Source organism: Mytilus trossulus, chromosome 9 (genome assembly GCF_036588685.1).
Source record: "Mytilus trossulus isolate FHL-02 chromosome 9, PNRI_Mtr1.1.1.hap1, whole genome shotgun sequence".
NCBI lineage: Eukaryota > Metazoa > Mollusca > Bivalvia > Mytilida > Mytilidae > Mytilus > Mytilus trossulus.
The window spans coordinates 38,521,393-38,593,481 of record NC_086381.1 but is presented as its reverse complement, the minus strand read 5'-3'; the positions used below and the strand labels follow the sequence as shown (position 1 = coordinate 38,593,481).

Below are 72,089 nucleotides of genomic sequence, written 5' to 3'. Positions count from 1 at the left end.
ACACAATCATTTGACTTTCACCTGTCACGCTTGCAAAAAATCGGCAATCCGGCGTGACGCTTATACCCAAATGCAACCCACTATTTTACTCTATTTTGACTCATATTAAGCCCATTATAAATATTTTAAAAAAGTAGCGTAGATTTTTTTCCCGTCTCGTTTCGTTTTTGAGCCATATATAGATGTCGTATGTGACAATGAGACAACTCTCCATCCGAATTACAATTTATAAAAGTAGACCATTATACGTCAAAATACGGTCTTCAACATGGAGTCTTGGCTCACACCGAACAGTAAGTTATAAAGGGCTCCAGTGTAAAACCTTTTAAACGGGAAAACAAAGGTGCAATCTATATCAAGATGTACGTAATTAGTGGTGAAGTGTCATGGAAATGGATAAAAAAAACTAGTATCTCAATTGTTTGTAAAACAATTGAAAGGTCTTTCCTGTAAAAGTGATGTTTTCGTTATGTACTTTGTACGACCTTTCGTTTGATATACGACAAGCATACCTTTTCAAACTTTTCGCTTTTAACACTTAATGACCTCATCCGCCTACAGTTTTGAGATCGGAAGTATGATATATGTAATACAGAGTAGATGAGCTTTCATTTGATATGCGACAACGCCATTTTCTAGAAAGTTTGATTTTTGCACTTAATAACCCTATCCAACTAATTTTTTGAGGTCGGGAATTTGATATTTTAAATGTACACATCATGACCTTTCATTTGATATACAACAACCCTATCTTTAAAGAAAATTTATATTTTGCACTCAATGACCCCATCCAACCCATTTTTGGGAGACGTCAATTTGAAATTTGAAATGTACGCTTTATGTTCTTTCATTTGATATGCGACAACCTTACCATCTGAGAAATTTGAATGTTTGCACTAAATGAACCCACCCTGCCCACTGGGATGAAAAGGGGGTTCAAAATTTTCATTTTTAGGTAGAGTTTATTTAGACCTTCAATTTGATATATCAGATGACCCCATTTGACAAAGTACAAATAATGATGCAATATCAACTATATAAATAGAAGTTATGAAACTTACAAAGTCAATGCAAAACTTGAAAATTTCAAAATGATTTTTTGGTGTATTTTTCCATGGAATGTTTTTGGTATTTGGTCAAACATATAACTATGTCAACCTCTTCAATTTCTTAAACATTTTAAGTGGTAAGCTCTTGTTGATTCAGAAATACATGCCTCCGCTCGCAAAACTTTAAACTGCAGTATCTCTATAACGACAATATATATCTCAAATCTGTTAAATGATAAATGATCTACAGTTGAAGGACAACATTATAGAAAAAGAATTGGGACAATTTCAAAGTTCACCAAGGTCACAATTAATCATCAAATATATGATGCAATACCAAACTTGAGAACCGGAAGTCATAGAGACATGGGACTATCACCATTCAACTCAGGACCACTTGACCTTTCAGAGATCACAATGTCAAGGTCATAGTATAATGTGAAGGTCAAGGTGAAATTGCATCATGACGTAACATTGACCTCAAATTGAAGGTCTTGAATTACTGATCATCTTTGCAGTATATAGTAGGTTGATATCTGTTACCTTAAAAAAGATATACACAAAATACTAGATTTTTAAGAATCATCCCGTTGTAACTTTTGAACAGACGGTCGGACATTTTTCGGTTAATAATATAAAATGTAGAGCTCGTCGAGAGGAACATTTTATACGCTGTATGTATGCAGCAAAGTCTTATCGTTTTCCTAATATGTAAGCTTGAAATTGCAGCGTAATTTTTTTTTGCACTCAGTGACCTTTGACCTTGGGTGCATATTCAAGGTCACATGAATTACAGATTATTGGTGCAGGTCCCAAGTCTCTACGACTTCCGGTTCTGAAAATAAAAAAATTCTAAAACTGTTCACAATTTTTCAAGGGGAATAACTCCTTATACGGGTTGATAACAAAATGATTGTTCATGTTAATTAACATTGCCATCTGTTCTCGTACATGTTGCCGTTTTCAAATCGATTCTATCTCTTATACTTTTTGAGAAAAGTGGAAAGGAAAGAAATTGTTTCAAGGGGATATAACTCTCATAGGGGACCATGGAATCCTATTCAGCCTCACATGGTAATACATCTGGATGAGATCTACATTATGCCTAATTTAGGTCATGATATCTTTAAAACCAACAAGGGAGGGCCATGTTGAAAAAAATCAATAAAAGGGAGATAACTCCTAAAGGGGATGATGAAATCCTTAACAAGGTCATTTGGTAATACATCTTGGTTAGGTCTAGCTATGGTCCATATTTGGTCTTTATAACTTCAACAGAAACAAGAGGCAGGCATGTCAAAAAAATGTTGGAAGAAAAAAAAGAAAAAAAAGAAAAAGAAAAAAAAACATTAGAAAAACAATAAGGTCTTTCCTCACGTAGGGGAAAGACCTTAATAAGGATAAAGATCCCTATACGCTTTAAAAGGAACTAAATGGAATACATTTGAAATAAATGTTATTTCTATTGAATTTATTAGAGTGTTTTAAAACCAAACTTTCCTCCGTAAGTTAAATTTTATCAAATCTTTCTCTTACTTTATCTATTGTTTGAGCAAGTCGGCTAAATTAAGGCTTTACAGCTAATTTCCTAATGCATGTAAAGCAAAACTTTGGTTGGCTTGCTTGCTTTGTTTGTATAATTGTTTATACAAACTTTGTAAATAAGATTGACATTTTTAAACAATATGAATAGGCATAGTTTAACCTGTATTTTTAATATTTGAATTAAATTGGGTGTTATCATAACGATTATCCAATAAAAAAAAACCCAAGCAAATCAACTAAAGTATTGCTCTACATGCTTAAAGAAATGAGCTGTAATAGATAAAAAAAAATTAATTATACAGTGAAAATGCACCGCATATACAATACTAATGATTCGCTCCACAGTGAAAATGAAAGAACAGTATCATTATTCGACAGTAAACATGACTAGCATTACGAAATCATCATAGTGGAATTTAGTTAAATATGAAGAAACTGAATGACAAAACATATTCTACGTTATACAACTTTAATAATTGTATTAAAATGAATATTTTTTACTGCATCAAAATTTCAACTGTTAGTTATAAAGCACCTGCACGATCTGTTCGTGAAATGTCCTAAATATTCACATATTTTGGTATATATTTCACAGCTGGATGGCTTTAGGCGCGATAAAACCCCGCTCGCATCTCTAACTTTGTTTTATTAGTATTATGTATTTCTGAACATATACATTTTAACTAATTTTCTTCATTTTCTTCAAAAATAAAAAAAAGGTCGTCTGTTTATTTATCATTCTACATTAGACATTTATGGCATATACAGTAAAAATGATATTTTAGGATCCGCACTTTACATACACTGAAGCTGTTGTCTTTGGCTACAGTCAAAAACATTAAGCTGTTCTGTTTACCCCCATTTGGACGTTTTGCTTACACATGGTGTAGTTTAGTTTAAATGATATATTTATTTAGAGTGGATTGGGAAACAAGTTTTGCAACTTATATTAACCCTTTCCACATTGTGGGTGCGAGTGCTGCCTTGTAGCGGCATAAGTCGCTCTGTTTATCTATTTAACTTCCAGCCATTTGTTTGATAGATTGTTTGCATAAGTCTAACATCGCTTTAATACATTTGGTGGTCATTCGTATTCGTAAATGAAGCCGGAGTACACGGAGAGAAACAACTACACAGACATCCTGCTACTAAATAATTCTACTTGGTCTCGGGTGTACCATCTTCGCTAGCCACGGGTTACGATCCACTCCCGCTCTCTTCACATGAAGTGAGCGGGCGTGGATCGTAACCCTTGGCTCGCGAAGAAGCGGGTGTACTAGAAGAATTACATTTCAATTACACGTAACAAGCGTCGAAGTTGCAATTTGTATTTTTTATTCAACATACTTTTGGTTAAATATATTGTGTTTTTCATCACAATATAAAGTTGTTTGTAAAATTGACTCAGTATAATAAATCATAACTTAAATCAAATGAGAGACACTTTACAAATGCAAATATTCAATTTCCTCAAGGGTATTGAAGATAGGAAACATTTCATTGAAAAGGTATTGATGGATTTTCAACATATGCTACCATCAGTTAATTGTGGCCTTTTAAATATTAAATAGATCTATATTACATAGCTTTAAAGCAATAATGCACACATTTCTATCAATTACAGTATTGTTATATATTATTACATAAAATATCACAATTAAACAATTTTATTGCTTCTTTATGAATATCAAATATTGTCATTTAACGTTTGAAATTTCAAACTGCGTACCATTTTGTATTTTTAATAATTTATGACTACGTCATTTTAAAATTGCATGTATGTGCATTAAGATTAAGGCTTCGATATGCTAGCAGATATCGAGGATAATATATAAATATTTGAACATTAGGGATGCTAAACTCGAATTGTCAAATATTTCAGCTGATGCAATACTTAATTACCGATTACAGTAAAACCTGACTAAGTTAAATCGAATCCTGTATAAACCGAAAACCTGTATAAACCAAACATGCTTGTAAGCACCATCATATCAAATAATGTGCGTTGTGAACCTGATAAAACCGAACAACGTCTTAAGTCCCGAAGAGGTTCGGTTGAAACAGGTTTTACTGCACTATGAAATAAGAAAAATCATTAAAAATATTTGTCATTTATTATCTTATTCTGTTCTGTCTTGAATGCCTTGAAGTCCGATTCAAAAAGTCGTGTAATTAAATACTGGTATTTTAGTTAAACTATGACTTATTGATTTTGTTTTAATTTTAGATTCAACCTTTACGCTTAGTTTTAGACATACCTATAACTATACGAATAATTTGTTTTACAGAAACTTAGAAAAATGCATGTGCAGTACTCATATATGTTTTCCTTTTTTCCTTCGTATTGGGAGAGAACCAATTTATCTGTACTTTAAAGAAGTCTTAGAACAACTTTTAAGTGCGTCTATAGATACATGTTGAATACCATCAAAATGCATACCTTTATCATTCAAACCCTATTTTATAGTCTAAACCCGTCATCCATCCCCATCGTTTTATTTTTCAGAATCTTTTCATTGGTTATGTTGAATTTTTTTCCGTTGTAAATTTACAAAAAACATCGTTTAACCAATCGAATAGTCATTAAATATAGTTCGTCTGATAAAATTGACCGCTTATAACATTCAAAATCAAAGAGTATACAGCAAGTGTGTTAAGTAATGATATTTATAATGATATTTATTCAAATTAAGTTCATCAAAGTAATTGAACAAACAAATTTGCTAGCAAAATATTGTTTTTGAAGCCCTTTCTATTTTTAAAGAGGGTTTTAACTTACAGCTAAAGGTTATTAGATGACTTATGCAATAATATATATCTATTTACTCTTAATAAAAATTCCATAACAATTCTTTGCCTTAACGAACAATTTAAATACACGGATACAATTCAGTAATATCTGCCGACAAAGAGATACCCAAATCATAATACTGTTTTATTGGAGAATTAGGGTAACTTCCATGGGAAAGTGGAACATTGTTTAGAAAATTGACCAAATTTATAAGATTTAAGATATATTATTGGAAGAACAGGGACAATATTAGTTTTACAATTATATTATGTGTATTCAAAGTTGTTCTATATCTATTATGAAACAGTAATAAAGACGAAAGGAAAACAATAAGTTTGTCTTTAATTTAGAATGTGTGAAAATCATACATATCGAGCGTAAAATATACGCAACTTACTACATACGAGCATTTAAACATGAATCGCAATTTCCAAGTCAAAAACCAATATGTGTACTTACAAAACGTAAAATTAGGATATTTTCTACGTATATAAAGAAAATGCCTCTTCCAAAGTCAGGAATTTGACATTGTTATCCATTCGTTTGCTTTGTTTGAGCCTTTGATTTTTGTCATTGGATTATGGACTTTCCTTTTTGAATTTGCCTCGGAGTTCAGTATTTTTGTGATTTTACCTTTTTATTATTCAAGTATTACTCAACTGTGCAAATCAGGCAAAGGGTTGAGAGCTCACAATGTTCATGTGCCTACCCAAAAACAAAGAGCTCACAATTCAATGGCTATCGTTGGTTGCTGTGTGACATGCAAATGAAAATTACACTTGAAAATTTCGGGCGTCCAAAGCGCTTTTATACTTTCATCAGAAATGCTCAAACCCAAACCAAAACAGACTGTCGGCATTCCAATGGGAATCAATTGTGCCCCTCTTCTTGCCGACTTGTTTCTTTATTATCATAAGGCTGACTTCATACAGGTACTTCTTAGGAAGAAAGATAATAACTTAGCAATATCCTTTAACTCTACTTTCCGTTAAATAGATGATGTTCTTTCACTAAATTCAACGCATCTATCTCATCGAATTAGAGATAAAGAATACTACAGATACGGTTTAGTCGGACTCATATCTTGACTTACATTTAGAAATTATCAATGAGGGTCGTTTGGAAACAAAACTTTACGACAAAAAAGGCGATTTCAACTTTCCAATTGTGAACTTTCCATTCCTAAGTAGCAACATTCCAGCAGAACCTGCATACGGGGTATATATCTCCCAATTGGTACGATATTCACGTGCTTGCATTTCTTGTAATGATTTTCTTGATAGAGGGTTGCTGCTCACTAGGAAGCTATTAAACCAAGAGTTCCAAATGGTTAAATTGAAATCATCCCTTCGTAAATTTTACGGACGCCATCACGAGTTGGTTGACCGTTATGGAATAACCGTTTCCCACATGATATCAGATATGTTCCTTACTTCGTAACTACAATGCCATTCCCTTTCATGAATGTGACCTACCGAATTAGACTATTTACCGGATTTGTTATCACATAAGCAACACGACGGCTGCCTAATGTGGAGCAGGATCTGCTTACCCTTCCGGAGCACCTGAGATCAACCTTAGTTTTTGGTTGGGTTCGTGTTGCTTATTCTTTAGTTTTCTATGTTGTGTCATGTGGACTATATATTTTTTTTTTTTTTTTTTTTTTTTTTTCATTTTTAGCCATGGCGTTGTCAGTTTCTTTTCGATATATGAGTTTGACTGTCCCTCTGGTATCTTTCGTCCCTCTTTTTTTTTTTAAAACCCAGGGATATATAAATACGTAGATATGTTCGGAGCTATACAATCAAAATTGTGTTGTTGCCACATACTATAATCGAAATTATGTTTAGTTAAGTGTGACCATCCATGCCAACATCAACTATTTCTTGCCTGTTTTCGACGACAATATGTTCACAATAATATGTTTATTGTATGATTTAAAATGTTGCTAGTTTAAACATATTTATTCATAGTGGATTGGGAAACAAATTTGCAACTTATATTAATCCCTTTCCACTTTGCGGGTGCGAGTGCAGCTCTTTTTCGAAATCTACAAGAGTGTCCCTAACGTGCAAGATATGTGGCTCTCTTTTAACACGGGTCAGCCATGTATCGTCACCTTCCGATGGACTATCATCGTTTCCTCAAAACCATGGTATTCCCGGTTCAGTAGTCAACAACGCTTAGCAATCATTACCTACTATTTATTCGTCTACTTTATATAACTTAACTGTTCAAATATTTTATATCATACCAAACAGTAAGGTTTTTCTACCGAAGGGTTAGGGGTTCCTGCTCGACTAGTGGTATCCTTTGTGATGCTGATGGTAAGTAAATGATGTTCCTGCTCGACTAGTGGTATCCTTTGTGATACTGATGGTAAGTAAATGATTTTAAAGTGATAAGTTACATTCGGTGATGTCATAATCGTTGATGAGGACAGGGTTGACCTCAAGATCGTAGCGGCTACATAGGGCTACGTAGATTTATTACTATTGAACGAGTAGCTAGTCTAGCTGCTATCAATTTCTATGTAGCCGCTCTGATCTTGAACTCAACCCTGCTGGATAGTCATGGCAAGCGGAACATATATGTTGTCATCCGTGACGGAGACATTCCAAAACCGGTCAACAAAACCACGATGGTTAAACATATATATAAGTTTCGAATAGGATGACTTCCAATTATCATTAAGCACCTTTTGGTATGCAGCTTCGTTATAAGCAGATCCAAACGGCAACCCTTGTGCTTTTAGCGAAGAAATCATGATAGAAAATAGATGAAGATATACATTACAAATGTAGACGTTACTGAAATGTTGAACTTGGAGTGTTTTAACGAGATTAGTAGACTTTTTTTCTCTCTATATAAGTTGCAGAAGATAGGGTGGTTGGGAAGAGTGAGTTTGTGTCATCATTTCGATGAACATTTTTAAAGATATGATTACATAATAAAAATGAAAATAACGGGAAATCGAAAATTAACACGAGAAATTAACATAAGGTTAAGAATATCAAATACATTTCTGATTAACATATTTTAAAAAGGTAGACTAATCGATTTATTTTTAAATCGGTCTGCATTTAAGATCCACGTGTGCGAATGATAAAAAAAACCATCGGTACATTTAAGTCAAATTTCAAACGGATTTAATTAATTATCAGAATTATTATGCCAACCAACAGAACCATTTCAAAGAGATAAGTCTATCAAGATGTTGCATCCAAATATTGCAGTCCAGTTCATTAAATAACAAATGCATGCGTTACCATGAAAATGTATGCATTTGCAACCAAGAGTCAGCAAGCATTTGAATAATAAAAGAGATAAATAAATACAAATCCAAATAAAAAACGTTAATTATTAGTAAATGAAACAGACATGGTCGCGGTCCAGTACAGTGGAATGAATTTAAATGGAGGAATTGTTAAGTTCGTAATCAGCTGTTACGTTTTACGTTACTGGAAACATTCATACTGCAGTCACAGATGGCCCAAGTTTTACAGTTAATTGAAATGTAATTATCAAGTTGAATAATATAATACTACCATAAATTTTCTGTTCTAAAGATTATTAGATGTACAATTGTAGTTTAAATTGACACTGAATTGAGACTATTTGTAAAAGGATTAACAAACGGTGAAAATCCGATAAATATATTATTTGACGACATTTTCATTATAACAGTATATGTCGTTTAGTCATTCTATTGATTTTTATTCACAGAAATATTTAAGTAGAAACCGCACATTTTTTGTTGACATCACAACAAAAACCTTTGCTCATTTTCCGTGTTTGTCATAATACACATGATTGTAATACAAGTAGTTAAGCTAGCCACTTTCACAGTTGTCATTTAATATGAATGTAATTATTTTGGGTATGCTCAACAGTCAATATTTCAAATCTACCCAAATACGTAAAATACGTAAAAACAGCAAAACTCTTGAAAAAGTAGCTAAGTCGGTCGGTCGGGGTGTTTATCGACATACAAAGGAAATGAATGCCCTTATTCCGACGGCCAAAAAAAATTCTTTTGTAAAGACTGCTCATTCTAAAAAAATGATGCTTTTTAAAAGTTGCATCTACGAGTAGAGATGTGGTTTCGTCATTTCTAAAAATTATTTAAAATAATGAACATCAGTAGTATATACTTTTGATATATTAGGTTTTTAATATATTTGTTTGCACTGAGAATATTAAAACGCATGTGTTATATTTTTTCTCGATTAAGATAACAATAATCTTTTATTAAAAAAGCAAGGGGCGAACTGAAAATTTGATTTGGAAACATAAGATATATATACGAAGCCCATTAAGTATATTTTGTGTTGCCGGAGAGCGGAAGACTTTTAAAACTTGTGTGCATTACTTTTAAACTGATGTGCTTGACTTTCAGAAATGGTCACAGCATAATCATATATTAATTAAGGGGTTTAGATGACTGACTACAATGGTGCTTAAATTAGTTAAGCCTGCAGGAAAATCTTTTGAAATTATGAAAAGTAATAACGAGATGATTGGATTGCACTTAAAATTGAACAATTAGTTAAAAACACATTTGATGCCTTTGCTTTTGTTGTTATTTAGACACTTGTGTGGATAACATTTTTAAGAATTAAAAACTATCAATAGTCAAAAAATTTTACAAGTAAATAATATATCGCAGAATATATGAGCCTATATTACTATTTAGCTTCTTTAGTATTATATGATTCATATAGATGAACGTTTGCCATAATATATTACTTTTTTTTTTATTACATGTTACTTTGTATAAACTTGTTAGACCTGAGAGCATATATCTTTTTTATGTATAGAGAGTATACGAGACTTAATTGCTTGATGCTGTTTTTTATTATACATTGTACCATGTGTTGTCATTATATTCATAATGAATAAAGTTTATTATTTTTTTCTACTTTAAAGTGAAAAGCACAACTTGCTAAATCCATCAGTCCAGTAATTAGATTTTCGTGCTTTAAATATGCAAAACAGCATGTTACGTGCATTTATTACTTGCATTTATTACTAATAATAATTAAGCATTGTAAAAAAAATAATCTTGCTTTAACCGCATGAAGAAGGGTCGTGTAAAGTGCACTTGGAATCCATGAAGGAAGACAGAGTGAATCTACAACACCTTGAAAAAATACAAACAGCAGTCCACAATACACTGCACAGATAGATAAAAATCAAGAAACTTGATTACAGTATTTAGTTACTTGATGTCGTCTGCGATAAGGTTACATTATGAATGCATCATCTTTTCAATGAACCGAACCATATTTAATGTTACCTTGAGATAAAGGAAGATGCTGGTAAAAGTAAACAATTTTTCTTTTACTATAAGTGGTATAGGGTACATGAACAGCATGATTTGCTATGACTTATTAATAATATCTTCATTTATTTGGTTATTTTATTGTTAACTTGTTCGTTTATTTTTCAGAAGAAAATTTCTAAAATGTGGCAACTGAATAACTGGTATACAAATGCAAAGAATATTAAAATGAAAACGAGGAGATCCTCGAATTTATAAACTTATGAAGCTTTTACATTGGTTTGATAACGGAAATTGAAACCGAAATAACTTCCGATGTTTTGTAAAAAATATTCTCTGGGTATGCGTATGTCTGATTCAGTCAGATCGTCACTTAATGGTATATATTATTTATACTAGACGTATAAGGATTAAGCTAATATTTTCATATTTTTGTAATATTACTTTGCTGTGTCTTTATTTATAAGTGTAAAATATTAAGCAACAGGACACGACTTTGTTCCTTTTGGAATTCCATAAGTCCAGTTGAAGATTTGTCTGTCGAATTCAAATAATATAAAAATAAGGAGATGTTGTATGATTGGCCATTATAGAATAATAAAAAAATATCGGTTTCAATATTTTAACGCAATCAGAGTAATTTTCAATCCTTGCATATTTTTTTACGATCTAAATGTTACCCTAAAAAGAAAACTACCAAAAATACCGAAATAAAAAGACAATTCCTACACAAATAGCAAAATAAAAAGCTCAATCACACCAAACGAATGGATAACAACATATACCCCCTTCTAAAGTCATTTATGAGATCATTTTTTCTTTATAATTACCATAAAGTTTGTTTGGATATAAATAAAACATGGCTTGCTGGAATTCTCATATCCAGCATTAAAACTCGTGCTAAATACAGGGTCAATGTGTCTGTATAGAATGAATAAATACGGACTCACGTCTGGTCGTCAAATTGACATACATCCGATGACCTTTGTAATGAGTAAGTCTTGCCTTCTCTACGTTGAACAAACCTTGTAGTAAATGAGTCAAGGATTCGTGTTTGTCCTATTCCAAAGCAAATTATTGTCCCTATCTAATATGCAACTTATCCCAGTTGATTTTTTTACATTGCCTTTTTCATCCCAGATAGTATACTGTATCAAATGAGAATCACATTTTATAAATGAGTTGCGTCCGATGCTTTTACGAGAAACTCCCAGAGTTTAACCTGTATTGAGTACCAAATACAATAATTGTACCTAAACGATAAAAACCAACCAATCAATTAATAGACTTTTCTCAATTCTTTTCTTTAAACAGCGATGTTATGCAACATGCATTAAATTAATTCTGCAAGTTTAAGTTACAAGGTAACCCCCCTTTACACTTTACATGTAAACGATGTTTTAGTATAATAGACCATTTGAATACCTTATAGATGTATTCGAATGAATGTTGTAATTTTTCAAAGGCTTGGTTTTACTTTGCAAAACGAATTGAATGTTAACAACAGATGTATATCATACATAATTTCACTTAGAAACAAGTATATATGTATGTGACACTTTAATAAGATAAATTATTATCATTATTATTGTTATGTATGTATTAATATAGCTTGGTGAACATTATATTCTGGGCCGTCTCTAAAAATTAGCATTAGTCTTCAATATGATACAAATATTTTAAACTATAAATGAACTATTAGACAGAAAAAACTACAAAAACTATCTATTTATTCATTTGTAATGCTTTATCAATAAAGTCAATAAATATCATATGCAAATATACAAATTAATACAATATTGTTTTTGTATGACAAACTGTTGCATCGTTAAAGGAATATAATTATGTAGAATTAATGCACCCCACTGTCTTTCAAGCTGACGCATATAAACACTTTGGTAGAAATTCATTTCATCAAACAAGGATGGTTATGATGAAAATATATATTTAACAAGAAGGCAACATATTGTTTAATATTAATTAACGCAGAATACTTTGATTTGTAAGCAGTAGTTATGAATAAATACGGATTGAAACCACTGGCTTCTTTATGCTTTTATTGACAGAAAATAGTAGATGTGGTTTGTTGGCGTTTGATTTTGTTGCACTTCAGTGTACCTGTTGTCCCTCTGCTTTCCTTTGTTTTAGTTTGTAACCCGGATTTGTTTGCTCTCGGTCGATTTATGACTTTTGACCACCGGTATATTACTGTTACCTTTATGTATGAGTGAAAATGAGACAACACTTCACTGCAACTGTTTAAAAAAACATTGCATTTTTTAAATACTAAGGCTTTTCTACACCAGGAATAGATTACCTAAGCTGTATATAGCAAATCTTTTAGAAATATTTGGTCCTTTATGCTCTTCAACTTCGTACTTTATTTGGCATTTAAACATTTTTTCATTCGAGCGTCACTGATATATAAAATTTTAATCCTGGTATCAAGATTTTTTCACAAGAGACCAAATAACGTAGATGTAAGCAACTACAGATAATCGTACAGCCTTCAACAATGAGTAAAGTTAAAAGCGCATAGTTAGCTATAAACGACATCGAAACGACAAATGTAAAATAATATAAACTAGAAAACTGACGGTAACAAATGATATATACAACAAGTAAAAATCACTGAGTTACAGGCTGAGCTTCATGACGTATGACAGGCGAATAAAGATTAATATAGTATGCTTACACATGATTGTTGGCACCCAGACCTTTTACAGATCGCGCACAAATAAATGATTGCGCTTGTTTAACATTAGTTTACTTTAAACAAAATGGGAATCAAAATGAAAATAATGCGGTACCGTATTATCAATATTGGGATAATGATATGCACATGCAAAATGTTATATACATATCAGTATTCTATATAAAACAAATATCTGTCTGTACATGAATGCGCAATATGTTTCACTTTAAACACAGCTTGTATAATTGTCGTTAATTTTTGTTTATATTCTGATTTTTTGTTTAATTCTTTGCATGCCCTTTTTGACTTGGCTCAATTAAATAGTTCATTTCATTTATATGTCAGCACACGAATGTTTAAATATTGATTAAAGAGAGATAACTCGACATCATCGACAATTTGTTTAAAATATATCAATGATTCCTTCCCTTTAAGAAAATCATGTTTATTTTATTTCTTTGTATCCTGCATTTATTCATAGATTAATACATGGCATTTTCCATATGGCCCTGGTATCAGCCCTAGACTCCCATATCAAGCCCAAGGGCTTTACATCTATTTATTACATATTTTTAAGCAAGAGAAAATAAATAGCTTACACCAAACTATGTTTGATATTTCATCAAAAATCAAAAAGATATTTAACGAAATTTTTTTTAATAACGTATCAATGTGAGTTAAAAAAAAAAGTTCGTATTACAATAGGTAAACAACGTTTTGTGAAAAGTCTCAGAAATAATTTACAATAAATATAATAATTCTAAGAATTGCAAATATTAAACGACTTTAAGGTGTTGCATTTCAAATGTAAAAAAATGCTTAGGAAGAATCCTATATCGCTACTGATTCCAGTGTGTCATCATATATTTTCTAAATTCTTTATGACGTCAAAATTTTACGGGAACTTTTGTGATTTTCACTGTGATTTTAACTGTTGATTTCTACTTTTTGTCTACTTTTTGTCTACTTCAACAGATTCGTAACTTTCTAAATTTCTTTTCATTGTGTCAACTTGTTTACAAATAGTCTTTGATTGACAGGTTACAGGAAGTTAAACTCGGGGCTTGATATGGATTTCGAGGGCTGATATCGATATCGGCCCTGAGGGCTGATAACTAACCTTGACTTCCGGCTATTATTTTATCAAAAACTAAACTTACAGGAATATGATGTGTTTAACTCAATTTTGTATTCATTGTTTTCGTTAATTTCTGATTTTCTTATCCCAGGCATAGATAACTTTAGCCGTATTTGGCACAACTTTTGGGAATTTTGGATCCTCAATGCTCTTCAACTTTTTACTTATTTGGCTTTATAATATTTTCATATGAGCGTCACTGAAAAGTCTTATGTAAACGAAACGCATGTCTGGCGTACTAAATTATAATCCTGGTACCTTTGATAACTTTTAATGTCGCTTAAACAAAAGGTAGAACTACCTACGTTTTACGGTCACTATCGCAAGCTGGTTGGCCCATACCGGTTCGATGTGACTCTGTCTTAATTCACAAGAGACATACTTCATGGTGTTTGATTTTAAAATACCAAATAAGACGCCTAAGCTATAAGTTTACAAATAGTATCCTATTCCAGTTGTGACATTTAGACATTGCTGGATGATCGTTGTCATGAAAGTATCAGATTTTTACATCTATGCATTTACATTTTCAATTAAACTTTTTCAAAAATTTACTATAGTTTTTCAGTAAATGTGATAAATAATTATCATATACTAGTAGATCAACTGACAACTGTGAGAATTAGGCAAATCAAGGTGATGAAAATCTTTATATTTTATCTTTAGTTGCAAATTCTATTTTACTCATGATTTAATGTAGATACGAAAAAAGAGAGACAACTCTTATCTTCCTACTTTTAAATTAAGGTCAAGTGACAGTAAATGGGCTATGTCACAGATTTCAGTAAAATTTGGCATACAACTCTAGCTCGATGAACTTCAACTGAAAATCGAAACAATAATGTATTTATCTCAATTACTATTTGAAATATTACTGTTTGAATCCTTACAAAATGGGTGAACATTTGTATAGAAAGCACATAAAATCGGCGAAAATCCTTCTAAAATTTGTCTTAAAATCGCCAAATCTCTAATTCTACTCCATAGATTTTTCTTAAAAAACTATATGTTGTTGATAGATAAATTCCCGTTATAATGATGCAAAAAAAAGATAGGGTCACCGACTTCGTTTTTACGGTATACATCATTCAAAGTTGCGTTCTTTGTGAAAAAATCCAACAAAACGTTGAAATAATCGTAACGTTATCGCGTTGCAGGCCGTAAAACGTTGATTTTTGACGTTTTTCACTACAAACAGGGTATCAAATTGATTATTAGACAAAAAACGAATTCGGTGACCCTATGATTATTTAATATCATTAAAACAGAAATTTATGTGTCAACAATATATACTTTTTTAAGAAAAATCTATGGAGTAGAATTAGAGATTTGGCGATTTTAAGACAAATTTTAGAAGGTTTTTCGCCGATTTTATGTGCTTTCTATACAAATATTCACCCATATTAAAAGAAATCAATCTGCAATTTTTCAGATAATAAAAGAGATAAATGTATTATTTTTTCGATTTTCAGTTGTAGTTCTACGAGCCAAGGTTGTATGCAAATTTTTAGCAAAATCTGCGACATAGCCCATTTACTGTTCCTTGACCTTAACAACTTTTACATCATCAAACAAGAATAATTTTGACATGTGTATTTTCTCATTAAATAATAAACACAACTGATTTTAAACTAACCAATAAGGATTAAGCCTCAGATATGATGACATTATTATGATTTTGAAATTATTCATATAATATTTCGTACATAAATGACAGTACATCATAAGCCTCTAAAGACGGCTTTACATAAATATACATGTTTATTGAATGCATATGATTAACTGTAATATAATTTATTTCCCAGACATGTACCAAGTTGTATTTTAAATAAAGATATCTATCTAGTTATCTTTACATACATACATATGCGTGTTTTGTTTAAGACTTTATATATTGTTTTTGTTTTACCTCGTATTCTTTTTAAAATATTAAAAAAAAAATCTTCGCCATGAAAGAGCGATACGATTGCAATATAAGGCAATACAAAGATATACTATGAATTACCTCCCTTTTATTGCAATTCATAAATGACGAAATATGAAGGACATGATAAATGAACTCACCAAAGATACAAGAATTGAAATTTTGTATTTGCGCCAGAATCCTCGTTCCATCTACAAAACACTCACTAGAAACGCTTGAGTCAAAAGAGTTTAATAGGCCAAATAATGTACGAAATTAAAAGGGATTGAGGACCAAAAAATCCCACAAGCTTTGCGAAATACATCTAAGGTAATCTATCCCCAAGGTAGAAAAGCCTAAGTATTTCAAAAATGTACAGTTTTGTAAATAGTTATTTATAAAGATGACCATTACAAATATCTACTCTTCAGAGTAGATAATTCAGTGACCACAGGCGTTGAATTTACTGGAAACAAACAAGCTAAGAATCGTGCTGTGTCGTCGTTTCCTCAGGATCAGGTGAAAAAGTAACTTTTTTGGTTCTGTACTTTTCTTTACTGTTACGGCCAGAAATCGCCTTTAAATTGTAGCCAACAAAAGACACAAATCAATAGTAAAATTTAACAATATTTAATATACAAACGTTTACAAAAGGTATTACACAAATATTACTGTTAACTTAACTGTCAAAATATGAGTCCAATCTGTTATCTTTATCTGTATCCAGAAATCTTTCGGAATCCAATTTGAATATTACGTTCACTACTAATGTCACAATCCAGTATGATGTTGTTTGTAGAATAAAAGTGTCAATCCAAATGCTGTGAATACTAATGTCTATCAAAGTCTATGTCCAAGTTTAATTATGAGAGTTTAACTTTAGTGTCTGTATATATATAGTTGTGACGGATTATTCTAGAACACGCTAGAACGGAACATTGTGGAAAATCCTGGAAAGTTACAACGGAAGTTTCTGGAATAACGTAGAAGTTTAAATTACGCATCTTTTATTAGGATCATTCTAGAAAGTTCTAATCATTCTGTGATTGTTCCAGTGATTCCTAAACTGCACAGTTATAAGATTATTTGGTAAACAACTATCAGGCCATACAACACAAATTAGGCCAACATAAATAAACATAATAATTACAATATCATAACACCTCCCCCCTTAAAAGAAGTTTTAGTGTAACAAAAACTTATCATGAATAATATGAACAAAAATACATAATATATACAAAGTGATTTAATAAGCTCTAGATAAAGCATCAGCTATTACATTATCTTTACCCTTAATATGTTTTACAATTACATCATATTCCTGTAACAATAAACTCCACCTAGTCAACCTCTGATTCTTGTTTCTCATTTTATGCATGAAGGTGAGAGGATTATGATCAGTATAAACAAGAATAGGATATACAGTGGGATTCAAATATACATCAAAATGTTGAAGTGCTGACAACATTGCAAAACACTCTTTTTCAATAGTTGAATAATTTTTCTGATGTTTATCTAATTTCTTAGAAAAATATGATATAGGTTTTTCAACATTATCATCTGTCTCTTGATATAAAACAGCTCCTATTCCTACATCGCTTGCATCAACGGCAAGTTTAAATTGTTTTTCAAAGTCTGGAGTAATCAGAACTGGACTATTAATTAAAAGTGATTTGCTATTTTCAAAAGCTTTTTGACAATTTTCACTCCAGATAAATTAAGAGTCTTTTCGTAAAAGATGAGTCAATGGTTGAACAACAGTAGCAAAATTTGAACAAAATTTCCTGTAAAATCCAATCATGCCTAAATATCTCATGAGTTGTTTTCTATTTGTAGGAGGAGGAAATTTGGAAATAGCTTCCACTTTAGCCATTATAGGTTTTACTTGACCTTGGCCAACTGCCCTAAATAATCAACAGTGGCCTGACAAAATTCACTTTGACCAAGATTAACAGTCAAATTTGATTTTGACAATCTATCAAAAGTATCATACAAATGTGTTAAATGCTGTTCCCAGCTATCACTACATACAATAAGATCATCAATATAAGCATAACAACAGTCTAAATCTTTTATAACATTATTGATCATTCTTTGAAATGTAGCTGGAGCACTTTTCATGCCAAACGGCATTACAGTATATTGAAATAAGCCATCTGGTGTAACAAAAGCTGATATTTCACGAGCTTTCTGTGTCAATGGAACTTGCCAATAACCTTTCAATAAATCAAATTTGCTCACAAATTTTGCTTGACCAATATTGTCAATACAATCGTCTATCCTTGGAATCGGATAGGAATCAGATTTTGAGACTGAATTTACTTTTCTGAAATCAGTCACGAAACGAAAAGTTTTATCTGGTTTTGGCACAAGGAGACAAGGAGAGCTCCATCCACTGTTACTCGGCTCAATAATATCATTGTCAAGCATATATTTAATTTCTTTTCTCATAACTTCAAGTTTGAGTGGATTGAGCCTGTAAGGATGTTGCTTAATTGGAGAAGCATCTCCGACATCAACATCATGACAAACAGCAGTGGTTTTGTTTGGCACATCTGGAAAAAGATTTTTAAAAGAAAATACCAAAGTTTTTATTTCTTCTCTACGATCAAAAGACAGATGTGCAAGTTTTGAATCTAAATTTGACAAAATTTCTGAATTTTTCAATCTAACTGTCTCTTCCATAGATTTACAACTAAAAGTTGGTTCAATTACATCTGGTTTGTCATGATTGTTCTGAAATTGAACCATGTCTAAAGTGGCAACTGGTTTACTATCACATACATTAGTACGCTCAAAATATGGTTTTAACATATTAATATGACACACTCTATTTTGTTTGCGCCGACCTGGAGTTTTTATAATATAATTAAAATCATTAATTTTACTCTCTATTGTATAAGGACCACAATATTTAGCCTGTAAAGGATGTCCAGGGACAGGCAGAAATACAAGTACCTTATCACCAGGCTCAAAAACTCTGTCCCTGGCATCTTTATCATACCATATTTTCATCTTGTTCTGTACATTTTTTAAGTTTTTCTGAGCAATTTGACAAGCAGTATACAATTTTTCTTTAAATCTAGATACATAGTCTAAAAGATTCAAGTCAGTATGTTCAGTAAGCCACTTTTCCTTAATCAATTTTAACGGTCCCCTTACAGTATGACCAAATACCAACTCAAAGGGACTAAATCCAAGGGATTCTTGAACAGCCTCTCGAACCGCAAAAAGTAGAAAGTGAACTCCATCATCCCAGTCTCTGTCAAATTGAAGACAAAAAGTTCTAATCATGTTCTTCAATGTTTGATGAAAACGTTCTAAGGCACCTTGAGATTCTGGATGATAAGCACTTGATCTGTACTGAGCAATCCCTAACTGGTATACGACTTGCTGAAATAAACCTGACATGAAATTTGAGCCCTGGTCGGACTGTATAGACTTAGGAAGTCCTACTAATGTGAAAAATTTGATCAAAGCTTTGACGATAGTAGGTGTCTTGATATTTCTGAGCGGAATAGCTTCAGGAAAGCGGGTAGATGTACACATGATTGTCAATAAATATGCATTTCCAGTCTTGGTCTTTGGTAAAGGTCCAACGCAGTCAATTAGAACTCTGCTGAAAGGTTCGTCGAAGGCTGGAATAGGCAGAAGCGGTGCTGGTGGTATTTTCTGGTTAGGCTTACCAACAACCTGGCATATATGGCATGATTTGCAGTATTCTGCGACATCATTTCTAAGTCTTGGCCAATAGAAATGCTGCAAGATTTTTAGGCAAGTCTTCCTTATACCTAAGTGTCCAGCCAAGGGGGTGTCATGGGCAAGACCAATAATTTCTTGCCTATAAACTTTAGGCACCACCACTTGGTACACCACTCTCCATTCCTCCTCTGGGGTAGCATCAGGAGGCCTCCACTTCCTCATTAAAATGCCGTCCTGATGGTAATAGCATTCGGCCACTTTGTCTGCTTCCTCCTGTGGTTGAGCTCTCAGGCTGAGCTGAAGAACCTCAGGGTCTTTATGTTGTTCTTCAGATAAATTCTTTCGGTCTAATGAATGGCTGTTAACGTCTGGCCATGGCATAATAACATTCTTGTTAACACTAGGTGGTTTTATAATGGCCTTTTCTGAGTTACCAGGATCTGCAATATCAGCTATAAAAGTGTCAGAAAGGTCCATGTATTCAAATTTGTCTTCTTTCAAATTATCATCTTGTTGTTTTCTAGCCATCGCCCTAGTAACAACACAAGCTGGATACAATTCAGCATCATCTTCAGGTGATTTAACATCCACCACCGGTTCACTGGTAACAATTGGTTCAGCAACCACTTTGTTCCTAGCTAGATCATTTCCTAGCAATAATGTAACACCCTCAACAGGGAGATTAGGACGAACACCTACAACAACTGGTCCAGTTATCAAATCTGACTTCAGATAAATACGATGGAGAGGAACATCTATACAACCTAACTCTACACCTTGTAACAAAACGGAGGCACCAATAGAAGTCTTCTCAGACAAAGGCAACACACCTTCTAACAATAAAGACTGAGAAGCTCCAGTGTCCCGTAAAATCTTAATAGGCTGAAGAGTGGTATCATCAACAATAGCAACAAACCCATCAGACATAAAGGGTTTGTATTCCTCCATATAATCACAAAAACTGGACTTAAAAGCCTGACTCGCAGGAAATTCCAATGTACTGGTAATATAAGGTGTCGTACAAGCACTGGTCTTCGGCTTATTATCTCGTTCATTCTTCTTCTGGAGTCTAAAACAATCAGCCATCAGGTGACCAATCTTCTTACAATAAGCACAAGTCAGTGACTTCTTCTCAAAAGTATCAAATTTTGGACTAGACATATTATAACTGGACTGACTCTTATTCTGTGGAACAGGCTTACTATCAGTATGATCAGTGCTTTGATTTTTGTAATTTCCACTGGAAGTATTAACATTTTGACCCTTGAAACTTCTTTTATGTGAAAGAGTATAATTATCTGAAATAACAGCTGCATCATGTATTGACTCAACAGTTTTGTCGTCTAAATGTGTTTTTAAGTCTAAATGAACACATTGTTTGAACTCTTCTAATAACATCAATTGTCTTAGGTTATCAAAATTGTTATCTGTTTTCTTTGAAGTAAGCCATTTATCAAATAGATCTTCTTTTTCCCGAGCAAATTCCACATAGGTTTGCGAATCAAACTTTTTATAAGATCTAAATTTCTGTCTATATGCTTCTGGTACTAGCTCATAGGCTTTCAAAACTTCCTGTTTCACCGTGTCATAATCAGAACTTTTTTCTGATGGAAGTGCAGAGTATATTTCAGCGGCCTTGCCCTCAAAAACACTTTGCAGCATCGTAGTCCAATATGGCTTTGGCCATTTCAAATTATTAGCAATTTTCTCAAACTGTGGAAAATATTTATCAACTGTTTTTTCACAAAATTTCGGAACCAAACGTATGTTTTTTGCTGCATCAAAATAATCTGATTTTGACTGGACTTTAGTGTTGCTTTCTTCTTTGACCATTTCAATTTTCAGTTTTTCCATCTCTAGCCTTTCTCTCATTTCAAGTTCTTTTAATTTAAATTCATCTTCTTTTTCTTTTTTCTCCATTTCTAACCTTTCCTTCATTTCCAATTCTGCTTGCAATTGTTTTAATTTAAATTCATGGTCTAATTCAAGCTGTTTTAATTTAAAGGCATCAACATGTTCGACCTTAAGATCAAGAGCCTCTTCACCTAAAATTTCTTCGTCAACTAATTTGTCTATAACCAAATTTTTTATAATTTGTTTTCTCATAGATACTTTAAAAACTAATTTCAGTTGTTTAGCAAGCAACACTAATTCCTCTTTCTTTAAATTATCAAAACTCTCCAGGTCTGGCGTTTTCAAAAATTTACCGGCATCAAATGCCATTTTGTAGAATTTTGTTGGCTAGTTATAATAAAAATATTAAACAAATTTTGATTAAAATATTTTTAAGATCTCCCGGACGAGCCCCCAATTTCTGTTACGGCCAGAAATCGCCTTTAAATTGTAGCCAACAAAAGACACAAATCAATAGTAAAATTTAACAATATTTAATATACAAAAGTTTACAAAAGGTATTACACAAATATTACTGTTAACTTAACTGTCAAAATATGAGTCCAATCTGTTATCTTTATCTGTATCCAGAAATCTTTCGGAATCCAATTTGAATATTACGTTCACTACTAATGTCACAATCCAGTATGATGTTGTTTGTAGAATAAAAGTGTCAATCCAAATGCTGTGAATACTAATGTCTATCAAAGTCTATGTCCAAGTTTAATTATGAGAGTTTAACTTTAGTGTCTGTATATATATAGTTGTGACGGATTATTCTAGAACACGCTAGAACGGAACATTGTGGAAAATCCTGGAAAGTTACAACGGAAGTTTCTGGAATAACGTAGAAGTTTAAATTACGCATCTTTTATAAGGATCATTCTAGAAAGTTCTAATCATTCTGTGATTGTTCCAGTGATTCCTAAACTGCACAGTTATAAGATTATTTGGTAAACAACTATCAGGCCATACAACACAAATTAGGCCAACATAAATAAACATAATAATTACAATATCATAACATTACACAAATTGACACTACATGTGATAACAAATGCTTAATATAATATATCAAGGAAGACAGTACGACAACTGGAAATCACTACATAGTTTACTATAATAACGTTTTTGGTATTTGTCGCAAATATGAAAAAGTGATCAAATATATAAAATTTCAATAGATACAACTATATCTCAGCTCGTTTACTTTCAAGACCGTAGGTATGTTTTTTTCTTTGAAATTACATGTTTGATGAGGTAGCTACAAACGAAGTCGAAAATTCACATTCAGTCAAAATATTAGAATTGGGAATAGGATACAATCGGTATAAATACAGATCAAATACTGCCAAGTTATCCGAAGTCAATAAGACCTAAAAAAAAACATGCCCTATTGATCTTAGACAACGACACATAATATCGTTCGTTCTTTCGCATATTTCACTCGGAGAATTTTTTGTGTACGGAGCATACCACTGTCAATAAAGTCCGTATAGTGAAAACATGCTCGTACGGAGCGTATTTACTGAGATATGTTAACGCAATTCAACGGAGCACAGGGTTTCGAATTACTGAGAAAAAGGAAGTTTATGATTTTAAAGATGAAAGCATCATAGATTCAAGTTTGGTCTATACCAAAGAAAAGATTAAGATCGGAACCAATAATTCTACTCTCAGAAGTATCAATATTTTTATGAAGGTTATTGAGAGACAGAACATCATTGTGAATCTAAAATTCAAATTAAGATTTGTTTTCGTGTTTGCTTTGCGGATTTTCTATTTGAAATTTGCTCTACACTAGTAAATCTACCACGCATGAAAATTGTGCCAAAACATGTGATTAGCGCATGACGCATGTGAATATCATGCGTTTTACGTATACTCTAGATTTTAACGCATAAATATTGCACTATGTACGCATGATTAACACATATAATAGCCTTCATGCGTTTACAAAAATATTTACAAAAATATGCGATACACGCATGTGAAATACTTGCGAAAAACGCATGCGAAGATCATGCGGTTTACGCATACTTCATATACTAGTATTGCATGATTTGTGCATAATTCGTGTATGAGTTTCGCATGTATTGGACTTCGTGCGTATATCATGCGTGGCACTTTTATCTGTGAATATGAGTACAAAACAAAACCGCCAATAGTGGTACAGTTATTACTTATTTGAATACTGACTGACAGCTGAAATATCAATCAACCACACTCAATACATATGTTTAGCACCATAACATAACGAGGGACTGTCATAACTAGAATATTTGATGTGGATCAATCAGAAAAATAAATTAAAGGAGGACAATCGGGTGGGAAAAAAAATACCAAACCATTATTATTGAAACAGATTTTTCCAAACAGAAGTACTGTACTAAAAGAATATAAGAAGTATCCTATTCTTGAATGAAATGACATTGACACTGCATGTAAGCTAACTGTTAATAAACGCTAAAATTATTCAAAACACTTAACGTAATTAAGTGTTTTCTACCCCAGCCATATATGTCCTAATCCAGATTTGGGACAAATTGTTTAGTAAATTCTTTTTAATAGATATAGGAAGATGTGGTGTGAGTGCCAATGAGACAACTCTCCATCCAAATAACAATTTAAAAAATAAACCATTAGAGGTTAAAGTACGGCCTTCAACACGGAGCCTTGGGCTCACACCGAACAACAAGCTATAAAGGGCCCCAAAATTACTAGTGTAAAACCATTCAAACGGGAAAACCAACGGTCTAATCTATATAAACAACACGAGAAACGAGAAACACGTATAAATGACACGAACAAACGACAACTACTGTACATCAGATACATGACTTAGGACAGGTGCAAACATTTGCAGCGGGATTAAACGTTTTAATGTTCACCGTTGTTATTGTTTTGTATTTCAAGTTGTTTCTACTCAAGCGCAAGAGACTTGTGTAGCTGAAAAACGATCCTGGCAATTAAATTATAAGCCTGATATCTTTGAAAAGTTTTTTCCACCATAATAGGTTGATGACAATGCTGTTGGATGAATCGTCATCAAGGGTGTCATTAGCCAGGTCGTCTGTGATTATGTGCTCACAGTAATTTCATAGATCTATACCGTCATTTTCAGTAAGGTAACTGAAGATTAAACGTTAAAATTACAAAAAAAATGTATTCAAAACCCTTCGCACCTCGTGTCGTATTTTGGCAATTCTTGCAACTGGCGTTGTAAATTCAGCTCCTCGAAGATTTTTGTTTTAATTTCTGAAAGTACAGAAAATTAATTGGTCTTATACTAAATAGAGGTAACTAGATCTTTCGGACCACCAATCATTATGGTCCGAAATTGATTAAAACGTTTGTGCACCACCAGTTTTTTTTATGAATTGTGCTATTAAATGCTACAATGTATTTGTGGGAAACTTCGATATTTAAGAGTTCGTAGTACATCTAACAATAATTAAATTCGGATGTCTGTGGACAGATACTTATAAGTGTCAAAAGTTCAATTGACTTATCAATAAAATTTTCAAAGACTTGTAATTGATCTATCAATCGTATCGAATGACATTCAATTTCTGATTACAAAGGGTTCTTGTACGTATTAATAGGTATTTATGCTTTAATAGGAAACGGTCATATCGTTTATATCCTTTAGAAGATATATTTACTTTAAAGGTGGCGTCAAATATACCATAGTTTAACTTTTATTAAAACATTCTCTTGTGCTAGTGAATAAATCTTCACAGAATAAAGTATAGAAGAGGAATATATAGGTGTAACTTGTTGATGGACAATGTGCGTTTATCTAGATAATTTGTATACGCGTGTGTGTAAAAATAAGTATCGTCCAAAGACCAAAGAACGTAAAGAAAAATATGTATTGCCTTTTTTTGTTTTGTTGATGATGTACTCATATCTTAAAATCGTTTGTAAAAAAAAGGATAAGAGAAACCTACAAGTGTTTTTTTTCAAACTTGGTTATCATCATGAGTATTTGCAATTGAAGTTTAGGTCGTTCGTAAATTAGGTACATTTTTACTATAAATCGTCAATTAACCTCAAGTTCGAGTTTCCCTTGTTCAAATCAGCTGAAGAGATAATAATGTTTGTTTTTCAAAATTTCCCTAGATAGCCTGTTCTCCTATTTCTTATCTATACACTTCATTTGGGCCTCTGGATACAGAGAAGATCAGTGCGATATTCATGATAGATTTTCAAAATATTACGTCATATGGAAGTCATCATATATCATTTTCCCGTGCCCTTCTCTCGGAGAGTAGTTCAAAATATGATAGCTATTGCGATATTTTTAAGTTGATTTCGAATACTTGATTAAATAATTCTTTGATCATAACAACGAATACATATTATGAGTACAGTATGAAGATCCCACACTTCGATTGAATCTTATATCATATGTGTCCTTACAAATTGCTATGCGTAATGAGTACGACCGTTTATTTGAAAATAGTTGTTTAGGTTACATTCACAGTATTATCCAATCGAGATTTGCACTTCATGCTGAAAAACGTGTGAACCAACTTTCAGTGGTTCGTAAGTGATTGCCGAAAGGCAAACATTATTCGTACTTAAAAATATGCCTTCACGGCGGGAGTCCAAACTCAAACATGCAAAATTTAATTATTTCCTTCATTTTTGTCTTTGCTCTTCTCCTTAAAAACGATGTACAGAATGTTTGCAAAAAGACATATGCAGATCAGAAGAGTTGAACCGCATAGCCGTGAAAGCGAGTCTTCAATGTTTATTTTAAGTTCAAAATTAAGTCTACGTTTGAACATTACAGTTTTATAGAATGTAAAACATGAATAGATTTTTTGAAACTTTCTATTAGATCCTTAATTTTCAATAATGGAAGATTATAATGTTATAAATTGTTACATTGATAATTGTTTGCTTGCTTTCTTTCAAAATGAATATTATTTCACCATTATTTAATTCAATAATTTAATTTTGGATGTAACGCGTCTTCTGATTAGCTGATGTCGTTTTGTTTATCAACTCGTAGACATAATTTTGACATGTGACCGTGACGTAATCAACGTTTTGTCATGATTTACTCCGGTTAAAAATGAAATAAAGAAATAAATTATAAGAAATGACTGTAATATTTTTCAGCCTATTCAAAATGGATTCTTCAAAATAACATAAAAATGTTGTGAACAATTTGAAACCAGTGTGCACCACATTTTTGATGTTATGCCTTCATAGACAGAAAAGATATTAAAGTAATTTCTTAAACGTACCTAAAAATTTACGTAACAACATTGGAATATGTTTGAACTTTTTTGTTTAAATACTGTAAAAAAAAGAGGAATTCGTTCATGGTCACCAGATTGACCCACCTACTTGAAATCTAATCTTGGTTTTTTTTTTTGGTTTTTTTTTTACAAATCTTTATTTCTCACCCAATCACATTGATGTCGTGATGACACATTTAAGTTATGTAACCATTAAACCCCATACATTTTCTTATTCTACAAAGCAAATATTTGATTTAATGTGCAAGAGGAACATAGATAACAAATGAGGCGTACGAATTCCCATTAATATCTCACTTTTATGAAATTTCCTTTTTATTTGCCTCTTTAGCTTCATGCCGATCTAACTGTAAAATATCTTTTAAACTTTAAATTTTAATCGTACGAAATAGCTATTAAACCTCCCAATAAATCGATTCACACTAATCCGCAAAAATTCTCTAGCAAATAAAAAGCGGCTTTCTGTGTCAGAATTTACCATAAATCTGTCCCTTTATAAAATTTGTGGTTTGTCTAACATTATTGATCTAGAAAATATTAAAAACTCTGACTCAATGAGATTCAGCTCTTTATTGGCTCTTTCGTCACAGAATGATAAAGGACTTCCCGTTATTGTCCAATAACGGAGATAAATTTTATTACTTTTAGTCATTTTGATTTTACATATCACAATCACCTCAGGATTTATTGAAGGCCGTTTGTATTTCTGAAGTTTCTAATGCCACGCCGTTTAAAAGGTAAGAATTTAATATCATGTTCTATCCCGTTGATTTTCTAATTTTCAAAACTACTGCCTCCTACCATATAAAGACGATATTCGAAAAATCGCTATTACAAATATGCAGATACTTTCTCCGTTTTCGCTGTTAACTTTTTAAGATACACTTACCAAAGTGTGAGCCTCACAAATGTTTGGCCTCAAACATTATAAACCGATAATCATTTCTACTTCCCGAAAGGAAAGTATAAAAAACTAGACACGACAATAGATTAATATCGATACATCTTTTGGTTCATATGGTATCTTTGCTGAGCTTTTTGCAACGACATTAATCGTTTGTTTTTCCTGCACTTCAGTGTTTTCCTCTTATAGTTAATGTGTTTCACTCGGTTTTTAGTTTGTAATCCGGATTTGTTTTCTCTCATTTGATTTATGACTTTTGAATAGCAGTATACAATTATTGCCTTTATGGATGATACAACTGCTGTTGGGAGGTTTCCGCCATGATGGTATGACCAGCTAAAAAGTCAGTGTTTCTGTGTTTTACATGAATTATCACTGATATTGTCTTATCTATAAAAACAAAAAACTTTATGAAAAATTCAATGGAAAGATTACCAGAGTTGTACTTGGCAAAACCTTTATGATTTTTTGCCCACAATGGTCTTCAACTTCGTACTTTATTTGGGATTGCTACTTCTCGTATTCCAGTGTAATCTGCTGAAAACAAAGACCCGTCTGATGTACAAAATTACTCAAGGCTCTATTGATGACTTTGGAATCGACATTACAATCTCACATATCAATTAAGCACTACTTATAGAAGTAAAACAAATATACCAAAGGAATCGCGTGAAATCCAAAAGAAGCGAGACCAGGTGCGTTTTCAGGGTTGGCATCTCACTGCATGCATCAGCTGCCATGCGAATACACATTTGGTTAAAATGTAACAATCGGGAATAGCTTATGACGCACTTGCTTGATTCACAGATCAGGCCACTGATCTTGTTACTAAAGATCCTCGAAGGAATAAACGTCTAAAACTGCAACAAAAAAGAAGAGAATGCTTCACCACAGATTTTTTTTTTATCAAAATGTACTCTTATAATTCATAAACGGGTCAAAATCACATAAACTAAATTTTTGAATTTTTTAAAATATAAAGGCTTTTCTACCTCAGGCAAAGATTACCTTAGCTGTATTTTGCAAAACTTTTAGGAATTTTGGTCTTCAATTCTCTACAACTTCGTACTTCATTTGGCTTTTTAACTTTTTTGGATTCGAGCGTCACTGATGAGTCTTTTGTAGACGAGGCGCGCGTCTGGCGTATATACTAAATTTAGTCCTGGTATCTATGATGAGTCTATTAAGTAAATGTTAAAGCTGCCTTGTCATTTTGTCTTGTTATAGTTGAGCTTAGATTACAAGATCACTGTTACTAGAAGAAAACATCATGAAGATTCATCTGAAACTTGTAAAAACGTCAAGTTTGGACTTGCAGTATACAGGATAATTGAAATCTGTAAACCAAATTATCATTGCTTGTTAATGTAACAGATAATAAATATCACCGTAAAAGTTTTGGGCTTAAAATAATCTTAAAAATTATAGAAATTGGCTATGTCGATTGTTCTGTTCAAGCCTGTTATCAAATTATAAAATGTATAATTTAAGCTGCAGCCGGATATTGGAAATCTTCAAACCTAATTAAATATTACTATCACTGCAAGAGGTCTAAGATAATAACTCTAAAACACTTAATATGGAATTTTCACTTAATGAATTATGTTAAAAATTGCAATTTCTTGGAAAAATGCCCTTAATGTAACATTTGTATAATTTTTTTTTATTAAAAATAGTCACAAAAGTTTAAATAAAATAGCCGATAAGAAATAACGCAAATGTTAGAGATAACTGAGGGTTGTTAAATGAAAAAAAAAAAACACAAAGTTACAATATCACCTAATTACGCGGCAATTCTTGGAACTATTGATATGTGATTGTACGTTTTATAAAAGTTATGTGCTTTTCTGATTTTATATTGATCAGGAATGCTCAAAACCAAAACTTTGAAAGCAAACGATGTTTAGAAGTTCCTATAAAGCCCATAAAAGCAATATGATAAAAAAGTGCCTTGACATAATAGCTTTATTCGCCTTAATTAAATATACCTGGGATGGTTTCAACCTTGTTTTTCGTAATAAATTATCAATCATCTAATAAGTAGCAAATCAATGACTACTGAGCTGATGATACCACATACACTAGCAGTGACTAGCAGCGAAATCGTTCCAATACTCTACAAAAATAAAAACTAGCACTTGATATTATAAGATTATTACATGGCATTTTTCATATCGCATGTATTATCAGCCCTAGGTTCAATATCAGCCCAAGAGCCGCATGGTTTGAGGGCTGATATTGACCGAGGGCTGATAATACATGCGATATGAAGAATGACATGTTATGATCTTTTTATCATATGCTTCAACAATGGAGAAAAAAAACAGATTCATATATTGATTCTTTTACGTGTTTCTAACATAGAACTTCAAAGAGTGAAAAGTTTACGGATGTTGGACCCCAAATTTAGTACATTCAAAATGAAATCTTTCTATCGTATACATTGTACCCAAACTGAAGAGAAAAATATCTAAATATGTACAAACCGACAAAAAAGTTATTCAACAATATTCATAATGAACATTGTTTCGAAAAGTCAATTTTTTAAAGTAATTTTCTAAATTGTGTTTGAAACTTTTAAAAAAGCATTTATTTATTAATTTGTTTGTTGTTTTTTTTTTTTTTTTTTTTGAAATTATTTTACACAATATACTTTCCAGTATCTAAATAATTGTTTTGTACATTACTTTGTAATGTTTTCCACTGAAAACGTAGCATTGAGGTGTATTTTCCGGAATTTGCCCAGTATCACCGGAATGCCATGCAATAACGTTTCGGAAAGGCATGTGATAACAATCGAAGCATGTGATAAACTTTTCATATCAGCCCGCTTAGCACCAAGTCGAAAAATATGGAATTGACGTTTAATTTAATGCTATTATCATACAGTAAGAATCATATGTTATTAAGTCTAAGTATATGATAAGACTATTTACACCACTGGGTCGATGCTACTGCTGGTAGACGTTTCGTCCCCCAGGATATCTTATATGGTATTTTTTATAAATTTCCTGTTTACAAAAGTATGAATTTTTCGTTATACTAAATCACAGACATACATTACCTGAGCCGTGTTTGGCACAACTTTTTGGAATTTTGGGTCCTCAAATCTCTTCAACCTTGTACTTGTTTGGCTTTATTACTATTTTGATCTGAGCGTCAGTGATGGGTTTTATGTAGACAACACGCACGTCTGGCGTAATAAATTATAAACCTGGTACCGTTGATAATAGTTACTGTTTACACCACTGGGTCATTGCCACTGCTGGTGGACGTTTCGTTCTCCATGGTATCACAGCCCAGTAGTCAGCACTTCGTGTTTACATGAATATCAATTATATGGTCTTTTTTTTTTTTAATTTCCTGTTTACAAAAGTATGAACTTTTTCGTTATACACTGATTTTCTTATCCCAGTCATACATTTAACATTATCCAAGCCGTGTTTTGCATTACTTTTTGGATTTTTTTGTGTTCAATGCTCTTCAACTTTGAACTTGTTTGGCTTTGTATCTATTGTGATCTGAGCTTCACTGATGGGTCTTATGTAGACGAAACGCGCGTCTGACGTATCAAATTATACGCCAGGTACCTTTGATAACTATTTTTAGTTTGATGTTCGGTTCGCTTTACCTGTATCAGGAATGATACTGATAAAAGCCATAATTAACTTCAGATAGTACATGAAGAACTATACGAATAAACCGAACTTTTAGATAATTATAATTTATTTTTTCGAAAGCACACTTTTCCTGAAGATGTTGCCATCGATGATTCAATTAAAGAACAGGAGCCCAAGCTTTCAATTTATATCCTACTTTTAAAATCAAAATAAAACGATTATTTCAAACAAACGAAAAAACATGTATTCTAACAAGAATGTGTCCTCAGTACACGAATGCCCCACTCGCACTATCATTTTCTATGTTCAGTGGACTGTGAAATTGGGGTAAAATCTCTAATTTGGCATTAAAATTAGAAAGATCATATCATAGGGAACATGTGTACCGAGTTTGAAGTCGATTGGACTTCAACTTCATCAAAAACTACCTTGACCAAAATCTTTAACCTGAAGCGGGACAGACGGACGGACGGACGGACGAATGGACGCACAGACCAGAAAACATAATAACCCTCTACTATCGTAGGTGGGGCATAAAAATCTAAACGAAAGTTTATATAATTGATAATTTTGTTTTTACTCCCTACAATAAGACATCTTTCATTATATTTGCTATCCCAAGTTCCCAACTCCTGATTACCTCAAGTTCAGGTAACTGTGTGCAATAATCGGTGTAATGGTCTTATTCTAATAATTTGTGGAACAGAACCATCTTCTTAACACAAAAACACAAAACATTTGAAATTCAGGGTCCATTCTATAAAATATGCTAGAATTATAAACATTGCTTTGGCATTAGGATTTCTGATTAGATATTGAAAATATTAGTCTAATAATAACGAATTCTTCATTATTTTCTAAAGCAAATGTTTGTCTATATGTACAAAATAAATATAATTAATGCTTGCTGTCCGTTTTGTATGAACAGCACCCCTTACAGTACTGCTTTCACAGCACCATGATCTACCACACGATAACATATTGTTGGATAAACACGTATGATAGGCACAAATATCCATGTACGAAATCTACAAAACAAATACAAAAGCCAAGGTTAGATCTGAGCCTTCTGAGCCAAGTATACTTTCACTTGGAATAAACATGTTATAAAACAAGTATTTTGAATCTGGTGAGCAGTAGCCTCATCGGCAATTAAGCCACATCTCTGTATTTTCTAAATGTCAGGCGCCGAGATGTCATTTCGAAAAGAGAGTAGGAAATATTGTACTGACCAAAATGAGGAGAGGATATTTGAATCATTTAATTAATTACAAACTTCTACGTTAGTTCTCAGTAAAATTTTCTATCACATTGATCAAAACATGTATAATGAAATAGACTTAAATTGACATATTCGACAACGAGAAAAGAAACATGAGTTTACTACTACCATTGCATATCATTCATTTTTATCATTTGTTTATCATCGTACGTTAACTTTTCTTTTTTTAAATATAAGCCAGCTCTTAGTTGTATAAAATTATAAATTATTTACTGAACAGCGAACCAAGAGATTTGTTTGTGACCATCTTAAAATATATTATTTTTAAATAGAAGTAAATTATGTCCCTGATATGTCATGAATGTATTCTGTAGATTGATTTATTGCTTAGGTATGTCAATTTTTTTTGTCATCATCAAGACTAATGTCATTGTGGTTTGAGGAAATCAATTTGCATAAAAATTTCTTAATGAGATAAAAAAAAAATTGTCAACGTATTTGGACACATGGTTGTATAATAATTACATTAGATGTAAGTTTCATTATAATACGTTATTCTGATTGGCTAACATGTTATTCCGTAAACAATTGCATCAGACAATAACATTTATCATGCATGATGACACGAGGTCCCACAAAAAAGTGCACAGGTGAATTAAATAAAACTGGATAAAAATCGTGTTTTCATGATTTTAGCTAAAAAAATGTAATTATAAGTATTGAATACTTCTTTTTGAAACTTTATAGGGTTGTAAAAGCGTTGACCGTGCGTACATTTTTAGAATGAAGCGCTTCCGCGCTTCATACAAAATGTACTTCGGTCAACGCTTTTACCACCCAATAAATTTACAAAAAGAAGCATTCAATTCTTAAATGAATGTTAATCATTGTTGGTTTTTTTTTTTTATTCGTTACGTCGTCAAGACATAACACGAGTGTATCCTGTATACAATGAGGCAGAAGGCTGCTTTTGAATACAAAACGTAACTAGGACGATTTCAAGCTCGATAACATGCCAATCTGTTGGTTCCAAAACGTAACCAAAACGAGGTTCAGCTCGGTAGCCGGTTGTTATGTTTATTTAAAAATTTAACGAAAGCGAAGTAAACTAATTTCGTTGATGACAAACGCAACGTATAGAACAAGACGAAGTATTTTGACGTTGTTAATCTTATATAAGATAGTTGTTTATCGTGCTTTTAAAAATGAAAGGAAACAAGAGAAAGAGTACATTAAAATACTACTAAAAAATACATAAAAATGGAAACTGATTGTTTCAAACTTTTATTAATTAGATACTACTACATACATCCAAAACTTTTTCAAAGTTAATACAATTGTGGATATTTTATGAGGAACTAACTAATAAAGGCAGCAGTAGTATACCGCTGCTCAATAGTCTTAAATCGATTAAGCATACAATAAATCCGGGTAACAACCGAAAAATGAGGGAAGCACACCACCTATAAGAGAAACCAAATTAAACAACAGAAGCACTGGACTGCAACACAGACAGGCAACAAGTACTTAATCCAAATAAATACCTAGCATTACTATCATTCTGTGTCCTCAAGTATATATCATGTTGCCAGTTGCCAGTGTTTAAGGCTACATATTTTTGACTAAAAGTATTGTTTTAACAAATTCTATCTTGCTTATGGAGCCGAAATCATTACTCCGCGATTTTATAAGGCATGTCTGAAATCGTATGCGTTTAAATTACAAATTTTACTGGTTGTTTTAAATTTTTCATTTGTTGTTTTTTGTAAAAGCGATGATTAGAACTTTTTAATGGCAAACATTAACAGGCAGACAAGATCTACTGTAACAGATAAGTCAGTCGGCAAAAATCTCTGTTCCACCGAGTACTTGCACATAAATGGCGATAAATTACCAATGTTTGCGTTTTTATTTGTTATCTTGAAAACCATTCATACTACCGTAGATAAAGAGATACTAGATAGGGGAAGTAATCACTAAAAAGGACAAGTCCTAAAGAACTTTCATACGGGTCGACTCTCTATAGAGATTTTTACACCGTATTGACGATCTGTACCATTTTTGTTTGCAATTTTTGACCAGAACTATAGCAAAAACCTTTAGGAAAAATAATTGGCACAAAACGGAAATCATAGTCACGAATTGTATTTTATATTTCAATGCTGAAAATAAAGTCATCATATATATCAGGATTTAAATTTGTATTTACGTCAGACGCGCGTTTCGTCTAATAAAGACTCATCACTGACGCTCGAATCCAAAAAAGTTAAAAAGCCCAAATACAGTCCGAATTGAATAGAATTGAGGAACAAAATTCCTAAACGTTTTGCCAAATACAGCTGAGGTAACCTATTCACGAGATAGAAAAGCCTTAGTATTTCAAAATTTCAAAATTTCAAAATTGTTTCTAAACAGTTAATTTATAAATATTACCATATCAATGATAATTCATGTCGGCGCAGAAGTGCCGACTTCTGAGCGGGTGGTACCATAGGGGAATTAAAACTCCACCAGCAGTGGAAAAGGCACACAAACTAAGGTGAACGACCTAGGCTCTTTAAATTCTCTAGTTGTATAATATTTTCATTAAATGAATACAGCTGCAATTTCCAATTATTTATTCATTTTCCTTTTATTTTTTATTAAAGCTCTTCATTTCACACACCATTACAAACATAGCGATTTTAGTCATATTCCATTATTTTTTACAAATCAAAGATATCTGACAAACTGATGGATGTATCTCAATCAGGAATATCAAATTGACTCCAAACTGTGAGATTAATTTTTGATATTCAAACAAAGTGATAAAGAAATGTTTCAATATGAATTCTAGAAACAAAAACGCAATAAAATAGAAAATAATACACATTTTATCAATGGGAATTCGGAAACCTAGTAACCAAAAGCAATACCGTTTTTGCTTCATTTAAAATCCATGTATGTTTAACCTTACTCTTACATATGACTGGAGAGTTCTAATAAATTTGTAATATTACGTAATCTGATTAGAAGATCAACACCTGAGGAAAACTTTTATATAGCATGGGAACGGATGTGTGTAGGGTATTATTCCTACCAAATTTTACGCGCGAAATTGTATGCTCGTAAGTAGTGTTTGTTAAAATATATTGATTTTCTCTTCAAAAATCAATGACACTGACAACACTGTAATACTTGTAAAGCCCTTCCCAGTGGCGGATCCAAATTGGGGGGGGGGGGGGGGGGGGGGACGTGGGTTGGAACCCCCCCTTTTTTTGGACGATCGATGTATTTTAATGGGGGCATATAGTTGGATCCCCCCTTTATTAGCTGGGTTGGGAAGCCCCCTTTTTGAAATGGCTTGATCCGCCCCTGCTTTGAGAAAACCCAACTCTGATAGTTATAAACAGACTACTTTGTGTATTAATTATCAGGTAGAGGAATTAGAGAGCCTATATGTATGGTGTATCTTAAAACATATTCACAAATTGATTCATTACTAAGTAAATGTGTCTGCATAAAAATCAGTCATCAGTCCTCATAAAATCTAATAATAATTAAGGTTTGACGAAATCAATTTGCATTCATGTTTCATTAATAAGCTCTAACATTATTTACACAGTGTCTAAACACGACGTGGGGCGAATCGAACCAAGTAATGATTGTAAAATTATAAGTGACTGTCACAGCGCTGTTCACCATTTTTTGTATTCCTCGCGTGCTTCAATAGCATACTAAAATACCATTGAGGAGAAACTAATCAACTAATGAAGGTTCAAACTCATGTGAAACGAGAATATTACCTAACTGCCATAAAAAAAATTACTGAAATGGTCTTTGTATGTTTTTAATTAGATTGACAGAGCCTATAAAACCGGAAAGGTCTAAGTAATTAGACAATGATATTGTCTTCGATTTTCACTGAAATAACAATTATTTCGAATAATAAAAGCAACTATATATGACAGTAATGGAACATGAGGTCTGATTTTTTTTTAATTATCCAAACAGATTTATCGGTAGTAGTGATTTAAGTAAGGTGCAAAATTAACCGCTAAACATTTATAAATAAGAGGCAAACGGAAAAGAAATACTATGAGTAATACTGAGTCTCACAGAGACTGTGAGATAAAGAACAACCACAAAAGCGCTGTTCCTATGCTTTTTGTATTTTGTTTTGCTGTGCATGTACTGGTTGCATGTCATGGATAAATATCCAATGTGGTTTTTTTTTCTATTAACATGTTTTAAAAGGTTTAAAAGATGGTTATTTGTTGAAACAAACCCTGTGCATCTGTATGGAAGCCCACAAATGTAAAATTTCATCTTTGGATTTAGTAAGGTATGTGTCTTTATCTGTCTTGATGTTGATATAGATAACGTTAGAAATGGAATATTAAAAATGTTTTAACAAGTGGACATATATATGCTGTACATGTTGAAGTGTTTGGAGTTGTTAAAAGACCGAGTCATGGTTGCAAACTTTCGATTTTCGTAATCTATACTATTAAACGAGAAGACCTAATTTTTGGTGTCGCTTCTCTTCCTTCCACAATAAATCAATCATCATGCCTCTGTGTCCTATATGTAACATGCATAATCGCATTTGTCATCCATTCTTATGATTATTCAGATTGAGTTATTTTGGGAGAAAAAGGACAAAAAAGTAAGCCGGAAATGATTCCGTCATCAGACTGACTTTTAGTCATAGATAAGACTTCCTATGCACAAATACAACCAATCGTATGTTGAATAAAAAAAAAGAAAATAGAAAAGCCAATCAGAGCGTTCTCCATTTCATGGTGTTTACATTGCAAGAACCACAACTATTATACATCATAAGAGAGGACAATTATTGTTCGCGTTTATCTACATGTAAACTACGATTATACTTCTTTAATATAAAGAGAATCTCTGTATTCTGTCTACTGTTTTTTTTCAAATGTTCATTATTCAGGGGTCATACCAGTTGCATTTATATTCAAATAAGTAAAACATGTGACACAAGTACAACCAATCGTAGAGCGTTCGCCTTATCACGGTGATATTAGATCGAAAACTATTATATCCTTTAGAGACAAATATTTTTCGCGTTTACGATTATACTACTTTAATATATAGAGACTCTCTGTATTCTGTCAGGGAATTTCTATATATAATTTATTGTTAAAAGGGAAAATAGTGATTTGTCAAAAATGAAAGTAACTTGAAGGTAGAGATTAGAGGGAGGCAGGACCTTTTTCGGGGCGTCAGGATCGGGTGTCTTTAAGCTCGGGATTCGGAGATTGATCCTTACGGGATCCGTGATTATATTCTGCATCTCGGGATTTCATGGTATTAAGCCCGGGATTTCGGGATCAGGACCCCTCCGATCGACAACCCCTCAATTTAGCCTTAGTCGGTATTAGTCATTTATACATGATTCAAATCCTACCATTGGCATATTAATAAGGCTCTAAAAAAAAGCACTGATGGATTGTCATAGAAGCATATTTTTAAGACTAATAATGGTCTATATATAAGCAGTTACATTTATTTCATGTTTGAAACGGTGCAAATTTTTAATTTGATTTTACTTTTACCAAAAGAAGCACTGTAGCAAAGGAGAAGAATAATTGTGGTCGTAAACCAGAAACACGAATATATTAATTGAATTTAACAGAACTTGAGGAAATAAATATCGGACTTTGGAAAAAGGGATATACCTTTTATGTAATTGTCAATACATAATATCTTTTACAAAAAATCATCCTACAACAGTTCACAAGCTGTATATGCCCGCGATTTCGCGGGTGTTTTCTAGTTTATTTTATTTTTTAAACCACATATCTTATATCAAACTTGTTCTGATAATGCCATATGGGATAGAAAAGATTCCTATTATTTTGGGAGTTAATATGTCAAAGGTCATTTATTGATATACGTATACTGACATTAGAAACAACCTGTTCTTTCTGGATGGTACAAGTCCAACTGTTAACAAACTTAGCTGCAGAGCGCCTCTTGAGAAGAACAAGACTACATGTATATCTGATGAGTTAAGCATTTCAACTGATTTTTATAATTTGTTTTTATATTGTATACTGTTATACCACCGTCTTAAGTTAGGAGGATGGTTTTGCGTCAGCAATCTATGTCCTAAGTCAAGATTATGTTGTTTAGTGATGGTCTTCGTGTCTGCCATATTTGTTTTCCCGAAAATTGTCATATTATAAATTAGGCTGTTAGATTCGGATTTCAATTGTTACGTATTTTTCATGCAAGGGCATTTTAAAGCCAACTATATGGTATGGAGTGTTTTCATTATTGAAGCCCTATAACTGCTTACATTCACTTCATTTGAACTTTACGGATGGTTGTGACACCGACAAGCATCCAACATTAATCCTTATCTTTATAGTTGTTATCGTCATTTGATCTCTGATGGAGATTGTGTGGCACATCATACCACATCTTATAAACGCATGACCTTGTACAATGCCAAATTATAGGTATCAACAGATTGTAGTCTTCATTTCCCTTGATACAAAAATATGATTTTTTCTTCTATAAAGCAATAACAATCGCACCTCTGCGAATTCATCCAAGGTGCTTTGTAATTTAACTTAAATGATGTATGAATGCTCTTTGCGCATTATGATGTTTTGTTTTCTTTTGCCGCTTCATATGAACTTGAGATAAAAGTTTTTCTATGTAAAGTATTTCTTAACAAAGCAAATGAACTCTAATATCCTATATTAACAATCTCATAATTAAAAATCAGTCATGTTGAGTTATTTCGAATATTTAATTTTGAACGAAATTCGAAGCTCGAATTTATATTTAAATAACGAATCTAAAATGTTGACTATTTTAAATATTTGAATATTGAGTTACTAGTATACTTAATATTTTAACCAATTTAGAAAAAAAAGTTTAACACATGTAGTCTAAAAGGCTGAAGAATGATATAATCTGCTAGAAAAGAGGACGTTGGTATTAGTTCATCATTACTATAAAGTTGTTCAGAGATGGGAATGAACTTAGCAAGATAAGTTTTTTTTTAGCCTCAGCATTTACTTGGGGAAAACTTATTATACCAATAATACTTGACATTGTGGAGGACGTCGATTGACTAATAATGGAGTCGGTTCTGAAAACACGGCGTTTCAATCTATGTAATGTTTGTGACTGAACAATAAAACATCCATTCATCATTCTATTCATCACATGTTCTTCTAATATAATCGTATGACGTGTTTATCAGTGAACATTGAGCCTAGAGTAACGGCAGCTAAAATTAAAGAATAATCAAGAATATTAAAACATGTCCGGAGTCAAAATGAAACGAAATCAATTTTGAGCGTCTAAATACCTTTTTGTTTTGTTTATTTTCATACAGAAAGCTGAAACCTAAACATTTGAAATCCGGTGATTTCTAAAAACGTTAATATGTTTAAATATATATCCTAAAAACCATACTAGCCATCTTTATCTAAGCACAGACTTGAGTTATTTGCTATCGTTTCTCTTCTTTCATATATGTTAAAAATAGATTTGTTCCTTCGTTTTCAAAACTTTTAAATGTTTAATTTATTCTGGAAAGTACGTTGATGGTATTTGTACCATATTGCGTGGGTAGATATCATTTTTTGTGGTTTCCTTGTTGTCATTGTGAATCAAATTACATCGTCAAACAAGATTGTACCCATATAAATCAATGAAGAGTTAAACCATAAAATGACCCATTCAATCAAGTAGTGTAAAATCGTTCAATGGTCCGAATAAATTCAGATAATGAGACATTTAAATAAAAAAAGCATTCAGGAAAATGACTCAATTAGCTCCTTGTATCTAAGAATAGTGTCAAATTTTAAAATTATAGTTTATATTAAGGATACACGATTTTGGGTTATAGAATACTGATAGAAGAAATACATCAAAGATTTTCCCAATTACCTATATTTGTCCTAAGTCAATACATACTTTACGATTCTAATTATTGTGCTTTGTTTGTTAAGCAGGGTAATAATGCTTTATTTGTGTTTATATTTCACGCCCGCTTTAAAGACAAATATTTTGTCTCCAATACACAAAGAAATATACATGATAGTTTTGATTAGAGTAACAATATTTAAACGTAGTACTTTTAGAGTCACTAACAATAAAAAGTCAAGGTACACTCAGTGCTTGGTCATATTTCCTGACTTTTAGCAGAGCATTAGATAATGGTATGTAAAATATAAATAGTTATTCATCTCGAATTTGGTATTGACTTTTAAGTTGAACAAAATTATTTAAGAAACAAACATTTTATAGCTGACTATACTTTGTAGGCTTTGCTCACTGTTGAAGGCCGTACGGTGACCTATAGTTGTTAATTTCTGTGTCATTTTGGTCTCTTATGGAGAGTTGTCTCGTTTTTAATCATACCACATCTTCTTTTTTATATGTTCATCAATTGACCTAAAAAATGTTTAAGAAAATAAGATTATATAATCTGTGTCATCTGTTTCTATAACTTTGACTATGGAAATATTATATAATACTTCCATGCATAGACTATGTCAACGAAAATATGTATTCTAGCACTCGGTTTGTTTGAAAACGAAAATCAATAAGTTTGCTCAAACTCTGTTTTTATTTTCTAAGTGTTATTCAGATGTTTAAAATGATTTCTAATTGCACGAGATAAATTGTACAAAATATAAAAAAAATATATAATCTGTTTATATGGTATATAGACTTGTGTGTGGGCCTTTTATTGATGACAATTTTAAATTTAAGATAAGGTACGTAATTCACATTTATTTAACTATAAAGTCAATTTTAAATTTAAAAATAACTAGCATGTAACTGTTACGAGAATGTTATTAAAATATCCTAATTCAACTACGTAAACGAGTTAGGTAAACTTAATCGAAAACATTTTTTTTCATGTTCTGCTGTTTTGAGATCATATATATAATGTATTACAAACAATTAAAAAGAAACCATGGCGGATTTAGCAAATTTCAAAAGGGGCTCCAACCATGTCTCCATTCAAATGCAATGATCGTCAAAACCAGGGTGTGTTCCAACCCCCGTAATCCTCCCTCTGGATCTGCCACTGGTTTTACGCTCCTATAGTAACTGTATAGTACTTGATTGTCTTATTTATAACAATCAGTGTGTTTAGTATTGGTCAGAATAGTCATCAGGATGCCGTTTTCATACCATTATCTAAACGGCCCAGTAAGAAGTGGCTAGATCCAGATAAACATTCTGAACAAATTAGCCTTTATCTGCAAAACGAATACTGTTAAAATACTTTTATTCGTGTGGTACCATTGTCTTTAATTCAATGTCTTCGATTTAAATGTGAAAATAAACTCATCATAGATACCAGGACTAAATTTAGTATATACGCCAGACTCATCAGTGACGCTCGAATCCAAAAAAGTTAAAAAGGCCAAATAAAGTACGAAGTTGAAGAGCATTGAGGACCAAAATTCCTAAAAGTTTTGCCAAACACAGCAAAGGTAATCCATGCCTGAGGTAGCAAAGCCTTAGTTTTTCAAAACATTCAAAAATGTGTAAACAGTATATTTATAAATATAACCATATCAATGACAATTCATGTCAGCACAAAAAGTGCTGACTATACTGGGCTTGTGATACCCTCGGGGAAATAAATCTCCACCAGCACTGGCATCGATCCAGTGGTGGTAAATAAATTCATCATAGATACCAGGACTAAATTAAGTATATACGCCAGACGCGCGTTTCGTCTAAAAACAGAGTGCTTTGTTTGATACGACTTTATGTGACTAAGTTTGGTATAACGGGAAGTCTTTCTGAGTAAATTTTGATTAAACTGTCTTTAATTGCCACTGAACAGATTAAGAGATTTTATGGGGGGGGGGGGGGGGGGATGAAAAATTTTGTCCTGCATTTTTTTTTTAGCTGTAATCCCTGTGCTGCCTTTTTATTTTGCACTCTGTTCGGTCCTGACTTTATTTTAACTAAATTGTCGTCCTGACATTGACTTGCAAGTGTCTCATCCAGCCTTTTTTTTTTTTACTTAAAACTCTTGTCCTGCCTTTTTTTTTTAAATTTCATCCTAGCCCCCCCCCCCCCCCCCCCCCCCATAAAAATCAAATGGTAGCTCCCTAAAAAGTATCGATAGACACTATGAAACTTTATGCTACATACTTGTATACGTAAATGGCTGGTTAAGGAAAATAAAACCGAGAATTTGATCAATTGAATAAAGGAACCAAAGAAAAAAGATATTAATTTAATTTTGTTTGGTAAGGTGGAATTATGCAATTTTTCCAATGTTAAGTTTGGTCAACCACTAAACCAACCACATGCAATGCCTTTTCGCTGCAAGCCTAATTCAACTGCAAGATTTCCATGTTAAATTTTGTCAACCACAAAATCAACCGCATGTTTTCGTTGCAAGTCAAATTTCTAATCCCTAAAAGTCTGACCATGTATGACACTTAAAGTGTTTAACAAAGTGTATTATAACTGTAAACATACTGTAAACATAGTAATTTGTATCATAAAAAGTGTCAAAATTTGACAAATAATAATTATCCCAATCCATTATAAGTGTGGAAATACAGGCTAATCGTTTAATCCAGATAGTAGTTTATTTAGCATGTACGTAGCTTAGTTATATTTTATTAATCCGTTTTAACGGTGATTTTAAACAAGTTTTATCACGAGTTTCTATTTAAATCAGTTAAAGATGTTTGCTTTGCGTTTAACCTTTCAATCAGTGATTACTAAAGGGCGGTGACTAATATTAGATGGAATATAGATTGCACTTGTATTTGATCATATTTAAAGTTGTTTAGGGACCATGCCTTCCGTAAACAAATCGTAGACGATATGATATGAACACGTTGTGTAATAAAATCTCGAGCCTTTAACGTCATTGAGATATTGGATATTTTTATAGATACTTAAATCAATTACCCTGTATGATAAAACATTCACCAGGTGATATATTTCAAACTTATAAGGTATGTACCGTTTTCTTATAATTTTAAAACTTTTGAACTTATTTCAAAATAGCTGCACATGCTGGCGAGCTATTCCTATGTAACAAGGGTTTGTTTTTATTTTATGAACACTTTATATATACGTTTGAGGTAAAGAATGAGAATATGATTAAAATTTTTGATTTTTGATTTTTGTTTCATCGTTCTAAATTTTAATTCCAAAGGATTCCATGATTGTATAAAAATCATTTTTATCGTTTAAAAATAAGCCTGTTAAAAATGTTATAACTGGAAAAATAAACCAACTTTCGTATACAATTGATGAAAATTCATTATTTAGGAAGATGTAAAATATTATTTTAACTAGTGTTCATTTTGATAAATAATTTAGTAACAGTTTAATATGTAGAATTTGAAATAAAATCAGTTCAGTCTGAATCTCTGGTTACTAGAAATGAAATTGAAATAGATTCCATTTATGATTCTCTAGTTACTATCTAGACACGGATAGTTTAAAGTTACAATAATTGAAAAAAAAATTAATCAATATAACTTATACTGATATTATGCAACAGAATAAAATTAAGCTATCAAGGTGTAAACACACGTTGCAAAACTGTTACATATTTTTCTTTCTGCATCAATGTGTTTTGCAAGCGGCTTATTAAGGCTATTTCTAAAACCAATTAAAAAATAGATTATTCTCATGTATCCCAGTGAACTTGAAATTAAGGATATTAGATACCACGGATACATTCAATTAAGGGTAGTACAGTAACATGTCCTAAATTGAACGCTTTATATCTACACCATTCCTTAAAATTGACACTCGGGTGGATCTCTTAAACGCAAGGGTTATTTTACAAGTTCGATTTTCTTCGATTGACAACTGCTGGTGTTGGACATATCCTTTTCCATGCCTATAGACCTAACTAAGTTCATACAAACCTATATATATCAGTGTGTTCTCCTAGTTGTCGTTTTATAAATAAACGAAAGAGAACTAAAACCCTAAAATAACGATAACAGAGGGACTCGTTACGAGGTTTAAGAACTTCGATAGTTCTACAACCACCAAAAGTGAACTCAATTAGTTTATATCAGTGTCTCACCCCCGGTTCATATTGGGGTTCATGTTACTTAGTCTTTAGTTTTCTATGTTGTGCTTTGTGTTTCGTATCTCGGTGTTTGTTATTTGGTCTTTTTAGTGTTTTTCTATATGTTGCCCGTTTTTGTTTTATACTAATAATGAGTTTGAATGTTTTTCAAATATCAAATCCACAGTTTAAAATAAATTGTGCATGCTTCAATTCTTCCTCTGTTAACCATATATATTAACAAAAATATTGAGTTTCTATTTTTGAAAGGTCAACATTCTCTGGTTTCATAAGTTTGCTTAAAAGATATGCAAATTTTACAAATCTTGTATACAAATCAAATATTATGTTATCCCTTTATAAAGTATTGAAATCTTTAAATATTTTCATGATGATGCAAGGCCGCTTTTGCTGGGGATTAACATTAATCATCCATTTATAAGGATATCTGGTCTGATATTTGTCATTCAACAGCCATTCACATCTTTTGCGAATGATCAACACTTCTGCTAAGCAAGAGGTGACTGTCAAATTTCATTAAATGATGTAGCGCAACCATTTAAATATATTAATGGGTTTCATATGAATTTGTTAACCCTATATTAACCCCATGTATTGTACACAATTTACAATAGTTCGATCAAAATGTTTGATTTCTGTCAATAAGTGTAGATTTCAATCAGTTTGGAATCGATTACTTGAGCTGATAAACCCATAATAAGATGACCTTCAAATTTCAGGCATTGTTGGTGGTAATTGCATTTTAGAATTACTTAAGGATTTTTTTTATATTTCTTTACGAAATGACGTTAATGAATGTTTGTAACAAAATGAAGTTTTGTTCCATTCCTTTATAATTTCATAATCAAAAACATTCAGTAGTTCTTAGATTGTTAAATCGATAATACAACCGTTTCAATCCTAAATGTTTTGCAAAGTAAAATCAGAAAAGGAAAATGCACAATGTAATAAATGTATTTTAATGACGTACGTTATAAAGGTTAATAAGCTTTAAAGCTTCAAACTTTTACTCCAACTGCAACATATTTACCTTGCTACAAAATATGGATTTTGGTTATATTTTTAAGTGGTGATACTAATAATTATTTGAAATGTTTACATTTTTAACCACTCTTAAAGGTTGACTACACTATAGAGTTATGGACACCTTGACTTATCCTGTTCAGTAGTAAAACATATGCTGAGAGGTTCAGTGTCCATTTTGGTTGTGCGGGATATATAAATACACAGACACATCCAATTGGAATGGGACGTTAAAAACAGAGAATGCAGCTGTATACTATAAAACCCTCTGACATTACTTCTTTTAGAATTCTGTATATGGCTTGCATGTTGCCAGTTAACATTTCTGGTCATATACAAAATAATTCCCATCTATGTCAAGTGGGCGTACAAAGTTCCAGCTCCTCGTCCAAGTATACGTACTTTATGAAGGTTCGTTGTTCTCGTCTTGAATATACATGAACTATTTGCCAATAGACGTCAATTATAATAAAGCAAACAACTGTCTTAATTCAATCAATCATCGTTTTTAAAAATAGAATTCAAATGAATAGACTTGACATTAATAGCTATTGATTGAGAAAGAGATAGATTTTTTTTCTACTTGACCTTTAATACATTGGAGTGTCGTAACAAGAAATATGAATGAAATATTTTTCAATCATTATGTCAAAAATACGTTTAAGATAGGGTCCTCATTAGAGAGAAAATAAGGTAATGTTTACGCAAACATTATACGACTTAAAAGCTCAAATGCACTGACTGGAAAATTACCTATATATTACATATAGATTATGAAAAATTTGTAATAGTGGATGACGCTCCTTCTTAAAATTTAAATTCTTCAAGGAACTGGATCAAACGATTACATCAAACATTATCTAATAATGCGAAAATTATCAAATTAATAGAAAATTGTTGACAATTTCATAATGTTGCCTTTTCTTCCGTCAAATACACTGTGCGTCTTATCTGAGTGAAAAATGTTGAGTCATTGTCTGAAAAAGAACCAAGATTGCATAATTCGAAAAATATCAATGGGAAAATATATGACAAGGACATATTTTAATTATTGTCTAAATATCCAATAATAAAACGATGGGAAAATACAAATTACAAAACATCTTAGAAAGTACGAAAGAACTACCTACATCTGACTCCTCTGCGGACATAAACGTCCAACATATGACTCCTCTGCGGACATACAGTGGAGATCACTTCTAACCTCTCATTAGAACTGTCAGAATAATCTGTCATAGAACTGTTCTAACCTGTCCTAGAACAGTTCTAGCTAGAACAGTTCTACCCTAGAACTGTTCTAGGTAGAACTGCCAGGATCAGTTCTAGGTAGAACTGACTAAATCAGTTCTAGGTAGAACTGACTAAATCAGTTCTAGGTAGAACTGTCAGGATCAGTTCTAGAGTATAACTGTCTAAAACTGTTCTAGGTAGAACTGTCCAAATCAGTTCTAACCGTAGAACTGTCAGCTGAACTGACTAAATCAGTCAGGACTGTAGAACAGTTCTAAATGACGTCACTACAGTAAGGGCACTTTAGAATTTAGAAGAAATAAATCACTTCCAATTACTTTGCTATTTAATAGCAGATTTTCTATATTTTTTACTAATCAAACGTTACATGTACAAATATCGAAGTGAATTGAAGGTTATCCAACTCATCGGAGAAACATTTTTATAAGATTGCATAGGAAACATCATTGTTTACGTTTCTTCGTTCCCCGTCTTTAACAGTCTCTACATAAAACTCTACATTTAATTCATGGAAGTTTAATCTTAATTTACCTTGTTTACCTTGGATTTACATTCATGATTTAAGATTCTGTTTTGACAAATGTTCAAACGAAAATTGTACAGTGGATGAATTATGGGATATGTTAACGAAAAAAGTGTTGTTAAACGTAAAAAAAACTATGTACCGGTTCATGACTGTTTGACCTCGAATACAAACGAAGTGACTATTTAGTTCTAAAAGACAAGATTATAGGTTATGGTTTTGCTATTGAAATCATTAAAATAATGGTAATCTCTCTCATAATTTAGATATTTTCAACTATTCCTAAGCCGTGTATATATATATTTTACAGGCATTTTCTAAATTTAGGCATTTTGGAAAATGCCTGAAAGTTTTAGGCAATCTATAAAATGCCTGCAAGATTCAGTCATTTTACATAATTATTCCAAAAAACTCGACAATTATTTACCATTTCTCAAAATGTTTGATGACAGAACTGTTACACAATAGTTGTCCTGAACTTTTGTATATATGTTATTGCTTGCTGTTAAATCTGGTTTTAGCACTTCAACTATATACAGTGGAGATCACTTCTAACCTCTCATTAGAACTGTCAGAATAATCTGTCATAGAACTGTTCTAACCTGTCCTAGAACAGTTCTAGCTAGAACGTTTACGTTACATGTACAAATATCGAAGTGAATTGAAGGTTATCCAACTCATCGGAGAAACATTTTTATAAGATTGCATAGGAAACATCATTGTTTACGTTTCTTCGTTCCCCGTCTTTAACAGTCTCTACATAAAACTCTACATTTAATTCATGGAAGTTTAATCTTAATTTACCTTGTTTACCTTGGATTTACATTCATGATTTAAGATTCTGTTTTGACAAATGTTCAAACGAAAATTGTACAGTGGATGAATTATGGGATATGTTAACGAAAAAAGTGTTGTTAAACGTAAAAAAAACTATGTAGGATACATTTGCATTATCTCGTAAATAATCTGGGAGTGTGGAAGTTGGAACGTCAGAAAAATATACTCAATGTGAACATGAATGAAACATTTGTCACTGGACTTTAGGCTACAAACAAAACCAATCATTTTCCTCCTTCAAATTATTCCAAGAAGAGAACTTCTCATACATGTACTTTTCATTTTAAAATAAAGTATATGAATCAGTCATGTGAGTGTTGGATGATGCCGTTAAATAGTTTTGTTTTAAAAAAAAAAAAATCATGAACTACACTGACTTAAAAAGTCACTTTTGGGATGATTCATTATTTAATAATTTAATTTTGGATGTAACGGGTCTCTGATTGGCTGCTGTTATTTTGTTATCAGCCCATAGAAAAAAGTTAGTCATGTGACCGTATCGTCATCAACGTTTTTTCATGGTTTGCCAAGGTTTAAATTGGAAGTTTATAGAATTAAACTATAAGAAATGATTAATATTTTTTTCTGTCTATTCAAAATAACATAAAAAATGTGGTGCATGCACACTGTTAAAAAACCTGCTACTCCCGTTATTCAGTGTGCACCAAATTTTTTATGTTATTTCTTCATAGACAGAAAAAATATTACAGTCATTTCTTAAATAATAATATTATCAATACAGAGAGAAATTAAGGGCGCGCTAAATCGATTTTGAAATTTGGTATTGTCTTTATCATGCAGTATCTATCCTGACGTAGAAATATTATTGGTTTACAATGAGGCCATACATGTATATATTTACATGATAAAGTATATATGTTCAGTTTTGGTTGATGCGGTCAAATAATGTCGTTATTAAAACAACTCAGTCTGATATATCGAAACTACTGAAATTTGTAAGCAATTCAATATTTTGAATATAAAGAGGACATGCTGTCATTTGAATTATACAATCCATCGTGATTGGTTGTTGTCTGCTCTTTGGTCGGGTTGTTGTCGCTTTGACACCTTTCGCTATTTCCTTTCTCAATTTTATAAGTGATTTACTATGCAGCTAAATGTATATAAGTATCTAAATATTTAGATTTACATAATGAAATGTAAATATGGTCAGTTTTGGTTGCTGCAGACACATAATTTTGTTATACCAGTCTGTAACTACTGATATTTGTTTATGATGCAATATTTTGATTTAAAAGAGGACAGCTGACACTGTTAATTGATGCAAAAGAAATTAGGTGTTCCAATATTTCTATCATTTGTATTATACAATCAATCCTTACATAACAATATAACAGATTTATTATGCAACTAAAAGAGTTACATAAAAAAGAGCAATATGGTCAGTTTTGGCTGATGTAGTCATATGTGGTCAGTTTTGGTTGATGCTATCAAATATGGTCAGGTTTGATTGATGCAGACAAATCATTTCAGATATGAAATCTAACGATGTTTGTTTCTGATGCGATATTTTGAATAAAAGTAGGAAATGCTGGCACTCTCAATCGATGAAAATTTTTTTTTGTGGTCGTTAATTTCCAATATTGCAGTTATTTATATACTACAGACCCTCTTGACCTAAAATTATAACTGAAGTACTGTGCAGCTATATAGACTTGCATAAAAAAAAGCAAATATGGTCAGTTTTGGTTGATGCGGTCAGTAGATTTTATTACACAACTAAGTCTAAAGTATGAAAACTACTGATATTTGTTTACGATTAAATACTTTGAATAAAAAGAAGACATGCTGGCACTATAAATTCATGTGAACGAAATTTTAAGGTCATTGTTTTCCAATATTGCTGTAACTTGTACATGTATATTACAGTCCCTCTTGACCTAAAAATATAACTGAAATATATATAATTACTGTGCAGCTATATAAATTTGCAGGAAGAAAAACAAATAAGGTCAGTTTAGATTGATGCGAACAAAGTTTTGAGGTCATTCAGTCTGAAGTATGTTTTTCAATATTGCTGTAACTTGTATATTACAGTCCCTCTTGACCTAAAATTATAACTGAATTACTGTGCAGCTATATAGCTTTGCACAAAGAATGAGCAAATAAGGTCAGTTTATATATAAAAAAGAAGATGTGGTAAGATTACCAATGAGACAACTATCCACAAAAGACCAAAATGACACAAACATTAACAACTATAGGTCACTGTACGGCCTTCAACAATGAGCAGAGCCCATACCGCATAGTCAGCTTAGATTGATGCGGTCAAAAGATTTTATTACACGACTCAGTCTGAAGTATGAAAACTACTGATATTTGTTTACGATTAAATACTTTGAATAAAAAGAGGACATGCTGGCACTTTAAATTCATGCGAACAAAAATTTGAGGTCATTTTTTTCCAATATTGCTGTAACTTGTATTTTACAGTCCCTCTTGACCTAAAATTATAACTGAATTACTGCGCAGCTATATAGATTTGCAGATAGAAAGAGCAAACAAGGTCAGTTTAGATGATGCGGTCAAAATTTTTTTGTATATTAACAGGTCCGTCCGAGGTATGAAAACTACTCGTAAACAGATATCACATTTGTTTAAGATTCAATATTTTAAATTAGAAGAGGACATGCTAGTATTATAAATTGATTGCAAATAAATTTTGAAATTATTCAATTTTTGCCAATATAATTGGTATCATTGCCTAAAAATAAACTGGATTCCTGCAGTATGCAGCTAAATGTATATAGATTTATATGAAGAAATCAAATATGGTCAGTTTAAGTTTATAGTGGATCGATGGCAGATCCAGAGGGGGCGACCCCTTTTTTGGACGATCAATGCATTTGAATGAGGACATAAAGTTGGACCCCCCCCTTTTTTTCCTGAGTTGGGACCCCCGAACCCCCACCCCCTTTTAAAACTGCTGGATCCGCCGGAACAACGTATTACATTATAGATGGTCAGATAATTTTGTTATTTAAAACGAGCAATCCGGACTCCCGGAATGACAAATGTAAAACAATTGAAATAATAATGCCCCCCCCCCCCCCATATTAACGGCCTAATTTATGTAAAAAAAATGAAAGAAAAACAAATAATTATGTAATACATCAACAAAAGAAAATCACTGAATAACAGGCTCCTGACTTGGAACAGTCACATACATGCAGAATATGGCGGGATTAAACATGTTCTCTTGCCGACGAAAAATTTGAAATAAAACCGGCAAAATAGCAAAACTCTTTATAATATTAAAAGATTTCTTAAAAATTATAAATCAATTCTTAGACTAGCCTTAGAATTTATAAATAAATTTTAGCAGTAAGATTTATAAATCAATTCTAGCCGTAGAATTTATAAATCAATTCTAGCCGTAGAATTTATAAATCAATTCTAGCCGTAGAATTTGTAATCAATTCTATACGCAGAACTGTTCTAGAAGTAGAACTGACCAAAGATTTGGTCAGTTCTAGGTAGAACTGTCAGGATCAGTTCTAGGGTAGAACTGTCAGGATCAGTTCTAGGTAGAACTGTCCAAATCAGTTCTAGCTAGAACTGACCAAGTCAGTTCTAGCTAGAACAGTTCTAACCTAGAACTGACTAAAAGGTGTCAGGCTGACAGTTCTACGTACTGTTCTAGAACAGTTCTCCTGACAGATTCTGACAGATTTAATGAGAGGTTAGAACTGATCTCCACTGTATACGTCCAACATATGACTCCTCTGCGGACATATACGTCCAAACAAAGACAAGTACTAGAAACAACGTAAGGACAACATGATTTGGTATAAGTGCACAAGAAGTGGTGTGATTAAACCAATTGATGTACGCACATATTTCCCCTCCGTTTGTCTGTCTAGAAACTATGTCGGTTAAGTAAAACACACAACAAAAACCCTGTACAGTTAATTATATAAGCTATACTATTATCGTGAACAAGGAAAATGATTTTGAATACATGGTCAAAACGGATTTGTTACTAAATGAGACTAGCTAAAGCAGCCTCAACTGTTACTCTCATTTTTTCAATTATGCAAAATTGGCATTGTTAGCAATGCATAGCATGCATTTTATCACTAAGACTTTTTCTTATATATATTTCAGGAGCAATTAATGAAAATGTTTAACGCATACGAATTCTAGTTTAGCTATTGTCATTTCAAAATGTATATATACTATTATAAAAAGAGGCAACCGATACTGTTTCTTGTACTCGACATGTGTTGCGTTCAGATGTCATCAACATTTACATAGTCAAGAATAGTTTGTTTCCAAATAAAAACCTGGATGATATGCATAATTTAATCTATTTCCATTTGTATATATGACGTGTTGTTCTTTCAAACCTAATTTGGCCAATATCTGCATAATACCCCTTTTATTAGTGGCTGTTGGCTGTTAAAAAAAACGATTGCTCAAAAATGTTTTAGTCATAGAACGGTATACGTTAACTTATATCTTGCATATTGGGTGACCGAGGTAACAGTATCTCGGTAGAAATAAAAGTCTCTTGCACTTATTTTTTGGGAGATCTTTAGGTGAACAGTTGCAAAGTATCTGTCCCTACCAAATATACTAGCAAATATAAGTTAACTTTCTATGCAAACTTTTTCGCTTTAATTCCCACCAATACACACTGATTCAAGTCTTCTTCGTGTAGTCTTCGTCCTATCATTTATATTCATCATACAAACAATAAATAAATAGAAAACAAGGGAAATGAAACAATTCACTTGCCCAAAAAATTCCAAAATTCACTCTAATATACTGGGGAAGAGCTTTCACATAATATAAAATAAAAATCTTAATGTACACATATATAAACTTGAATGTGCATTTTAAAAGTGTGAATCTGTATATAAATTTTAATACCATCGCTTAAATTTAACAAAATATCAAATCCGTACCCTTTAAACATTCAAATTTAAATGTGATTTATCTCCTTTTTTACTATAAAATGACAGGTGTGAATTTATAATCATTTGTGTTTTATATCAAGGCGTTACGTTAAAACATTTTAAATAAGCACTATATTGCAGCATGGCCGATAAAACTCCAATGAATATCCTGTAAACATATTTTCTATACCATGCATTTAATACTACTTTAATACTCCTTCGATTTATAAAAGAGGTAATACGCGAGCATGTTTGAGTATACTTGTACATCTGATAAGAGTTATTGTGGACTTACATGACGTAGTTGGCAGAAGTACGCGAGCATGTTTCAGTATACTTATACATCTGATTAGAGATATTGTGGACGTACATGTAGTTGGCAGAATTACGCGAGCATGTTTAAGTATACTTATACATCTGATTAGAGATATTGTGGACGTACATGTAGTAGGCAGAATTACGCGAGCATGTTTTAGTATACTAATACATCTGATTAGAGTTATTGTGGATGTACACGTAGTAGGCAGAATTACGTGAACATATTTCAGTATATATACCAATACATCTGATTAGAGTTATTGTGGACGTACTACATGTAGTTCTCAGAATTTGTTTTATGCTGATAAGGACTACAAGTACTAGTAAATGATTTAGTTCTTTTCTAGAACGTATAAAAGTAAGGACCAAATCAAACTGAATATGATGCATAATACACAGAGTATCGAAATTAACAAGTAAAATTTGCATTTGAGGTTTTTTTTAATATTCTGCAAGTATAAGATATTACAGCATATTGATTTGAAAGAAATTAGTTAGTGCATACTGGACTGAATGCGCAACTTGCTTTTTTTGTTGTTTCAAAATTTGGTAATACTTGAAAGTTAAGGGTGGAGATAGTTCACTAATTTAAACAGTCAAATATCTTCGTAAGGATTACACTATACAAATCCTCGATCCTTGGCTTTCATTTTTTTGTATGAGCTTTTCCGATGAAGGTTGATTTAGAAATGCGCTTCTGATGTAGAAAATTTATAAAGTGTTATATTCATTTCACTAATTAATCTATTCTTAATGATTCCAGAGAGTTGATGACCTTCATGTATATATAACTGGATCCTCGTGCTCGATTATCTCACCATTTTTTCCCCCGTTTTTGTCAATGTTTTACTAAAAAACGCCACTGTAGAAGATGCAATAAACATTGCCAAAAATAAATAAAAAAAATGTTACATGTACAAGGTTTGTTAATTAAAGTCATTGTATGTCAAAGCAATTCACATACATTGCGATAAAATGTTTTGAAGAAAGAAATTGGTTATTATACTTATTATACATATAGTTTTACTTCTAGATGCATCGTACTGTTCTGCCCTTCGTCCCTTTTGATTCGTTACATAATCTTATACAACAATTTGATTTTTTATTTGATTTGTTGGCATGGAATATATGCTACTGGAGCTGGAAGTTATGCAAACGACACTCAATTAATTAATAAATTAATAATTATTAACCCTGACATCGGACAAACATAATATTTTCTATCAGAGTTTTTTTTCCATCCAGTTTTCATCTCTCCAAATACAAAATTTGAATGATTAAATTATAACACAAAGCTGTATCAATGTTCGAGACGTACATGATATATATAAATACGTCATTGACTTTTACACGTATGTGGAAAGGACATTAGTTGAATGACTGTTTCAATCAACTTTTATTGAAGATGTATATTGTATGTAAGTAATACTATACTCCTCAATTTATTCTTTTAAATATTGATCGAGATAAGCAAAGATTTTTATGTCAATGTATTCATACAGAATTAGCTTTAGTACAAAAACGGCTCTAACTTTATGCTACTATAAGGTTTAAAGTTGTTGATCGTCCCAGTATTTGTTTTATAATTCAAACAAGTTAAATGTATACCAGTGATCCGATTGGATAACCGAACATTCATCTTCGATAGCGAGCAATTCTTCGTAGAACATATTATACATAACTAGACGGTTATGTTTTGAATTACGTGAAGTTTATGTTGCGATAAAATAAATAAGTACACTTATTTACATTTTTATGTCGCTTCTATACTTATTGGATTTGTATCTAGGGCCAAGGTAGGTCAATTATTATTGAATTAATTAATTCAAATTAAGTTGGAATGTACATTTCAAATCACTGGAACATAATCATAGATAGTAAATGTGTCGTTAAAGGAGAAAACATTGTACGCATCAAGAATTTATTAAAATTATAGGGAAGTAAATGGATTGAGCGTTATAGTATAGAAGTTTCATTTATGAAGGAAGCTTTAAATATTATATTCACGTTGCAAGGTAGGCTTTCGTTTTAATTTCGTAATGATTTGTCAGTTACTGTAACTGAGTTACTAAAATGAATTAATCACTAAAAAAGATACTTCCTAATTAAGACACGTACTTTGAATTCAAATGTTTTGTCTGTCTATGTTTTTCACCAATTGCAAGTTCTTAATACCTGTATGTTAAAAGTAGATTTATAATTGTTTGTTTGACTTACATAGCAGAGATTTTGGACAGGGAGCTCATACCTGATTACCCTTTCGAAGCACCTGAGATCACCCCAGTTTTTTAGTGGGGTTCGTTTTTCTAAGTCTTTAGTTCTATGTTGTGTGTTTCGTTCTTGAGATTGTCTGTTTGTCTTTTTTCTTTTTTAGCCATGGCGTTTTCAGTTTATTTTTCAATCTATATTATATTAGTTTGAATGTCCCTCTCGTATCGTTCGTCCCTCTTTTATGGAGCTACACATATGGAAAATGCATAGTCTTTTAACATGCCAAACCTACAAATGTTGATGCTTTTGGGATCCTCTTTCAAAATTCTGGATCATAGTCAAATGCAAATGGTATGGAATTATACGCGAGTAAGCAAATTAAAAGAAATGTAGGTCTTATATTCCTTTCTAATTGAACATATATACATGGTATATATATACCAAATACCAAAGCCGATAAATGGCGAGAAACATGTGAGAAATCTTTGATTTGTTTGTCAAACTACAGCATTTGTTTACAAAACTTTGTGCATTATAAGAAAACTTGTCACTGTCGTAATAAGAAATTAATGAGAATGACTAGACTGATTGTGTCAGTATAAGAAATTATCAGCCGATTTGGTCCAGATTTACTGTGTACGTATGGACTATGTATATCTCAAATTCATACAACTTTCCAATTCTCAAGTCCTCATGGGTATTTAACCAAGATTTTAAAAGGTCTTAATTGTGTATTACGTTCAAATATATTATTCTTTATCTATAAAGTTTACTTAAATTTGCCTCAGTTTACTTATGTGAAGTAGCATAATCTATATATTAATAAGGAAATTGGTAAGCATATTTGTACAAGAAATCACTAAGCTAACATTATATTTTAGATTTTAGAACCTAAGTACTAATCGATGAGAGTTTGAACTATCAAATAAATGTCTTGTACGATTCCAATTGAGGTCTGCGGTAGTCGAATCAAAATATTATTGGGCGAAAGAACAGTAAACATTGGCCACGGCGAGATTGATTTTTGAATTTGGTAAATTATACAAGATTTATTTGCAGTTCATGGTTTCGAATGGATTTACATTGATAACATTAAATAGTTACGGTCACTTATGATACAATTAATTCTGAAATGTTAAAAATGTGAATCATTTCCGCGACGAAGCACGCAATTCATAGAGGTATATCTGAATTAATTTTGATATTACCTTAAATGACACGAAGGTGAAAAACGCACGAATAATAATTTTCAATACATAAACAAATAAAGTTTAGTGACATGAATTCATGTTTATATCAATTAACATCTCTAAATGTGACTACATTTTGTTTATAATGACTAACGAATTTGACATTTCATTTGACGGTTAAGCAACATATGTTTTACAAACAACTGCAATGTTGTAAACTGAAGTTAGCAAACATTCTAATAATATCCACGTTTGTGTTTGTTGCTGAAGACAGCACGGCATCGATATTTTTCAAAATATAAAAAAGAAGATGTGGCATGATTGCCAAGGAGACAACTCTTCACAAGATAGACCAAAATGACACAGAAACTAACAACTACTGGTCACTGTGCGGCCTTCAACAATGAGTAGAGTCCATACCGCATAGTCAGCTATAAAAAGGCCCTGAAAGGACAATGTAAAACTATGCAAGCGAGAAAACTAACGGCCTTATTTATTTACAACCAATTAACAAAAACAAATGTGTAGCATATAAACAAACAACAACCACTGACTTACAGGCTCCTGACTTAGAATAGGCCTCAGTGTGTGGGATTCTCGCTGTGTTGAACATCCATTGGTATCTTTAGCTGTTGTCTGCTTTTTTTTGGTAGGATTGTTGTCACTTTGACACATTCCCAGTTTCCATTTTCAACTTTATATTTATTTATACTTATTGTTATATCATACGTCGTTTAAGTCGGTGTCAATGAGATAATGCATGATAACATATACATGATATTCATATTTGATTAGTGTCGGGTTATTTGATAAGTATATATGAGGTCAATATAACAGTTATCTTAGAACAAGCACATTACCCCTCCCCTGACCATAGCTGACAAAAATCAGCTTTCGTATCGGAGGGGGTTTGTTACCTTTTCGTGGGTATTAAACAAGGGCGTCTGATATATCTATCTGTATCCCATACCATAGAGTAAAGCTTCGTGTCAGGCAGCTCTAAGTTGGCTTCTTAATTTAAGGGTTTTCATTTATATTTTTGGAGTGGTCTTTAATCTAAGTATACAGTGCCACCATCTTTAATCTAAATGAAACTCCGGTGACAGGCGATATAATTCTATAAATGATATCGTGTCAATGACAGACTAATTTATATCTTCTTAGTTCATAAGTTCATTAATTTAACATTTTATAACATTTATAAACGTGTAAAGTTCAATACGTATACAGCGAGAAATAACAGGTCTTTCATATTTCAGGGCGCAACAATGCTGTGAGCTGTACATGTACATGTACTTTCGATAATGCTTTGAGCTTTGAGATGAGAATGCTGTGAACTGTGTAACTTAGTAATATTGGACAATTAGTAAAACAAATAATACTCTGCTTCAGGTGAGATGCTTTTTATTTTATCTTTTCAATTTTCTGTTATACAGATTATTGTATTGAAAACCCATTGTCTTGAACTGTTTCTGCTGTTGTTTCATTGATACATTCCCTTTTCCCATTTTCAATTTTATTGAAGATCGTGGATCTACACGATTTAATGAAAAATACCAGTCGACAATTGTTCCGTTAAGTGCTTTCAAATAATGCCAACATAACTTGTTCATATAGTATCACCTGCATCTAACAATGCATCAATTATTTTGGCTTATAATTACAAGCTGTAATTATGCACCATAATGCATTTCCTATTGAAGGTGACACAATTAAGATGCAAATTTCACTTCAACTGATTCAATTCGTCACATGACTTTGATAAATGAGATAAAGCTGTCTGAATACCATCGACTTAATGGATAAATGCAAACTCGATGCAGCATTACAGAAAATAGAATTGTTAATTGTAACAGGACCGGATATAATTTTCTATTGAGGAAACAGGGGGTGGAAAGTTAAACAGTTAAAACCCAACTTATTGTTAGCCTTGTTAACGTTTTCGAATGGTTCTATAGATAAAAACTGTTACTAGTATTAGTATCTGAAACTGACAACATGTGACATGATTGCCTATGCGACAAGTCTGCACCAGAGAACAAATATTGGCAACTGTAGGTCACTGTACGGCCTTCATTAAGTTTATTATTGGTATACGAGACCAGGTATATTCAGATTATTTATAAATGAGATGTTTTTGTCTTTAAATACATGATTCGTGATTTCTTTTTATTAAATACGTCAAATTATTTTCAGCGATATCTTATTCGAAAATATCAGAAATGTGATATATCAGTAACATAGTAAACAATAATCCATTTCAATAAGTAAGCACACTGATTTTGGTACATTGAATTTTAGAAATGTGATATATCGGTTACCTATATACTTAACAATAAATCTATACTTTAAGTTAGAACAATGCTTCTGGTAACGATATAATTCAAAGCTTTATTCAAACCCTCAATCATTTATCTAACCGTTTTCATTATTAAGACTTTTAAAGCTCTTAAAAGTGAGTTTCTTAAAGAAAAAAGTCCACTTCTGTTGGATACAAAGAAGTGGAAGGGTTTCATGATCGAGTACACACATCGTTATCCTCTGGATATAAACGCATTAAATGAACTGCACAACTGTTGTGTAACATAAGATGTTTAAAGGACAGATCCTGCAAATGATAAACAAAACTGATCATTATCTTATCAGATAATTTGCACCTAACATCCTAATTTGGTTAGAGGTTAAATGCAAAACAATAGAAAATGCTAATAAAGGTGTTACCAGATCTGATAAGAAAGATTCTTTGCGTTGTAGGTCACGCAAAAATTTCTTTGATAAATATTTAAATATTTTTGTAGTTGTCTGGAATGTTGCGCAGTAAGAACAAACCCATCGTGGTATATAGTAAACAATGAAACAAAGTAAATAACGACAATTAATACGTCACTGAAATGGACACATAGAAGTAATGCATGGCCTGTATTTGTTTTATATGCAGGTGCATTTTTAAAAATCTTAAACGCTTACGAAGATGCACTGTGTCATCGATTAATGTCTCCATTTCTCGTATGGATACACTGACTTAGCTGTGCAAATGTTCACTTAGGCCAGTTTAATAAAAGTGCTTTAGTTTTGTTTTTATCAATTTGTAAGACTTTCAGTACATATATAAAAATAGGTAAGAAGGCCATTTCAAAAGAAAGAGGAGGAAAGAAATATATTTTTTCAAGCATTTATTAATATATTTTGGTTTGAGATGCCACCTCAACATGTTGTATATATATCTTGCACCCACACCCTTACTTACCCTTCTAGAAACCGTTGTGCTAAAAAATGTGTCTTGACATTTAGTATGAACAGTATATTAATATTTCCTAATAAGTTATATTTATAATGTGCAATCCACATAGAAATTAAGAAAATGTAGGATCCTTGCAAACGACTTAGAGTGCTAGGATAGACCAACGATTCAACTGTTAGGTTAAAACAAGTAATTCTAGTCATATTATCACCAATTAATATCAATTACATGACAAAAGATAAACCAACAATGATAAATTTCCACTCCTTACAAAATATAAACAAGACACCCAGCCTGCGGACACCGACACAAAAACTGATTATCCGGATCAGTTTTATTCATTGAGAGAAATCATAGCATGTCTGTTAAAATGTCATCATTAATAATTTAAGATGATTAAATGGAAACTGTCACTTTGAGTCGTAAGAAATTAATTTCTGCATTGACAAATCAAACATCAAAGCAGGTAAAATAGATTTTCTGTAAAAAGACTTCAAGAGACCGATTATTGTTATTTTATTGGATTATAAATAAACTAAAAGGGTTAATTGCGACTATTTTAATTTTGATATGGATAATAATAAATAATAATTTTATAACTGATAATGACATAGACATGCAAAAATAAATTCTTTGAAGAAATAGTGTCAAACCTTATTGATCAGAAGCTATACATTTATTTGCATTTGAATTTCTCTGTAAAATTCAATTTTTGTCACAACTTTGATCACTTATTAGAAAATTAATAAGTATAATTTCAAAAGTAGGAGAAGATGGGTAGTTTTTACAACTTTTTAAATAATGAAAAATTCCAAGTAGACATTTAAATTTATATATGGAAGTAAAGAATTGTTGTATCTGCATACAGAACACGTCTCGTGTTTGTCCAAGGCAACGGAATCGGACTGTGTTGTAATATAATGGCCATATAAGTAATAAAACCGAAAGAATTGGCGCCATGGTTACGTAAAGAACATTTCGATCTTATTTCTTCAGAGGTTCTCAGTTCAAATAGTTTGTTCGATAATAATAGACAAGAAACTCTCCAATAGATGTCTAAGTACTGCTAAGTACATACTTATTCGTGTATTTTATGACTTTCAAAGTTAACATTCTGACACGAATTTTTCATTCATAGTTACAAATTTTCTTATGCAATGAAACTTTATGTGGATTTAGAATTTGAAGTTTAAAGGTTGGGCGACACTTGGACTATTTATGTTTACGTGGACCATCGATCACCATCTTAAGCAGTTTTGTTGACATGTTTATGTCTTTTCCAATCAATTTGATGGTAAAATAACTTGTATAACAGGGAACTTTAATGTATACCACCCATGTAATAGCTTGTTTTTTAATGTCTTTGGCAACCAACATCTGTGTTAGGAAGTTATCATTTTTAACCATCTTTTTAAAGTTAGGTTAAGGGACGACATCAAAAGTTCAATGTAGGATAAAAAAACTTAATTCAGATAGTTTTTTAATTACCCCCTACCCTCCTCTTAACTTAACTTGGGGGAAAATTGATTAACCCATATGGATATATGTAAAATAGATGTAGGATAAACAAAACTTGCAGTAAATTTAACCCCCACCCCAAACTATTTGAATTAAGTTTTTTTTATCCTTCATTGATCTTTTGATGTCGTCCTTTAGTACATATTTAAAAAAAATGTTAAAGAAATAAAAAAAAAAAACATGTCGGGACCTTTCTCAACCAGCTAAACGATACAGTATTTTTTTTAAATATTGCTGAAGGCCATACGATGGGTCTAAGTTGCTTACTACTGGATTTTAACTCTCTTGGATAGTTGTCTCATTGGCAATCATACCACATCTCCTTATTTTTTTTATATATAATCTACTTTAATATTGTAAAAATGTACGTCGATATATTCATTCCTGCTAGAATATTAATTTCTTACTATGCCCCAACGTGTCAACCTATTGCAGGTTGAATTATTTCTTATTTAAACTACACTTTGTGGAAAAAAAACTACTTAATGCAATGCTTTTGTAGGTAACAAAGTGTTGTGAAGAGACATTTGAAGAAAAAAAACATAAAACAAAAAGTATATCAATACAAACGGTATAATAAACCTAAAGGGTTTTCCTATTTAAACGAACATATTTAAAAAATTTACTTGCTGAACTTTCACATATGAAGATTTATAACGAAGCATGTATATATAAGATGGTGTCACTTCTAAGTACAGGTGTCAGGATTTTACAATTAAAGTAACATGACAACTATAGCTAGACACTTTTCATTAATGTATTGTCAATCTCTTGTTGTCTCTCCTTAATAATCTATATACAGCTGTACAACTTTGCTTTTTCGCCATCAGTCTTGGTATCGGCTACGAAACTTAACAACCTTAAATACAATGTAATGCATTTAAAAGGCATGTAAACACTTGAGTTGCAAGGACTTATATTGCCCTACTCAAAGTTTGAAAACATGCATTACAAACCCCATATATTAAACAGCGGTTCGAAACTGCAAATTGGCTAAATGATCAATATAAAGTTGACATTCCTTATATCAGCCTATAAATGACTACCTTCTTCTTCTTTTCTGTAACTTCCTTTTACTAATGAGGAGCACATCCAATAAGAACTACCTTTAACTTGTTATAGAATAACATATATGATGTTTTAATACTTTTATCTTATATATTGAATTATATTTTTATAAGACTCCATTTACAAAGTTTATGGCTATGAAAAATGTTGTTAGTCGTTTCAAATTGTAAATGCAAAATTGATTTATAACCTAATTTCATAACTAGGTACCATAAAAAGACCATGAAAACACAATTTTATATGCGTATAATTATTATAGGGAAGTTTATCGAATAATAAATAAGTTTGTGTGCGTTTTATCATTTCATAATAATATTGCACTATGTTGCTTCAATATGATCGTCTGTTATCTTTGGAGTATTTCCCCATTATGAATATTAAAACAATATAAAAAGTAATAAGTGCAAGAAAGTTGGCATCTTAATAGTATTTTTACTCAATAGAGTCAATTCTCATGGATATTTTTACGTTTCGTAGCTGCCTAAGTGCTAAAAAATCGTATTCTATTATATGAAAGTTATAATAGTTGTTTTAAACTGAACACACGAACTTTTACTGTGCTTAAATACGTTAAATTAATGAACCTTTGTTCGTTGCTCAAAAGCATTATGATCGATAACATGGAATCTACGACAGTCTAAGCATACAAATACCAAAACTATTTTTATTACCTACGAATAATTAAAACTTTTGTCTGGAATAAGTAGGTGCAATAAAAGCAATAATATTTACTGGTGTACTGTTGTTTACAGACTATAAATGAAGATTAGGAAACAATTGAATGGAAAGGGAAATGTATACGCCCTCAAGATTAATTTAAACATTAAAACTACAAATACTTGGTCAATCATAGCGGTTCTTTTAATAAATAAGATCAAGATAGGATCGCTCAGATCGTTGTTATCGATTGGTCCGATCACTGTGATTGATACGGTAGTTCTATTACCTTCAGGCATTCACAAGCAATTGCAAGTCTAACTTCGGGACGTGCATTTGTTAAAAGTTGTTTGAAGGAGATAGGGTTAATTGGAATTCTGTGCATATTTTCCCAATTTAATTTGGAATTACAAATTAGGTAAGATTTGTTTTTATACAGTGGTTTGATTGGAATTCTGCGCAATTCTTTCCAATTTAATTTGGAATTACAACATAAGGTAAGCATATTTTTTTCTTCATAGAAATATGCATATTTGTTTAATTTTCAACCGAGCTGCATCCTTGATCATGTTTGTATGTTATATGCCGAGTTCAGGTCCTTGTTTACATTATCTTTCGCTTTGTCATGCCATAGGTTGACATAAAAGAAGTTTTGAAACACAACAGAAGAACTTAATAGATCAGCCCTGTACCATCAAATCTGAAGGAGATATTGACTATAATAGATAGGTTATAACAATACAAAGTAAATAAGTAAATATTGTCAAAGTAATCTTAGTAGTTCGCATTGTTCTTGGGAACAAAATAATGTTTGTTTAACACCGCCTCCTATTGCGTCTGAAATCTTTTTTGTGTCTGTGCATTGAATCGAGTGCACCAAGATAATTACGTATACATGGGCACAAACAATTAAATATATATTTAAATTTTAGAATATACGATAGAAAAATAATACAAAGTCTACATATTTTCGTCAAGGATCTGTTTGAAGTTGTATATCTGATTTAACTATTTTTGATATCAAATGTTGTATTTTCTTTTGTAATTGAATTCGAGACGTATAGTATTTCATCTTTAACTGGACTACGGTTCATATATACAACTCGATTATTTCCTTCTTTTGTGGTGGTGAATTAAAACCGTTTCTCTCTAACATGATATATGTTTGCAAGTCAGTGCAGTGTGAAGTTTCCTTTTGACTATGTCTTCTATGTACGATATATAAACTTTTAACATTTAATTTATCATACTTGTATTGCTTGCACAAATGAATTTTAAGTTTTATGCAAACTTATTTTTGAAAATCACTGAACTCTGCGGAATTAAAACTTTTTACCATAAATTGATCTACATTTGATAGCTGTGTGTCATTGACCAGAGTATTTTTTATTTTTTATTCGCATTTTAGTGAATAGAACGTAATAATTGTTGATAAATAACCTTAAAACTGATGATGACAAAATCACAAAGAGGCTCTCAGGTAGCAGATACTTATCTCTGCAAGCAAATAGTCTTCGAACACCTGAGACAATGGTCACATTAAACATAATCCGTAAACTTCTAATGTACATCATCTGCGTGTCATTTTAGAAGCAAAAATATTATTGTCTAAACTTGTAAACCTAAATTACCGTTGACACCCGAACACAATAGGGAGGAAGTTTAGTATATCTCGGTGTTTATCTATTGTTTTGTTAAGTTAATAACTTAATCTGTTATTTTTGATACCTTTATTAAAGATAAATTACATATCGGGTCATCTTTCGGGTAATCACAATAAAGGTTATGGAAAAATCCTTCGTCATTATTTAGATTAGGTATACTATCGGTGTGAAATGGTCCTATTGTTAAACCATAGGTAGGTGAGATAAAATTTCTTATTATCTGAAAAAGTCAAGTCTTTGTACAAAGGTGAAAGAATTGTCACAATGCCTTAGAATCGATCTCGGACCTACGGCGAACTTAGATATGGGGCCAATTAACCTTTATATACCAAGGTAAATATTACAATGTATGTTTAGACAGGTTAAGAAATAAGTAATGAGATTTTTTGTCATCAATTATTAACCATCATCTGCGGATAAACTGTCCAATATTTGTGTGGTAGAAAAAACACATGATAGTATTTAAACGTCTTAGCTTCGGACATACAGCCTTGTACATAATAATATCTTCCAAATGCAGAGATTTTAAGGAATCAAATGCAGGTAAATACATTTTAAAGTAAAACATTTTGACAATTTACAAGTAAATCGAATGCACCATATAAACTTTTGTTTACATCTTCAATATAACTGCGGTAGATCTATATTCAGTGACACGACAGGAGAATATCAAACTGTTAAAAATGCTATAATAACGATAGTTTGATATCTAAAAACTTATACAAGTAAAAAATATAACTGCGCCTTTATACATGTATATATTAAGTATACTTTATGCACTAGAGTACACATAGGGAGCGACTGAATTGGCCATACCTATTTTAACGCTAGTTGCACGTCAATTGTATTAATTTATTATAGCACAAAGTTTTCATGCAAGGTGTTTAATCTTTGTATGCAAAACAAGATTAAATTCTTTTCTTATTTCTTTATGGTAAACCACAGAAGAACGATTTCATGGATTATTTAAGTAACTTTATAAGCAAATGAGGTTTTTATATTTTAACGATTCATCGACCTTAATCTAAATATTATGAATTATTTTTTTCAAATAAATACTTACCAGAGTCAAAATCGGATTAAAATTTAGGTTTAGATTGAGAGGCTTTGAAGATATAGTGATTAGGAGCGGTTAAATTAATGCTAGTTGATCCCTTAAATGCATAATGAATTTTATAGATAGGACGTTTATTTTTGATATAATAAGCAAAAGATTTCATGAAAACAGTTTAGCCAGTCGAATGCGACAGAAGACAATGATTTCCTTCAAAGATTTGTGTCCACATTCCTTCTTCCATTATCGAGTAAATCAGCTACATTGAGGCAAGGACTTATATACGTCCCTGATTGAGGAATGTGGCCACAAATCTTTGTTGTAAAATTATCGTCATATTGTAAAATTATATCATGAATTATTTCAGTACTATTTAATATTTTTTATGGAATTTATTTGTCAATAGTAATTTATAACAGCATTCAATAGACTTATTGACTCCCTGTCTGGTTGTATACTTTAAAATTTCATTATAACCAATAAAATCAAATTTGCTTTCGATTTTATCAACAAATATATTTACAATTTAAATACAGTTGCAATTTTGTAACTTAGTTATGAACATTATTATTAGAAAATTAAAATCTGATAACAAATTTGTTTCAATATATTTTTTTCTTGATGGATATCTAATTTTTCTATTAAACCAAATAGTTATATACTACATTTTAAAAGAAACAGATTATTAATGCAATAAATATATGTCATGCTTTATGCCAAATTTGACATAAATCCCACAGGCAAATTGTGTTACCCATTCAAAATTACCAATCATCTATGTCTGTTGTTGAAGAGTCTCACTCGATTAAACAGTCTGTGATGTAAGAGATCTATAAGTTGCCGTGTGCAGTCTTGCATCGCACACGAAAAATCGTTATACTGTTTGGAAAGCGAACATTCACCTTGGACTAAGATTTGTTTAAGTTTATTACTAAGTTTTGGCATCTCCAATTAGTACGGTTAAGATAGAATAGTCTTTCAGGTAAGACCATTTTACTGTTAAACTTTTGTAAATATCAGTTGAAGGTTTAAAAAATATATATTAATCAACAAAACGCTTAACTTTTTGGGCCTTGGCATCTACCGGATATTTAACCACTAAATAGCGCTGCATTATTTACAAATTCCTTTGAAACCCCCACGTAAATGATATTATTGGAGTATAATTGACTTGAATTATTAATTGTTAAGTTTCAGTTTTCGTTTATATTATCCTGTTTTTTAAACATGAAAGTTACACCAGTAATATGGTAATATTCTACATATAGGGCGATCATGGTGTATTTTGACAAGTCTTTTCTATTCTAATGCATAATAATGATTATATGCAGAGTTTGTAATTAAATCTGATACATTAATGACTATAGAAATTAAACACCGTTATATAATTTCAAGTGGCATATTGCTTCTAGACTTGTCAATATTTGGCGTATAAGTAGGTAAAGAGAGCAAATATTTGTCAAAAGGAAGTTGCCGTAAATGAAAATAATCTTTCTGTATTTCTGTTGAAAATTAAGACGTGTATGTCTTTGTTCCAATTTTTTAAGTTCAACAGAACCAACAATTTAATGGATATCATGAATTAAACATTTAATTGTTGTTTAAATGTTTTGTATTTTTTTCTTCTAAATCAGACCTGGTTCGTTCGTACATACATTCTTTAGTTCTGGATATGCCTTTGATATTGGCTGATGGTCATAAAAAGGACTAAAATACAACTAACATAGTTGTATATAGTTGTTAATGTTTGTGTCATTTTGATCTCTTGTGGATAGTTGTCTCATTGGCAATCATACCACATCTTCTTTTTTATATAGACACATTGTACAATGCGTCGGCAAAATATACATAAGCCCTCTGTTCTCAGATCGAGTGTACTCTAAAAATCTGAGGTTTTGTAAGAACTTAAAAAATCCAGTATTGCTCAATTAAAGTCCTGTTCAATTGACCTTTTAAATGTTTACTAATCTAAATTTAATCATGCTTTTAGTCCACCGAAATGTATTACCCAGTTCTCAAACAGAAAAGTTATTTCACTTTAATTTGAATAAACTCAAGAGTCTATTGTACTCAGAAAAATCATCGTAAGATGATTATTTAAAGTTCAACTTTTAATAAATTGAAATCTAGAAAGATAAACAATTTGTTACGTATATGAACAGATTAAGAAACCTCAAAATAAGAGAAGAATTATTTTCCTTGAATAAAAGTTTTTAAATATACATAACAGTATATTGTTTGTGACATTTGAGATTGTCCATTGTGTCAAAGTATTTTCTCAGGTGTGGAGATTTTCAACTCTAAAAGCAACATAAAAGTTTATTTTAATGAAGCCCTCCTCCGTTGATAATTATAGACTCGTTCATTTATATATAGAAATCTCTCATTTTGTCGTGTACTCATGTATCGTATAGATACGACTTCGGAAAGTATTTAATTGGATTTTACCAAAGTAAGACGTGAACAGTTTATATATACTAGTATCTAGATTTAATTTGTCTTTATGGGAACCAAAAAATAAGAAAAACTGAAATTAAGTGAAACAAAATTTTGAAGAGGAAAATTTATTTATGCTTTGGAACTGCGGATTAGAAATGTTTAACGAACATTTTATGTAAAAAATAATAATTATTTTTCGAAATTTGTTTTGTAAACTTTTCTTGTTTACCTAATTTATCAGTGAAACAGCTGTGTAACATGTATCCGTATTTATACAGGTCTGTATCTCATACAATCTGTACAAAACAGTATACAAATACATGTATTGAAAGCACTCTATACAAATAAACAGTATTGAATTTGGCATAAAAGAATTAGCTGTGCTTTTGACAGGCAAAAAGTGAACATCATAGTGTAATCTTTACTTAATATTGAATAGTTAACGCTTAACGGTATGCATGCCAAATCATACCATTACCTTATTATTTGCTAATGTTTATTTTTACAGCTTTGTGAAGAATTGTTTGTGTAGCTTAACTTCTACAATTCAAGTGCATCGTTTATTTCATAATGTTCACACGTAATTTTCTCACACAAAATGACTTTTAAATATAATGCGCCAGGTAATCCAGTTTCGAGAAAAGCATATATGGTTTGCATGGGTCTACGAAGATCGTCTAAATCTTATTCTTGAAAATAGGATATAATAATTAATGATCATGTATATCTTTATAAAGCAAGAGTAGCTACTAGTATAAACAACAAAGGTCCTGTATAATTTGTAAAATATATGTAACAATGATTCGTATCTTTTACAGATGGACGGCACAGAGGCGGTTACCGAAATACCAGTGTGGTTTACTGGAACTCAGCGCTGGGTGACTGGTTTGACTAAACGAACAACGTGCGATGACGTCATTTATGCGCTACTCTACAATGACGGAAAACACGAAGACGAAAGAACAGACAAATATACAGTTTATGAAAGATGGAGAGATGTGGAAAGACCGTTACAAGGACGAACCAAAATTCTAAAAATATGGAAGGCTTGGGATGAAGAACAGAGAAATGTTCAACTTTCAATGAGACACGTTGACGAATTTGATGAATACGGTGAATTCCTACACGCTAGACGGCACCGGCGGCGATCGCGTCACAAAACACGTGATGGACATAGTAGTCATCCCAAAGAAAGCACCCATAAACACAAGTCCTCTGGTAGATTGAAATCAATTGACGATTTAGCAAAAACAGTGATTAAACAAGAACGAAAACTACACGATATGGGTTATAGATTGGAAGGAATAGATAAGGAAATAGAATTATACGAAACAAACGTACATCAGACTCGAATGCAAACCAATGGCACGGATTATGTTCAAGATGCTTATTTAAAAGGGGGTTTGGAGGATAGCATGGATGAATTTCTTCGAAAGATTGGCCCAGATAGTTTAGAAATGTATATCGAATTTTGTGAACGAGTTCTTCAATTAGAATCCAAAATCAAAAAGGAGAATTCTATAGTTCAGGAATTATCCTACCAAATTAACGAAGAAGCCTCCTTCAATCAAGCATTTTGTGGTGACGTTAACGTTTTTGAAAAAGAATTCTGCAACAGTGAACTCGAAACAGAACTCTCGAGTTTACAGGCCGAACTTAATAGAATTGTATCTGCTAATATGATGCAGAAATATGAGGCAGCTGAAATTGCTCGTGAAATAGACACGTGTGATAAAGTATTATCAGATAAACAAAAGACAATTCAAACACTTCAAAAGGAACTGGAAATATTAGACCGATTTGAAAATGAAAACAAAGTTTCGAGTGAAGTGCAAGATAATAGGGCAGCCGATTTACCTTCGAACTCTTCTGCAGACTATGTAAACATAGACAATATTTCAATGGTGCCTAGTCAGGATTATGCTTTTACTTCCGGTGCATCCGGTGTTTCGGGTCAAACAAATGATCCTTTTAAAAAGAGTTTCATTGACAACGACGATACATTTTCGATCGACACAGACAATACATCCAACGACTCCCAATTTGGGTATAGTAAAGAAAGTACACCTAAAAATGGACACCGGCGGAATTGTTTGTTTATTCCGCATGGAAAAATGTTTGACGATAGTTTAATTAGTGAAAGAATTAAATCTGAGATTTATTCATATAAGTCTAGATCCGAATGTCACTTAAAAAATGATGGTTTTGTTAGTGCTACAATGAACAATAATTCCCGGTCAGATTGTTGTGCCAAAGTTGTTGACGACGATTCAAATTCAGATACAGGACTTAGTTCTATGCATAGCGACGATGCCACAACGCCGTACAATTTTCTAGAAACACTAGTATAAACATTCTAGGCATAGTGACGATGTCACAACGCCGTACATTTTTCTAGAAACACTAGTATAAACATTCTAGGCATAGTGACGATGTCACAACGCCATACGTTTTTCTAGAAACACTAGTATAAACATTGACCAAGGTTTACTCAAAAGTTGATTAATTATGCAGATGTTTCTTGGGAGTTACACTCCAACTTCTATCGTCACACACAGTGGGAAATCTTTTTTGGAAAAGGGTGTAATCATGTAATGAGATATTTAAATGTGCTACAAGGCCAATTTTTAGAGTAGATTAAAACACACTTTTATGGATATTTTGGAAAAAAATGAGATATTTCCACCTTTGTTGAAAATATCCGGATAGTTTACATGGTTTCTAATAATAGAGGTAATTTTGATTTTCTTTTTCTTTAAATTTGAAAGGGATGTGAACGAAATTTACTATAACAAGCATACGTACATGTACGTGTTGATTCACAGCGATTCACAGTCTTCAATGGTATTTGAATTATAACTAAATTACATTCTATATAAGTAAATTTGACACAAACTTGATGTTTTAAAATTATATAAATATAGATGCATCTTAGATATAGACGGAAAATGTTCAATTTAAGCATTAATACTCACACGTGTAAGCAACGATTATAGCATTCAGTACCTCGTGTTAGCACCATTTGTGTTCAGTTTTTCGAACTTCCTAACTGAATGTGTATTCATTATTTGAAATGTA

General features: G+C 31.8%; 1 protein-coding gene across 8 annotated transcripts; it reads left to right on the top strand.

Annotated features, from left to right (window-relative positions):
* Nucleotides 1–43,756: 43,756 nt before the first annotated feature.
* LOC134685679 (ras association domain-containing protein 9-like) lies at nt 43,757–71,623 on the top strand. Of its 8 annotated transcripts, none has more exons than XM_063545644.1 (3): nt 43,757–43,998; nt 58,630–58,762; nt 69,830–71,623. In XM_063545644.1, the coding sequence occupies exon 3, from the start codon at nt 69,830–69,832 to the stop codon at nt 71,360–71,362; it is 1,533 nt and encodes a 510-aa protein (XP_063401714.1). In that variant the 5' UTR covers nt 43,757–43,998; nt 58,630–58,762; the 3' UTR covers nt 71,363–71,623. The 8 variants fall into 8 exon arrangements, with proteins under 8 accessions (XP_063401714.1, XP_063401716.1, XP_063401715.1 ...); XM_063545646.1 differs by lacking the exon at nt 43,757–43,998 and adding an exon at nt 55,652–55,765; XM_063545645.1 differs by lacking the exons at nt 43,757–43,998; nt 58,630–58,762 and adding an exon at nt 64,065–64,272.
* Nucleotides 71,624–72,089: the final 466 nt, after the last annotated feature.